Source organism: Arachis ipaensis, chromosome B6 (genome assembly GCF_059453495.1).
Source record: "Arachis ipaensis isolate K30076 ecotype BB chromosome B6, ASM5945349v1, whole genome shotgun sequence".
NCBI classification, from domain to species: domain Eukaryota; kingdom Viridiplantae; phylum Streptophyta; class Magnoliopsida; order Fabales; family Fabaceae; genus Arachis; species Arachis ipaensis.
Window position 1 is genome coordinate 153,023,826 of NC_142441.1, and position 51,175 is coordinate 153,075,000.

General features: G+C 30.3%; 4 protein-coding genes and 1 long non-coding RNA gene across 5 annotated transcripts; 2 read left to right on the forward strand and 3 right to left on the reverse strand.

The window, feature by feature from the left end:
• The first annotated feature begins 5,899 nt into the window (after positions 1-5,899).
• On the forward strand, positions 5,900-9,388 carry LOC107648589 (mannan endo-1,4-beta-mannosidase 7-like). Its single transcript, XM_016352399.3, has 5 exons — positions 5,900-6,376; positions 6,815-7,009; positions 7,605-7,727; positions 8,373-8,566; positions 8,781-9,388. The coding sequence occupies exons 1-5, from the start codon at positions 6,047-6,049 to the stop codon at positions 9,142-9,144; spliced, it is 1,206 nt and encodes a 401-aa protein (XP_016207885.2). The 5' UTR covers positions 5,900-6,046; the 3' UTR covers positions 9,145-9,388.
• A 117-nt stretch (positions 9,389-9,505) lies between these two features.
• LOC107647826 (glucose-1-phosphate adenylyltransferase large subunit 1-like) lies at positions 9,506-14,642 on the reverse strand. Its single transcript, XM_016351872.3, has 14 exons — positions 14,318-14,642; positions 13,952-14,074; positions 13,709-13,882; positions 13,435-13,527; positions 12,785-12,868; positions 12,638-12,693; positions 12,421-12,514; positions 11,687-11,872; positions 11,358-11,438; positions 11,091-11,177; positions 10,900-11,004; positions 10,431-10,537; positions 10,153-10,213; positions 9,506-9,801 (listed from the first exon to the last, which is right to left on the reverse strand). The coding sequence occupies exons 1-14, from the start codon at positions 14,540-14,542 to the stop codon at positions 9,700-9,702; spliced, it is 1,578 nt and encodes a 525-aa protein (XP_016207358.1). The 5' UTR covers positions 14,543-14,642; the 3' UTR covers positions 9,506-9,699.
• A 1,627-nt stretch (positions 14,643-16,269) lies between these two features.
• Positions 16,270-17,045, forward strand: EMB2184 (Ribosomal protein L31). The gene is made up of 2 exons (XM_088491395.1): positions 16,270-16,427; positions 16,508-17,045. Exons 1-2 carry the CDS (start codon positions 16,356-16,358, stop codon positions 16,829-16,831), a joined length of 396 nt encoding a protein of 131 aa, XP_088347521.1. The 5' UTR covers positions 16,270-16,355; the 3' UTR covers positions 16,832-17,045.
• A 6,461-nt stretch (positions 17,046-23,506) lies between these two features.
• Positions 23,507-28,470, reverse strand: JMT (jasmonic acid carboxyl methyltransferase). The gene is made up of 4 exons (XM_016352401.3): positions 28,215-28,470; positions 26,948-27,391; positions 24,207-24,473; positions 23,507-23,939 (listed from the first exon to the last, which is right to left on the reverse strand). The coding sequence occupies exons 1-4, from the start codon at positions 28,377-28,379 to the stop codon at positions 23,577-23,579; spliced, it is 1,239 nt and encodes a 412-aa protein (XP_016207887.1). The 5' UTR covers positions 28,380-28,470; the 3' UTR covers positions 23,507-23,576.
• Positions 28,471-32,394: 3,924 nt separating this feature from the next.
• On the reverse strand, positions 32,395-35,150 carry LOC148563176 (uncharacterized). The gene is made up of 3 exons (XR_015885994.1): positions 34,371-35,150; positions 34,140-34,255; positions 32,395-32,505 (listed from the first exon to the last, which is right to left on the reverse strand). It is a non-coding gene; the product is annotated as an uncharacterized LOC148563176 (long non-coding RNA).
• Positions 35,151-51,175: the final 16,025 nt, after the last annotated feature.

The window sequence follows — 51,175 nt, forward strand, 5'->3', positions numbered from 1 at the left end:
CACCTCAATCAGACGACTTTGCACGTTCACCAAATCGCTTTCCTTTTTCTTCAAATCCTCAACATCTTTAGAATAGCTCTCCTTAGTCTCTTTCAACAACTTCTCAGTCACAGTCAAACGAGCTTGAAGCTCAGCAGCAAGACTCTTACACTTAACCAACTCCTCCTTCAAAACAGACACCTCCGCCTTTTCAGAAGCAACTCCCTTATATTTCAACTCCTGACTTCGCCCAAGACTTGCAAGGCGCAACCCAACAACCTAGAAAGCAAAATAAACTCATAAGATTACCGAAGGAAAAATAAGGTAAAATCAGTAACTTATTACCTGCATATATTGACCAATGGCCACATCCCCAACCTCCTTGGCAAGAGTCACATCAGCAGACGATTGGCAATACTCGTCCACCACAGCCATGTACAGATACTCTTTTCCCCACACCGAAAATGCCTCGCTCTCCTCAGACACTTCGTGAAGCCTCTTTTGATTTCCCATAAAGGCCTGTATCTCTTCCAGAGGGACAGCTAACTCTTTTTCATCAGAATCATCTGATAGCTCCATAAGGTCGGATTTCTTTCTCTTCTTCACAATCACCTTCCTCCGCCCTTGACGAGGCTGCGAAACCTCGCCAGTCGCAACAACCTTCTCGGCATTTGACGACGATACCTCCTTCTCAAGATTCTTATTCTTGAACCGCGTTCTCAAAGATGCAGCAGAAACACCTAGATACTTTCCACCTACAACAACAAATTGGTGTCAGAGTTCTCAGAAAACAAAAATGGGGACGGACATTACTGCAAAAACTCACCTAAATATTCTACAACAGCAATTTTATCATCCTCCCACTTCAGCAACTCATACATCAATATCAAATTTTTCCGATCAACATTCTCCACCAAAAACTCTATCAGACACTCATTCCTCGGCGAAATCACCTCCGGGCCGAGTATATTTTGCGGCTCCGAGCACCAAAAGAGAGGAAATTTCTCAGCAAGATTTTCATCAATAAAAAACGGGAAATCCTCCTCTGGACTCCTAACCTTAAAATACATCTCCTTGAAGTCTTTAAAAGAAGACTTGTAAAGTTTGAAAATCCCAAATCTGGGAGTACTATTGAAGTTCACCCACCCCCCTTCCAAACCCCCTTAGCTTGAAATAAAGAAAAGAATAAATCCACAGACGGCACTTCCTCTAGATATTCCATTAAAACTTCAAAGGATCTCAGGAAAGCCCACCCATTAGGATGAAGCTGTGAAGGAGCACAATTGAGCTGCTTAAGAATCTGACACTCAAACTCAGTAAATGGAAGCCTAACCCGCAACTCTTCAAGCACACAACTGTGCATGTAGAAGAACCCAAACCCCAACTCTCGGTGATAAATCCTATCATTTACACTACATGGTAACAATTCCACCTTCACCCCAGAACCCGCCCTCACTATTCTATTCACATCCACCTCCTTCACCGCCGCATCATCAGAAAACAGTGAAATCCGTGACTTAACATCTTCCCCCACCCAATCATAGGACCAATCCACCTTATCCTTTTTCTCTTTCTCAAAACCCATTAGAGTCAAAGACAGTAGCAGAAAGAAGAAAGAAAAAAGAAAACGCAGATATGGATCAGAACCAGAAAAGAAGACTCATACCTCTCTTGCTCATTCTTCAAAGAAGCAAGCATATAACAAACAGCAAACAAAGACAAACGAGAGATCTGAAGGGATTCAAGCAATTAAAGGGACAGAAAGTTCCAAATAATAACCCCCACTCCCAAAGCCACATCAAACAGTAAACCCAACATTGGGAATCAGCAAACTTCAATGCAACCATTATTCTTTCTCTTTCCTCAGAAAATAACGGACACGACTCCCCACGTACCGAAAATTCAAAACGCTTAACCATCTTTTAATGAAGTAAGTTGATTTGGGGGCTCATCCACTAACCCACACAAGCCGAGTTATAACTCATCAAAAATAAAGCTCAACCTGCTTCATTAAATCCTCCTCAGGCTAAGCTTGGGGGCTGTGATATGGTCACCATTAATACAAATCATAACTCGGCCTCATAACCAGTCATCATCATAACTCGTCATCTGCCGTTATTATTCGGCCCTTATGAGCTATAACTCGGCAAAATCAATATTATTATAACCGACGTCTCAAACGGTAAGAATAAAGTCGGTTACCAAACCAATCATCAGAAACGGACAAATAGTCATCTAAAGATGCAACGGACGAGTAAATGTCTATAAAAGAGAAGGTAAAGTATCTTTTGATTATTCCGAACTTGACACCATTACTGACTTAAGCATCGGAGTGCCCTTGCAGGTACACTCCACCTCCTCTGCATTGCTCACGTTCTTATACTCTACAACGAACATCAGAAGCTCGGACCCTGAAGGGACAGACGTCCAACCTTGTAGCACATAGCTCGGCTGATTTCAAGGAGTGAAAGCCGATCTATTTTCCAGGCAAGATCAAGAATATTTTGTTATTGTCTATAATAAGCATATTGTAGTTATTTTCTATTAAAAAATATTAATTTAGAACGGTTCAAAATTTAGTTCATCAATTTTTTTGTCAAATCAATTTGTCTAATCTAATTTTGACAAAAATAACACAATTTAATAAGTTATATGTATTAAATTTTAATTATTAAAAAACATATTTAAAAAAAGATATTTTAAACGTCTTTATCTAAGTGACTTCCAATTTTATTTAGCTCTTGTGTATTTAAAAAAAAGTTGCCACTAACGAATTAAAAATTAAAGTTTGAATTGAGTTAGTTTCAACAACAATAAATTCAAATCTTTTTTCCTGCATAATCGCAATCTTCTACATCTAGATAGCTCTAATTTTAGCACATCTAAATTTTACAATGCTAGAAAATTGAAACATTTAACTAGAAAAAAAATACTCGGCCAAGTAATAAGTATCATTTATGTTAGGCCTTTTGGTTAAGTCATTAGGTGATTTATTTATTTGCTTTTAATTTTTTAATAGCACTATTAGAAATATAAACACTTGTGTTACTTTTATCAGCTTAATTTTTTTAGGAAAAATAATATTATAATATGATATTAGAACATTATATCTAAAATATTTAAAATTTTATCTTTGATAAATTCTAAAAAAAAAATATAAAATAAATAAATAAAATAAAAATGTCTATGTAAAAAATAAATAAACTCAAAATAGGCTCTTGTTTTAAAAATATAAATAGTTATGTTGCTTTTTTTATTAACTTAAATTTTTAAAAATAGTAACATTACAATATGATACCAGAATTTTATATTTAAAAAGTTTAAAATTTTAAAAGAAAAAAATAACATAAAATAAATAAAAAAATTTATGCAAATAATTAAACAAAAAAAAATATTTAAAAAAACGTGTTAAAAATATAAACATTCATATTATCTATTTTTATCATCTTAAGTGTTTTTAAAAAATAATGTCATACCATGCAGGAACATATGATGACTTCTCTGTTCAAAGAATCTGTGCAGATTGCAGAGATGAAGACACTTTCCTAGCATCACATGTGAGCTTTGATCCCCGAAATTGCATGTAATGTTATAATCTGGTGAACAACAATAATGAAAGCTTCTGAATTATTATTATTATTATTATTATTATTATTATTATTATTATTATTATTATTATTATTATTATTATTATTATTATTATTATTATTATTGATTTGTGAAGTGACCCAAAAAATGAAGAAATGCACGGTGCAAGGCAATACTTAAAATTGGCTGGTGGATTGAAAATCATATTCATATGCACTGCCTCTGCCCTATAAGTTTTATTCGGTGGATATAGGGCTTGTTTGTAGGTTATTTTTTGAAAAGATCTTTTTTTAACGATTTTTAAAATTTTTTTTTATAAAAGTAAAAATAATTTTATGTTTAAATGTCTAATATAAAAAAAATTTTTATTTATTAATTATGTTTGGATAAAATAAGATAAAAGTATTTCTTTGTTTATTTATTATGTGAAAAATATTATTTAAAAAAAAAAGATATTTTAAAAAAATATAAATTGTAACTTCTAAAAGAAAGAATTTTTTTTATTTTCTCGTATTTTTATTTTCACTATTAGAAATTTGTCAAATACACTAAAAAAAAAAATTTATTAAAAAAATATTTTTTTTATCAATTTAATAACTCCCAAACAATAAAACAAATACATAATCTTCTCACCTGCTTTAATTTATATAAACTACGGACATATATAAAATATATGCAATTCATTCATTATTATTCACTGATTCACTGGCCAAAGTAAAAGACTTAACTTATCTTATATCATCATCGTTTGCTTTGAAAATTTAATTTTTATACATAACAATATATTAATAAAAATAATTATTTTTTATATAGATTATATAAATTATTATTTAAAAAATATATATAATTAAACGATTGTATAAAATATTTTACATTCTTAATGTTTTAAAACTAAACTCTAATAATATCGAGTTGTTTTAATTACATCTGTTAAAGTAAGGTTTCGTGTGCATTTCAATCGTTTTCTTCTTTTTGATTATTGGTGATGATTGAACATTATGGTAAGAATATGTTGAATTCATCAAACAAGAGGAGTAATGTATACAAATGCTATGCATGTAATTGTTATCAGTTATGACCTGATCTTAATTGTGCAAAAGCACTAGTAATTAAATTCTTATACAATAAGCAGCATCAGAAATGAACTAAATCGTAAAGTAGGTGAAGATATATATTAATGTCGTGTGGTTTACATCATTGATTTAATGTTGACCATTAGCATTATTTTGCTTGCTTGTTCTTTGATTGCTTTTTGATTTTGATTTTACTTGTTGTGTCTGCATTTGGTCTCATCAGTGAGGAAAATTTTCAATAAGGGAGATAAACCGAGTTGAATTTAATTATTTAATACATTTAAATTATAATAAAATTCTATTCTCTATATTAAAATTTGTACCGTTGAATTATCTTAATATATGGTTCATCAAGTTCAAGGGTTCAACCCTTTATACAGGACACATAATTTTTTAAAATATAATTCATTTTTAAAGTTTTTTATTAAACAAAAAAGTATTATTGTATTTTCTATTTTTCTATTCGCTCCAAAATACATAGTATCTAGTAAAAAATCTAATATTTAGGTTGAAATTAAAAACATTTCTATCATTATTTTTCTGTCCAAATTATTTCTGATTATTTTAACCATAACTTTTTCCTTGGTTCTGGTTATTCATCACACCTAAAAAGGTGATAGATTTTGGCCCCTAATGAAATACTGTGTGACCGTGACTCGTGAGTTTCTGATTCTTCTATACAAATCAATTTCCATCCATTAACCCCATGGCTCCACCCTATTTCAGAGTTGGACATCTTTCTACCCTTTTGAGCCAACTCCAATTGCATTACCAATACCACTTCTAGCTTATTTTGGCATTTTGAAAAAAAAAAAGAAAAAAAAAAGAAAAAGCATTATTATGTTAATATGTTAAGATAATATCTTAATTAATTTATATGAAATATTAATATAATAAACTTTGTACAAACATCTAATTATAATTACTAAATACATTTGGCTTATGCCATGGAATTAATTTAGTGGTAAAAGATTTATGTTAATTTATTAGTTCATATATAACTTTTTTTTTTCTTTCTCGCAATATTTTTTAGTCCGACAAGTCAAAGATTTATTCTTCACGGATCGGAGTTTCATTTAAGATTTTGTTGTTGACCAATAGATTATTGCATACATAAGGCAGAATTCAAACTTATGACATTTGCTTAAGTAAATAAGTTAGTGAATTGACCACTCGATCAATCCAAATTATTCTATAATTAATTAACCTATGGTTAGTTATAACTCTATATTTAGCTTTTGGCTTTTTTTTTTTCCTTCATACATTTTTTCCCTTCAAATCAACACAAATACACGTACTATACATATAAAGTACTTAGAGATTGCATATTTTGAAGTTAACAATCTTACATTGCAGAAAGAGAGAGAAATCAAAGATCATAAGAAGAAACATTTGAAAGCAAAATAATGAAGCATAGGTTGTTCTTTATGCCATTTTCAATTATTGTATGCATCATGATGATACTCATAGTAGAAGCAGATAACAATAATGATGGTTTTGTGAAAGCAAGAGGGATTCAGCTTGTGTTGAATGGAAACCCTTATTATGCAAATGGTTTCAATGCATATTGGCTAATGTTTGAAGCATCTGAACCTTCTCAAAGAAACAAAGTGTCTTCAGCATTTCAAGATGCTTCAAGCCTTGGACTTAACATTGCAAGAACTTGGGCTTTCAGTGATGGTGGCTATAAACCTCTTCAATACTCTCCTGGATCCTACAATGAAGACATGTTCCAAGTTAGTCTTCAATCCCTTCATCTTTAATCTTGATACTCCCTTTTTTTTTCTTTTTCTTTGGTAACGGTTTCAAAAACCGCCGCTAACTCGTTCAGCAGCACTTCTTATGACCTTGTTAGCTGCGGAACTATTTAGCGGCCGTTGAAACTGCCACTAATAAATCCAATAAAAACTGCTATTATCTAATTTGAGCCGTGTTGATCGTTCAACTATAAATGATTCTCATTTTCTAAAAATATCAAAGTTTACTTATTTTTGCAGACTGAGCATATAAAAGTAGTTTTCTTAAATTATTATTATTTTTAAGGTTTCACCTAATCTGATGGATCATTAAATTGATATGAAGTATTCTTTATGGTCTTTTTTTTGGTGCATTCATTTATTAGAGTTTGATATGGGAAATGATGTGTGTGGTTTAATTTTTGTTTGGATGGAAAGGGGTTGGATTTTGTAATATCAGAAGCGAAAAAATATGGGTTGAAGCTTGTGTTGAGTTTGGTAAATAATTATGAGGACATGGGAGGGAAGAAACAATATGTTGAATGGGGAAGGAGTCAGGGCCAATCCATAAATTCTGAAGATGATTTCTACACAAACCCTGTTGTCAAGGGATACTATAAAAACCACATTAAGGTAATAAAGCTTTGCTTTTTCAACTTTTTTGGTGTATACTTTTTTTTTTCTTTATCCAAACATGTCATTAACAACTTTTTTTTTTTAGGATACATTAGTTTAACAAAAGAAATTAATAAATTGGTTCTTATTTTTTAGAATACTAGTTTCTGACATTTTTAAAAAAGTGGCAAAGTGATCTTTAATTTTATTTTCTAAAGAATAGCATAGTTAAAGAATTAAATTATCTTAAAATTTTAAAAGATAAATGATTAATTTGTCTATTTATTTTATTATAGACTAATTTGTCTTTGTAAGCTCTTCTCCATTTAAAGGACATTTTGCTATCCCAAAGATCCTGCTTTCAAAATTTGCTCTAGCTGGCCAAAAGGTAGAAGAAATTTTACTTTTTTCTTAAAAAAAATATTATTTTGGTTGAAGTTGCTCTAAGCTTAAATATTTATTTGAGTAATGTTTCATAACTTGAAAAAAATAATTGGTAACGTTTTTTAATGGTGGTAGGTACTGTGATAAATCCTCATATAATTGGCATACTATTTTGAATTTTATTTTTTACAGAGTGTACTTTTTTTTTTTTTTGGTATTGAATTTACAGAGTGTACTTACTAGACATAATAGCATCACTGGAATTGCTTACAAAGATGATCCAACTATAATGGCTTGGGAGCTCATGAATGAAATTAGATGCAATTCAGATCAATCTGGAAAGACAGTTCAGGTAATAATTAACCGTTTTCATTTTTGTTTGTGAAAAATTTTGTTTCCTTATAATTCCATTTTCCTGGCCCAAAATGTTGAGAATGTTTTATTCGGAGCTTGTGTAGTTTTTGGACATGTTATATCTAAATTACATTTTTCATTTCCGCTGGCCTTTTTATTAAAAAAAAAAAAATTCCCATTCTTGCTCTTTAAAAACTACTTCTTTATTATATATATTCTCTATAATAAGCTGTCCTTGTTACGTGTGATTATATAAACAATTAAATATCTTTGTAGACTTTTAGCCAAGTTAGGTTTGCAGTTAATATATATAATGCAAAACAGAGTCAAAATAGCAGCTCTATGTCCCACGGCTATTATTATTTGGGTCAGCTCTTTAACCTCAATTTTCACAAAAGCATATAGTTAGTTGGGTGAATATTTTTTATAGACATAAAACACAATTGAATTTTTTTTTGGTAATTGTAGTTTGATTTAATCTTGACGCCTTTCAATATCAAAACTTCACCTAATTATGTAATAATATTAAACCTAAGTTTGGACTAGCTATGTATCCAAAACTCTGATTTATTACATACAATTAATTTTGACTTTAGAGATGAATAAGGGTAAAATAATTGAGGTTGTTTATACCTTTTGACAGGGTTGGATTGAAGAGATGGCATCTTATGTGAAATCCATAGATGGAAATCACTTGCTTGAAGCTGGTCTTGAAGGTTTTTATGGGCAATCAAAGCAAGAGACTAACCCAAGCTTCCAAGCAGGAACAGATTTCATAGCAAATAATCAAATCCTTGAAATTGATTTTGCAACGGTTCACTCGTACCCTGACCAATGGTATTTTATTTTCTATTTTCATCTTCTATTGCAAAATCTTTAAAACAGAAAACATTAGAAAAAAATAAAAATATTTAATAACAAAAAAAAAAAGTTAAAACTTGTCTTATTTAATATTCATTAATTATTACAATAACACAAGTTCTAACTTTTTTTGTCTCACTAACATTTTTTTTTTGCCTTATTTTGATTTGGTTTAATTATTCATGAGCAGGCTATCAGGTTCAAGTTATGAAGATCAAATCTCATTCCTAAGTCATTGGCTTAATGAACATATACAAGATGCACAGAACATTCTTCACAAGCCAGTTCTCTTTGCTGAGTTTGGTATTTCAACAAAAACTTTTGGTTCTAACACAAAACCAAGGGACCAATTTTACAACACGGTATACTCCAAGATCTATTCGTCGGCAAGTGGTGGCGGCGCAGCTGTTGGTTGCTTGTTCTGGCAACTCCTTGACCAAGGAATGGATACTTTTCGCGACGGTTATGAGGTAGTTATTAGCGAAAGCCCCTCAACGGCTAGTTTGATTGCCCAAGAATCTCAAAAGATGAACCGGATTCGAAAAAAGTACTAATGGCGGGAATATAAATCACAAAATTATAAATGATATATAGTTTTTTAACAAACTTGTGTTAAAAATCAAGTATAAATATACTAATCATAGTTAAATTGAAGTGTGTTATTAATATGAATTTGGTGCCCTTTAGCATATGTTAAGAAACTATTGAGTTCTTAAAAATGTTTACATGTAAATGTAATATATTTCATCTATTTTGAAATATGCATCAATCCAAAAAGAATGATTTGTTTTCAGTTTATCATAGTTTAAGAAATTAAAATGACATATATGGTCGTCATTCAATGAAATGAAATGAAAGGTAAAAATCATAAATGTAATTGGAGTAATTTTTCTAAGATTAAAGCTATGGAATAATAACATTTTCAATCCTTGTACAATTACTCTTAATGACAGCTATTCTAATTTCTATAAGAATGGAAGCAATCTAAGAGGAAAAAAGATGTGTGCTTGCATTAAAAAAATCTTAGTTATACGTCAGCAGAAATTATACTATAATTATGATAAACTCCTTCCAGTAAAGGCTCCAATTGTGTTATTTGAAGTGACTTTTTAGATAACTGTTCCATCTTTAATTGTTGCATTCTTCACTACAACTATGATGCCTGACCTAATGTAAAATCCTTCTTCTGCCTTGTCTGCTTCTTGTACACCCTAAACAATAATTAAGAGTATTTATTAAAAATTAACAAAGTATACATAGGAAACTAAAGAGATTTTGTTCAGTTTGGTCTCTAAAATTTTTAACACTCGTCGAAATAATATCTGAATTTTAGAAATGACTAAATTGATCCATGAATTTATAAACTCTGAATCTCTATTGTCTTTAACATAAAATATTATAGTCTTAGGCACAATGGAGACTCAAGATTTGTAAACTAATGTACCAATTTGACCATTTTTATAAGTTGGAGACTATTTTAATGAATGCTGAAAATTTTAAGGACCAAACTGAACATTATCACAAAAACAAAATGCAAAGAACAAATTAAGAAAAACACTTACATCACAATTTGCAATAATCACATCTCTTCCTATCCTGGCATTCTTGTCGATTATGCAATTCCTTTTAAAGAAAAATGTTTTAATAGGAAATCATCAGAAATTAAAAATGAAGAAACTAGAAAGTATTGTAGTTAGCTCAATGTATTAATTATCCTCCGAAGATAAAAATACAAAGACATTGAAAAACACAGATATGTATTTTGAGACAAAATTGGTGTGTGTGTGTGTGTGTGTGTTTTTTGTTAATTTAAATAACTAAGGTAACATTATTATGGCACCTGATTTTGGTATTCTCTCCAACACCAATTGGGACCTTTCCTCGTGCTACAAGAGATTCAATTTCAGAATCAGTTTCATAGTAGTCTGCTCCCATCATCATTGTATTCTAGATTAACAAAAAAGCCAAATAAATACATCCATCAAATGTGGTACAAAAAATTTAGCATAAGAAAAAGAGGATATAAACTCAAGGATCTAGAAACTTATGTTGATCATGCTTTCTATTACTAGAAACATTGTTTACAAACACAAGTGAAAAAACACTTCTAATTTAGTAACACTTTAAATAAAAGTATGGTGGCAACTCATATAAAAACGTTTTTATGTAAAAGTTATAGCTAAAATATAGACATGTGTTTTTTTAAACAGTTTAATCAAACATGTTAAATCATATGACATTTTCTCTATCATTTTTTATACGAAGAACAGATCATAGCAAAATATACAATAAATCAATAATCTTCTTACCTCAAGAACTGAACCAGACGCCAAACACGAGCGGACGCCAACGACTGAACGTTGAATGTTACACTCACTCAAAAAGCAACCATGCGAAATAATTGCGTCCACGATCTGTTTAAAAAAAAAAGGCATTCATGTCCATTCAAGGATGAAAAATTCCATTAAAAAAAGGAAAGTAATCCAAGCTTATTCCATACCTTAGATTTTAGTACTTTAGTGGGAGGTAAGAATCTTGGGGAAGTGTAGAAAGGTGTCTTTGGATCATAGAATTCAAATTTTGGAGGCTACAGAAATTAAAATCTATGATCAGCACATACAGTAGCATAGTTTTCTAAGTAATAATATTATTATTAAGCTCATTATGAAGATCAACAAAACAAGTTTTCATGATATTTTGTTGTTGTTAATTTACTACTTCAAGAACTTTGAAGATTCATAAGTTTTTATGTTAAAACTAAACAAACCTGTTCTGTTAAGGCCATATTTGCATCATAGAAGGACTTTATAGTTCCAATATCTTCCCAATAGTCTCTAAACAAATATGACTGCAAAATACAAATAAAACAAAAAAACATTAATAAGAAAATGCTATGCCTAAAGGATTTTAGTTTCACAAAAATGTCATATGTTATTTTACACACTTCCATTCTGTATTTTAACGTCTATTTTATATGAATAACTGACTTTTAGTGTATACTGTATACGTAGAATAATCATTATTTTCACTCAGCATTAAAAACAATGATTATAAATAAAAAAAAAATCGTTCGAAAAGATTGGAGTTCTCTCTTACTTGGACTTTGTGATCCCTCACTGCTGTTGGGATGATTTCAGATCCCAAGTCATTACAAGAAGGACAACTCAATCTTAGTAGTTTCAGCAGAATCTCAGTTCTAAATACATAAACTCCCATGGATGCCATGTAAAGATTTTCCTTTGCTTCTTTTGCAGGTAATCCTAGAATGTTGGGATCAACTTGCTGCAATTATTAAAGGGGAGAGAACCAATGGATTAGCCATGCAATAATTCATATTCTTTAAACAATTACATTTTTGTCCCTGTAAAATTCATGAATTTTTTTTTCAAATTCAAGGTTTAATTATTTTGTTGATACTTGTAATTTAACCAAATTTTTAATTAAGTCTTTATATTTTTTTCTTTTCAATTGGGTCTATGTACTGCTTTAAATTTTGTAATTAAGTTCTTTTCATATCGAAACTATTAAAATTAATAGAATATTTCTCTCAAAATACATACAGTCAAAGATCTAATTAGATTAGTAATTATAAATACCTTTAATTTACAAAAAATATTCAGTTAACTCTAACATTTTTTATATTAGAATAGACCTAATTATAAAACTAAAAACAGTACAGAAACCAATTAATAAAAAAATATAAAAATTTAATTGCAAATTTAATAAAACTATAAATAACAACAAATTCAAGATGTTACGTTACCAAAAAAAATCTAAGGAGACATACCAAAAACAAAAAATCACGAATTCTTAAAAAAAAAAATGATTACCATTTCCTTCAAATCTGATCCTTTTGGTTTTTCTGCAAACTGCCTAACCCGTCCCATTCTATCAATTTTTACCAGCTCATAATCTGATGCACGACTGTTAGGGAACTATTAGTGATGATTGATGAACTCCAACAATATATATAATAACAAAATAAAGATTATTGTTAATTGTGAGATAAATAATCATAAATAAATAAAGTCACAAAGATTTTGCTACCTTTCATCCATTGGTACACAAGCAATTGTGACATCAGCATTTGACTCAGTATGTCTCTACAGGTGCAAAAGTAGTTCCTCTTTAATCATTGTCAACTTTAGGAAATTAATTAATGATTTATGGATGTGATCTCATTTGAATTTGTACCTCCAAAAATTTCATGTAGTCCATCCGGCAAAGATGATCACCAGAAAGTATTAACACATTCTCAATGTTCTTGTGTTTGGCATCCTGCAAGGCAAATCATACACTCTTTAACAATTTCACTATCCAAAGTATCCATGCTAAATTAGTTAAAATTAATATTCAAATTGATCCTAAAAAATCACATATAAATTAATTTAGGACTTGTTTGGATGAATTTTTACGAAAATATTTTTTTTTAAGTAATTTTAAAAAATTTTTTTAAAAAAAAGTAATTTTATATTTAAATATTTTATGTAAAAATATCTTTTTATTTAGTAATTATATTTAAATACAATAATATAAAAATACTTATTTATTTATTTATTATATTAAAAATATTTTAAAAATATATGAATTATAATTTTTAATTTTTTTTGTAATACTTTTATTTTTACTACTAAAATTTTGTCACACATACTAAAAAAAAATATCTTTTTTAATAGTACTCAAATAAACACTTAATCTTTAAAAGTTTTATGCTTCAATTTGATTCTTAAAGAAATACTAATACAAGTCAAATTGATCTTTTTACCAATGACATGTCAACAAAAAATTTAATAGAACAATCAAGTTGACTTATTACTTAGTTATGCAACATTAGAAATACTTACCTCAAAAACCCATATAAATCTTCTCACAGCATCAGCTGTTCCTTGGAACCATTCCTTTCCTGCTTCTCCAGGAGTTTGAGTAGCAGCCAAGACCTGTCCCCAAAAAAATTATACATGCCCCTTAAATTCATAACATATGCTATATGGAATTTAATTTAATTAACTCAGGTGCAGTACAAATAAATTTTACACTCTCATCCAATTATATTTTTCTATTTACATAACTATTGATTTAGTGATGATTATTAAAGTTACTGATAAGGTATAAAAATACCTCCACAAAGTCAGTTCCAGTGAACACTCCATTTCCACAATTATAAGTGCGAGAGAGATGGCCATTGAGGGAGAAAGAGTTGTACTGTGTTAGAACATATATTTTTTTAACGCCACTATTGATGCAATTGCTCATAGGAATGTCTATGAGTCTGTAACATCCTCCAATTGGAACCTGCATGAAAATATATAGGTTTGAATATTATGTCCAAAAGAAAAATGGCACATTATAAGTGGATCATACAGCGGGTTTGGCTCTTGTGCTAGTTAGAGGAAAGAGTCGAGTTCCAGCACCACCACCCAAAATTATGGCAGCTACATTTTCTGGATTTGGTTTTGGATTCTGAAAAATAACTTTAGGGTATACCTGAAAAAATCAAAATTGTTTTGTGCAATTACTAGGTAATATATCCATAGAATCTCAAAACAATTAATTGAAAGCAAAGATAGTCATTGTATAAAATGCATGAAGTCATTCATCTAACTAATAAGATCAATAAGCATGCTACTATATATATATGATTTTGACAATATAAAATCTTGGCAGATAGGAATTTTCACTGAACTAATATTTATCATCTAATAATACACATTGTATTAAGTTATGTACCATGGTATTCATATCTGGTGTGTATACAGCATGTGCAATGCCATGCTTCAACTTTCTTTTGTTCATCAAATTCTTGTTGCATGGTTGAGTAATGAAAAACCTGCTATTCAAACTCTCCTTTTTTGCACTTTCACCCCAGAAACTAGAACTCGTTTTTCTTCCAACTCCTTTGCTAACTAGATTAATGCTACTCGTGTTATTCAAGATTGCAAGAGCTGAATCCATGGCTGAATTTAACCACGGAATCGGAATATCCCTTCTACTAACTTTTCAGTGTCTTTGATCTTCTAAACATCTCAGGAGACAAACACTGTTATGCAATGCCACAAACTGATGAGTAAAACAAAAACATTGTTAGAACAAAAATGAAATTAGGATAAAAAAGAAGTTAATTGTGATAGGAAAGAGTGTTAAGATAAGATTGATGTACATGTTTGTGGATGAATAGTGTGAGATCCTAGATCCTATTAGTAATAAGTGAAGAGTCTTGAGTAATTAACTAGAAACATGGCAAGTTTCACTCTATCACTGTGTTTAGTCTGTGTCACTACAAAGCTACAAATACAAAATCATGTGATTTAGCGTGAGATTCGGCTAAAAACACTAGATCTTATGTTGACGTGTTCTTTTGGTTGATTTGTTTTGTTTCATGCGTGTATTTTTAATTTCAAAGATTTGTTGTTCCAGAACATGACCACGTGTCGTCCAATAAAATGGTTTTTAACACACGATAAACATTGATTATGTCTTGCATTGTATTATTGTTGTATTCATCGTGACATTTTCTTCTCATTTCATGTTTTAATATTTAGTTTTAACCAAGTATTAAAACACGTGTACACTAATCGTCTTTTTTTTTTTTGAAAAATGATAATAAATAAAATAGAGTTGTTAGAGCAAATGCTTGATTAATCCCAATGCTGTAGGCTCCTACAAATAAACAACGAATGCTCGAATATTTTTTTTATTTCTTTTTTTAAGAAAAAATTTCAATGCTATAATAAGAACGTTATCTTTATACAACTGTTTGATTCAAATAAGATTCATTAAACTTCAAAATATTTAGGCGATTGGGCTCATTTATTTTCTCTCTATTACAAGATGTCTAAGATTTATATTCAAAATAATAAAAAAAGAAAACCATTTTTTCCTTTTATAATGATATTCAAATTCCTAACACAGTAACACTTCGAAATAACTGGGCTAACTTATTTAACTAATTCAAATTCATTTTATTTATAATTTAGGCAGCAACATTTTTTTGGGTAAAAGAAAAAGGCCTGAGCCCAAAATAATATTTCTTTCCTTCCTATTTTCCTTCCATCCAAACACATCTAAAGAAAATAAAAATCCACCTAATTTTTTTCTTTTTTTTTTTTTTCTTCCAACCAAACATAGCCTAAAGGGGATCAATAGTTGTCACCCATGTACTATCATCAAAAAGCAACTGATTTAGTTCATGATATGGAGAATCTAAGAATCTGAGTGCAGGAACTCTATCTCCCAAGGCCTTTTCTTGATCATGTTAATCTCCCTTATCACAAGGATTGTGGTAAGTTGTTTTCCTCTTATCATTGAGCATGTTAAAAATTTTTAATGACTAATTACGTCTTTTTCTTTTCGTACGGTATTTTTAGTCCGACAGATAAAAAATTAATCTGTTGTATATCTGAACTCTATTTAAAAGTTTGTCATTAGTCAATAGATTATTGCATGCACAAGGCGGGATCTAGGTTTCGAACCCCAGCACTTAGGGCTAGTGAGTTACTTTTTTTGGTTATGTTTGGTTGCTTTTTTTGTCAGGGTGTCGTTTTTTCTTTATGTTAGTTAGTTTTTGTTCAACAATTGGGCTTTACTAATGTTTTTGCTTAACACACATATATTACCTATGGGCCTATTGGGTCGTGATCTTCGGCCCATAAAACAAATAACCACATCCACATAGCCATCGTGGTCGACATCATCACCTCCATAATCTCATCTTCTCTCTCTCTCTCTCTCTCTCTCTCTCTCTCTCTCTCTCTCTTGCAGAACAAAAATGGCGCAGTGCATAACCAACACATTCCTCCACCCAAAACCCTTCCATCCTATCCCATCCAAAACAAAACCCGTAATTACCTTCTCTTTCTTGTTTCGAAGCTAGTTATCCGTTTCTTATTTCTGTTAATTAGTTATTTCTCTATTTGTTAGGTGGGAAATTGCAGGGTGGGGGTGACGTGCAGGAAGAAGGATATACACCCGCAGTACCACGAGGATGCTAAAGTGTACTGCAACGGGGAACTCGTGATGACTACCGGTGGGACCCAGAAGGAGTACGTGGTTGACGTTTGGTCAGGTAACCACCCCTTTTACCTGGGTAGCCGGTCAGCGGTTATGGTTGACGATGACCAAGTTGAGAAGTTTAGGAAGAAGTTCAGTGAGCTCACTGAAATTATGGAGATTCCGGTACTCAAGGGTGAAATCGTAATTCCCTCCAGGCGCAGGGGTATTCAGAAAGGTGGCAAGAAGAAGTAGAAGAATTAATTAGATCCAACACACTTCCCAATTTGGTTTGATTCCTATCTATCTATGTAGCTTCTTATGAATTATTGATTCTTCTTGTTGTTTATAGAAGGGGGAAAAAAATGGAAAATGCCTGTCTGGTGTTTGATACTATGCTTCAATGGTTCATTTGCTAATTTTATTTTTGTTAAAGAATGAGAATGAATGTGATTATTTGCTTTAGTTATATTTAAGTCTGATACATTCCATTTATCATTGTTAGATATAGATTTTTCTGTGAAATCACTTATCTCAAAGGTGTGATAAGTTTTGAAACAATGTTATGAAACTAATATACCAAAAATTTAAGCGGCTAGATAGAGATACATGAATGATTATATATCTATCAGGTGCTCTATGTAGTGTTGTATAAGCTGAAATGATATGCTTATTATAATTGTAAGTAAAGGTTTAGTTTTATTATTGAGATTGTATGCCTGAGTCAATTTAGTTATTATGAAATTTTGGTGACCAAATTGGATTATGAATTCTTATTTTGAGGACTAAATTGAACATTTTAAAGTCAATGACTAGATTAAATCATGGTTATAATTTTAAAGGCTAAATTAAATTGAGATTAGAGAAAGAGCGGTTATGGTTGTAAAATGAATTTTTTGTTAGTTTGTGTAGCCAATATAGATGTTACGTACTACATCAAAAAAGAAAATTAGGTTATAGTTAGTTTTATTATGTTTCTTTAGTGCTATTTTTTTCTAACCAAAGTGCACACTGTTTTGAGCCTATGTACCATTTGATACATACTACCACAAGAAAAATGATAAGAGGGAGAATTTAAGTTGAAAACTAAGCTTAATCATGTCTGAATCATGTAATGAAGTTTTGGATGCTGCTCTAGGTCTTGGAGATGAAACTAAGAAACTATCCCTTTTTTAGCCTCAGAAAATGGTTTGATCTTGGATTCTTCAATGGTTTTTCAGCACTAACAAAAGTCAAGAAATAAAAAATCCAAAACTCTGAATTCTTGCATCATATAAATCTAAATCATGCATTAAGGTATACAAAACTTGGTCCAGCTTTATATTGAAGGCAGTGGCTGCATAGATTGATTTGTATTCTATTCATGGCTGGTGAACTTTTCCTTTAAAATAGAATGTTGACTTTTCCTTTAAAATAGAATGTTGACCTTGTTTGAAGTGTAGGTAAATTTGAGATCTTAGTCTATGATTTGTAATCAGAGAAAATGTGAAACCCAAATGCTACATGTTGCTCCAAAAATTTTAAGGAAAAATAAGGTTACACTCTTGGTATTTGCAATAGAATTACCTTAATTCAACCAAGTGTCTATTAATAGTGAATATCACTTTGATTGGTTTCTATTTTGCAAAATATGATCTGGTGTAAAGGAAAAAAAATGGGGAAAAATGAAATCATGGTTGGAGACTTTGGAGCTTAAAAATAAACTCAGATTAACTTTGTCGAATAAGTTATACAATGGGTAATACACATAATTATTTTTATGCTTTTTTTTTTTTTTGTCATGGAATTATCGTTATGCTTTAATTAATGTTTTGTGCCCATTCAGCCCAAAAAACTCACCCAGTCCAAAACGGATAAAAGTATCCAAAAGAAAAAAATGCAATATGGTTAAAAACAAACCTTTGTGCTTCCTGACCAAAAAAAAAAAAAAAAAACCTTTGTGCTTCAAAATAAAGACGGAAAGCGAAAGACTGTCCTTTGTTTTTTTTACTTTGGATTAATGAAATTTGATTCTTTTGATCTAGGAAAAATATAACAAAATAAAGCATTAAAAAATAGTAGCCCCAAAATAAATTTTGACATTTAGTCACTCAAAAAAATATATATAATATCAACTTTTGTGGCTTTTATCTTGCCACAAAAGATATCTCTGGCATCTAGTTTGTCATAAAAGATACATGTAGAATAAAATATATTCAAGAAAACAAATAAATAAAATAAATAATATCATATACATTTAAATTCTCAAAGACTAAATTGAGGTAGGATGAATCTTGGTTGAATCAATTCAAATTTTTAAATATTCTCTTTATTGTAAAATATTAGTTTTTATTTTTTATTTTTTTTAAAAAATTTAACATATTTCAAATAAATAACATTTTAGAATTTTAATATAAAATAATATCTTTTATTATCAGAAGAATGGCGCCGGTGATAGCTCAAATGATTAACAGTTGGTAAGGTTTTCTTTTTATTTTAAATTATTAAATACGAGGTAGGGCATTTAAAAAGAAAAAAGGTTTGATTTTATTCATCCTTTTTTCTCTTCTCGTCTCTTATTAGTTCCTTTCCACAATCTATTATTAGAAAGGCGCATAATATATATAAAAATTTGGGGAAAATGTCTACTCTTCTTGTGGACCTCGTCGTCTTAGTGAAGATTCTCAATTCAAAAGGTAGGTTCTATGTCTACATCACTTTTAACTTTGGCGTATTTCATTTTTTGGGGTGGAAATTAGTGTTGATTGATCTTTTGGTATATGAAATATGTTATAGCAACACTCCTTTTGGGTGTTGTTATTTTTCATCTACTAAAATAAATTAAATATATAATTATATATTGTTTAATCATTTTGTTAGAATAAAAGACAAGTTGCATGTGAATTATATTTTTGAAATAGAAATATAGAGAATGAGGCATAGTGACAGAGAAAATGAAAAAACTTAAGGTAGCATTTGTTTTAAGGTATTGAGACAGAAATTGAGACTCAATATTATGTTTGTTGGTTCAGAGATTGGTACTAAAATTTCTGTCTCTGTCTCTAAAATTTCAGTATTTCAGTACTTCCAAAAAGTATAGATACAGGGACTAAAATTTTTAGAAATGGAGACTGAAACTTTAATAACATTTTATACATAAAATATCCTCATTTCAATTAATTAATTCCAATTTTATCCTTTGTACAAATTAAATTAGAATTTCATTCTTGTTTCAATTTCTGTCTCCCACTTTGCACCAAACAGAATACTGAGATTTATTTCAATTTCTGTCTCTTAGTCTCTGTCTCTCAGTTTCAGTCTTTCCGTCTCTGTCTCTCTACCAAACGCTACGTAAGTGAAGAATATATAAATTATATCATTATTATTAAAAAATATAAAATACAATAATTTTTGTTTTCAAAAATGAGAAAAATATTGTATCTGATTTTATTTTTGTAATTAAACAAATTTATTGTTTTAGTGTTTTATTATTAATATTTATATTTTCTTCTCAAAAATAGTTTTCAAACGAAGCATGTGAGGTTCTCATAAAGTGGTATATATACGTACAGGAAGCAAAAATAAGGGTTAAGTACTGTTTTGGTCCCTAAAGTTGAGCGTAAAAATTGAAATCGTCTCTCATCTAATTTTCGATTTAGAATCGTTCTTAACGTTTTTTTTCGTATTAAAAAGGACGATTTTAATACGAAAAAAAAAAGTTAAGGACGATTCTAAATTGAAAATTAGACGACGATTTCGATTTTCACGCTTAATTTTAGGGACCAAAACAGTACTTAACCCCAAAAATAACTATGTTTTTTATTGAGAAATGCTATAGAGCTAAATTAAAAATAGTTTAATTTTGATTTATTAATAGTATAAATTATTTTACACAATTATTATTTATATTTATTATTTTAGATCATAATTCACACCGTCAATGTTAAAAGTAGCTATTTTTATTAGCGAGTATTATGCAATTAAATACACGTGTAAAATTATTTTACACCGAAAATGTATCAAAATTATATTCATACAGAATTAACTAAAGTATTTGATGGTGATCAGTCGCTAAGAGAAGGAGGGTTAAATATTAGCCCCTCTTTACTGAGTATCAATTGCTGATTTTTCAAAGAAACTTTAGGAGATATTTTTGTTTTTGTCTCATAACTAGTCAAAAGACATTTTCTTTTTGTCACGTAACCGGTTAGGAGATATTTTCTTTTTTGTCTCCCACGCAACAGAAACAGAATTGGAGTAGAAGAGAAAGAGAGAATCACACCCAGAAGTATCCTGGTTCAGCTGCTAAGTGCAATGCAGCCTACATTCAGTCTCCATCACAACTGTGACGGAATTTCACTATAATCATCATATTACATACACCAATTCTTCCCTAAGAATTACCCATTCCTATCCGGGACAAATCCAGATTCTATCCCCAAATCTGAACTTGACTTGGACACGTACCAAGCTTTCAACTGCAAAGTGCTAACCCAACTTGTAAGGAAATCCCACAGGATCATGAAACACAACATACATATGTACAAAGGAACTCTTAGACATCTATGACTTTTTCTTTAATTTTGCTCTCTGTCTTTTTTCTCTTACTGGCTTTTTCTTACAAACCTCACTCTGTTTGTCTTTTACCATGAGACTCAGACAGACAAAACTAAAGAAAAGAATACAAAATAAAACCCATTGAAGGAGAAGAACTCAGGAAGTTTGGGTAGCTATGAGAACTTTGTGCTTTCTCTCCTTGTCTCAACCCTTGGCCGTTCACCCTTATTATAGAAGGGGAAGCTTCCATGGTTGAAACTGGTTCAACTAAGCCACCAACATCTTCTCCAATAAACAGCCGGTTCGGACAGAGAGAAGAGAGAGGAAAAATCGAAAGCAAAACCAACATGCATGTACCTCTCTCTCATCCCTTCTCATCAAGCTTCATCAATCTGAGCCTTTCATCTTGACTTTGGCCCCAAGAATGAATTCTGGCCCTTGATGAATCTTGATCTTTAACAACTCTTTCTTTCTATATTTGCTTCTTCCTCCACGTAGCTCCAGTAGCTACCTTCTATCTTGGATTAACAAAAATAGTTAACGAGCTTTACCACTGAGATCTTCTTCTCTAACCGAGGCCGATTGCTTCTATTTTAGGCATGAAGATCTTGAAGCTTCTTCTTGAAATCTTGCCTTCAATGACAAAGATCTTAGTTACACCATGCTTCGGATCTTCCTTGTTCAGAAACCATCATCAACCTAGCCTTTTTCTTCTTCATAGCTTCACTGTTTTTCTCTGATAACTTGCTCTTTCTATTTTCTTCTCTGACAATGAAATGACCGAAACAAAGAGAGAGAAAAAAGAAAGAAACTTTCGAAGGAAGCAATGAATGAAATTAAAACAAATTAATTCCCACTTCCATTTCTCTATGCATAAAGTAACGTGTGGAGCATTTAATGTAATTAAATCAATTTAAATTTTTTCTTTCAGTTACCAATGCATGAATTTAATTTAATTAAAATTTGAATTCCATATACCATAGAAATAGGTAACCGAATGGGACATCAACAAATTGAACCCCTTTTGTTTTGTGATCAACGTATGGCATCTTTGGGCCACTTTCTTCATCATTTTGTTTTTATCAAAATGGGCCTGAAATTTAGGCTTATCTCCAATACAAACTTCAGCAACTTGAGTGATCTACAAAGTAAATTATTATTTCACCTATCAAGTTGGGCTTATATTTCTTTTTGATCCAATAATCAAAATTTGTACACTAAACAAAATCTTTCAACCAAACAATTTAAAATAAAAAATTAATAATTTTTTTCTAATTAACATTTTTTAATAATGTTCGATCATCATAAAAATTTCAAGTTTCCAAACTCATCAATATTAACTCAAATATAAACTAAATATAAAAAATATTGTTTATTTAACATTTCTCTCTTCTATTAAGTAGATAGCAACTATAATTGTGTATTTTTCATGTAGAAAAAAGTGAATCTTGATGCAGAATATGCGTGTAACTATAAGTGAAAATAACACTAATAATAACTCGTGCTATATATAATTTTTCTTGTTTTTCTCGTGCTATAATGTTAATAAGCACCTGAGAGATGCGTGTACAGTTTAATTGTTGTAGCATCTATGGCGGTCAAGGAATTGATGGTCGAGATGTCCATTTTCGATTTATATATATATCTCATAAAAAATGTTGTTTTCTAAATTCAGTCACATCTTTATTTTAAATACTTGTCATATTCAATGGCCATAAATTAAAATGGAATAGCAACATGCAAAATACAGGAATATAATGTGGATGAAAATTGGTATTTGCCCCATTAGCTAGGACAAGGTTTTCTTCTATGGTTATAAATTGCTAATTAGGTTATTAGCCAGGTCCCCACACTATTCTATATCCTAGCCTAATTGTAGATTTTTATTTAAGTTCCCTTTTTTTTTTTTCTGGTTATAATTAAAAGTTTTTTGTTAGGTGGAACTGCAGTAGGTCCTGATTAAACGGTCCTTAACTAAATGACTAATTATTAATTTATTGCAACAATTTACTTACATATGATGTTTTAAAAATTTAAAAGAATTATACACTTTCATTTATTTATATCCATTTAAATTATAATATTTTTATTTCCAAATTTTGTGTGTGATTAATTCATCCTTCGCAAAATTTGAAATAAAATAATTGTATGTAGTTATTAATGGATTAAATTTGTCATCGCTATCATCTTAAAAAACTTTGTTTTTCGAAACGAGTTAGGAAAAGATATGGTAAATATTTATCGCTAACTTTAATTACTAATTAGTGACAGATATAAAATATTGTCACTAACTATTAGCGACGTCATTTTTATCGTCGATTATTCGTCAAAAATTCTATCACTAATAATAATATTTATCGCTAATTTACGAACATTCGTTAAAAAAATCGTCACTTATAAAAAAATTCTAATAGAAAGCTAGAATTAGATTTGTAAGAGTATACTATATATGTGCTGTTATTTCTTACCATCCTTTCTTGACAAGTGAAAGGACCAAATTGATGTATTTGGTCCTATTATTAGACAAATGATGCTCCACAAGCTCACTATACCTAAGAAAAAGTTCATCCATTATGTGACTCCCAAAATGGGATTCAAGCATGGATTCAACCACTGCCCTAATGGTCCTTGATACTCTCTCTCCACATGATAGCACTTTAAAAGAGTCACTATGGAATTCAACTCCACCATCCCAATCAATTTCATAGGCTTCACAGCTTTCTAATATGAATGATCCTTCCTTTTGAAGCACCCATTTTATTTCCTCCATGCATGGAGCATAGTATGGAGCATCAAATGAGTCCACCTTTTCCTCTTCAACTAGACCCTGCCAACATATGTATTATCACGTCCGTAAAAATAATTAATTTTTATATTTTTTATTACTTAAAAAATCATCTAAACACATAAATTTAATTGAATGATGATGTAAAATTCTTTACAATATGAGTATATTAAAATTAATTTTGTTTTAATTAAATTTACCACTAAATATATTTTTTTTTAAATATGACAACCATATATATAGTTGTGCAAATTGCAAACTAAACAATATGAATGCATGTTGTTGAAGGTACTAAAAACGTGTATGTACCTCAGAAACCATGGCCATGAGGACTTGTGCCAAGAGTTCCCATTGATAACAAGCATGGGGTTCAGCTGGGTCCAATGAGTTTCTACCAAGGAAGGACAACACCATGCACCCACCAGCTACCAACTCTTGAGATCTTATTTCCATGAAATTTAAGAAATCATTCTTGAATTGCATGGAATAAGCATTTAAAACACTTTGTGGACTGCTCTTTGATATGTATAACTTCCCCTTGTTCAAAGCCCTTCCTTCTAATATGTCACCAGGAACCTGCATCAATTAATTATTACACCTTCATCATTAATATAATAACAATAATTAATTATTTATTTTGTCTACTTGTCATATCTTCAATAACACACAAAAAAAAAAGAAAGTTAAAGCTAATATTTATTTAGGTGGTAATTCAAATACAATAATTTTATGTGAAGTTGATAGTTAAGAGTCGGTAAATGACAATTTAATTAAATCTATCAACTTCACATGAAAAGTTAACTGTAATTGAGTTTCACCGTTAATTTATTGTAAGGTATATTAATATATAGTTATCCAATGACCACTACTGCTTTTCTTTTAATGAAAAATTTAGACAATATTTTTAAATGAATAAAAAATCCAATATTCCCCTTCATTTCCTTTATATGTCTGGTTAAGCTGATTCTATAATTCGGTATAAAAGTCTTTTCATTGACTTATGTATTAGAAAAATAGTCCAGAAATGAAAATGCCCCCTCATCTTTCTAGGTTTAATTTGTCTTCGTATATATAAATTTATGTCCTTGTACGTTATAACAAAATGGGACCTAATTTTTGCAGGCCAATTATGTTGATTTTCAATTTTTTTGGTGCTCACTGCTGTTTGGGACCAAATCACATTCTATATGTATGTACTGTGGTGTTTTATTAAAGAAAATTTTCTATCAAGATGCTAGAAAAAATTGCTACTATTGTTTATTACTTAAATGAAGAAGAACCAGAAATGTATCAATTAATACTAATATATATATGGAGCCAATTGTTCTGGACCAAGTCGTTGACCCTATATAATTAATTTTGAGGTAAGTGTTATCTAGATTATTTTTTTATTAATTTAATATTGATAATAATTAATTATAATAAGAATACATACAATTTTTTATTTTTTATTATTTATTAAAAATTATTAAAATGAGAAGAATTAGTTTTTTTTTCTCTTAATTTTTACTATTTTTTTTTTATTTATCAAACTATTAACATCACAACTTAAATAGTGTAGGATATAAGATTTTTTTGTGTTAGAATTTTTTCTTTTATTATTTTGATTGGGACTATCTAAATTATTACTGTGTTATCCTTTAACAACATTATTTAAGTTGAGACTAATTAATATATTATTCATACTACTCAATGACACAAAATAAAAATAATGATAATGATGACGAAGATCAGGATAATGATAATGATACAATTATTGATATATCATTGTCTAGTAATATTTCTGCGAATATTATTGTTCCTAACAAATTCCCCATTAATTGAATCACTAGAAATGATGCAATAATAATGTCAAAGACACATGCACTAAACTTTTATACAAAACGCACGTTAAAGTGGGTATTGAATAAAATAAAGTAACATTACTCACTCATTTAACTAAAATGGAGAATGTTTAGATGTCTTATGACCAAGAAGTGAATAATATATATAGTTAAAAAGAAATCTCCCTCTAATAATAATATTTAAGAAACTTAGTATCCAATTGATATATATCAAAGGATTTAGTAATTAGTTAGTTATTAATTAAATAAAGAATAATAAAGAGACTGTCCTTTTCTAAATATTTAGAATCGTGAATAATAATGTTCTGTATATATTAAAATTCACATTATTAAATATATAATTATTTACCTAATAATATAGGTTTTGAAGAAAGATATTTCATGAAATAAATATAACAATATCTTTAGATATGGATAGTTAATAACGGAATAAGGTATTCCAATCCACATGTTTATAATAAATTATATCACATTTTATTCATGATTCAAATAATAATATAAGGACATACTGCGGCAGTTTGATAGCCACACATTCATTGTGCAGAAAACCCACAAGATAAGGCCCATAAAGAAAGAAGTAATCAAAATATGCTATAATTTTCTTTTCTTTTTCTTTTAGTATTTTTAGTTGAATTTGATTTTCATATATGGTTAATGTATGTATTAACACATTGATAAAAGTAACTGATTTTTAAATTTATTGTTTAAAAATTCATCTAAATGAATGAATTTAATTGGATGGCCTCATAAAATTCTTATGAAAAGAGTAAATTATATTTTTTGTTCTTAAAATTTTAAAAATATTTTTAAATTTTATTTTGTTTAATTTTATTCTAAAAATTTTTGAATTGCATTAAATATATTTTTAACTGCAAATTTTTTAAAAAATTTAACACTAATTTAGCAACAATTTTACAAGAGCAACTTTCAAAATACAATCAAATCAAATATAGTTGTCATGTATTATTATTTGATTGGTCCTAAATTTTCTGAAAATTTAGCTGATATGTTTGATGCAAATCGAAAATTTTAGAAAAAAAATTAAAATAAAATAAAATTTAAGAATATTTTTAAAATTTTTGACAAACTTCAAGGATAATAAATATATTTTATCATAAAGAAAATATATCGGACAAAACATATATAATTTGCAAGTTATAAATTAAAAGAAAAATTAAATAAAAATATATATACTTGCGTGCATACCTGAGAAAGCCAATGGAGACTTGAAGAAGAGTGCACAAAGTGAATGCTATTGCTTGGGAAAAGCCTTCCATAGAAAGAGCCAGGAACACCACAAACAAAACAATTGGACCCATTATTGTTATTATTTTTGTTGTTATGATTATTGTTAGTATTATTTTGTTGCTTCATCTTCTTATAGAAAGATGGCAATGATGCAAATATGGTGTTGAAGTCATTGCCAAAGAGATCATTCAAATGAACCACCAATTCAGGTGCAGGTCGATCCAACAAGCGTGACGTGGCATAAATAGCATCAGTTATTTCCGAAATTACCCTTAAGGCATTGGGTCCAGAGGAGCAACCCAAGTCAGCAATGGCCATACTCACTGGCCAATTATTTGATGAACATAATGCTTGCACTATGCGTTTCTTTGTTGCTTCTCTTCCTACTGAGATAATATTGTTCTACACAAAATTTAATTTCAAGTAATTAATAACATTTAATTTCTCACTACACGACTTGCACATCAATTGTATGTAATATAATATCTTTAATTTGTTTGAGACCAAATACAAATAATTAAGGAATTTGATTTGTGTGTAATGTCATTGTACTATATATCATTATTACGAAAATGATATATATACCTAAAGTAAACAAACAATAGATTACATAGGAGAGAATTAACGATATACTTAGAGTAAATTTAATGGAGTGTTTTTTAAGTTTTAAATTTGATATATACATGAAGTAAAACGGTTTTAAATTTTATTTTGTATTGAAAATAATTGATGAAACAAGATCAATTTCACTTTATAGAAGCGGTTTTATTTTGATAAAAAATTAACTAAATGTTATTATCTTGTATAAAATTTAAAATTAATATCAAATTACTATTTATAACATTTAATTTCATAAATACTGATATAATATCCTGTAAAATTTAAAATAAAATTGAATAACATATCCTTTCCAAATTATACAAACAATGATGGCAATAAATACATGTGACATGTATATATGTGTGTGTATCATACATAGGGGACAACATTATGAGAAATAAGGTAGGAGGGGAAAATGAAAGAAAAAGAAAACTAATAACCAAGGATGAAAAAAAGTATATGATCGAGCTATAATTCAAATTGGTAGTATAGTTTTTCTATACTCATTTAAAAGATTGCAAATTCGAATCTTTTTATTTTTGGTTTAAAAAAAAAAATAAAAAATCAATTATCGGTCTAATTTTAATAACTATTATTATATTCATGAAAGTTAAAGGTAATTAACCTGAACATCTGAGTTCATGGCATAGCTAGTTTCACCCACTCCTTTGTTCATGTGAAAAATTTCTTCCACCGTTTGCATCTTTTCTCCTCCTTCTTTGGATTTGGGGCATGCACTTGTTGAAGAAGACCTACCAAACAGAAATTCTGACGTTGTTGATTGACTCATGGCTGGTAAAGCTATTTGGTTGTGGAAATATTATAATAACAAATTTTAATACATATATTAAGTGCAATTCAAAATATTCATGAAGAGATTGTGTAGGGAGAATGGGTTTATATAGTGATGATAAATCATCACAAATCAAATAGGCACGAGCATAAAATTAGCAAATAAGAGCAACCACACATTAATACCGTACGGCAAGATTCTATATAACAGGTTTATTTGACTTATATATGGTTCTCATTCTTAAGTAACTGTAACATATATCTTTGGCTCAACTACCAGTGTAAATTTCTAATTTTTAAGTTTCTATCTTTTTTTTTTCTATGGTGTTAGTCTACCTATATTATTTTTCTTTTGTTTGAATCCAATTTTAAAAATTATTAGTTGTTTGTTTTCCTTATCTTTAAATGTTAACATGACATTATTTATACAAAGAGTTTAAAGTGTAAAATATTTTATACAGTCCTATGCAATTACATTCATTTTTTTGGATGACTATTTACGTAATTAATAAAAGTAGTTGTTATTTTTTATGTTAGATGCACGTATAAAACTGCTTTGTACTGACATCAAAATTAAATTTTTATATATATTACACCAAAAAATGATAATAAAAAATTTAAAATTTGGGCAAAATTCAAAACAGATATATATATATATATATATATATATATATATATATATATATATATATATATATAACTTTACTAACTTCTCTTACAAAAGAGATATAGAACGAGAATAACAAAAATTAACAACCTAAACACCATATATATGACTGGACTAAATTATTAGAGTTTTTTTTAGTATGTATTGCATAATATAATTTAATGGATATTTTTGTGACTTGATACTTTTATCTTTTCTTTCATTATAACTTACTTTATAGAAGAGAATGAAAATGTTACTTTTTCTCCATTTTAATTTGTGTGTTTCAGAACAAAAATGTTTAATACATGATGTAGTACTGTGGTCCACAAATAGTGATGCAACCATCCCAAACTGCCAACTTTATTGCCTTCTTAAAGTCCATGTATATATGACCAATAAATAAATAAATTTTGACCGGAGAGAAAAGAAGAAATACAAAAAATATTTGCATACCTATGAATACCGATTACTCTGAAATTGCCTCATATACAAAGACAAAGGAACACCACAAACGAAGCAACACCCATTAATTATTCCCAATTATTCCATTAATTATTATTTCATTGCTTTATCTTCTGATATAATGATGGTAAATATGCAATGATGATGCATATATATGGTGCTACCGGCCAAAAGATGTCAATAAAATGGAAATTTTATTCTATTTTTAATATATTAATTATGTGTTGAATTTAATAATAGAAAAATATTAAATTTGGTTAAATTTTGAGAATAAAATAAAATGTTTGAAAGATTAGAAATTAAACTAAAATTTAGCCTAAATATTAAAAATTTAAATAATATTTTGTTCTATTTTTTATTTAAAAAACGTGTAAAAAATAGTCTGAAAAGTTAAAACAAAATAAATTCAAAGGATAAGTAAGCTTTTTATTCTAATCGTTTATGTTGAATGTTATCCCTAACACTTTATTTGTTATTTTATCCACAATATTTTAAATACTTTTAATTTTATTTGAAATATTTTAACTATGTTTTAATTTTGTCCATTGATATAAATGGTGACATGTGGCAATATTAGAGATAAAATTAAATATATATTAAAATATTATGATTAAAATTTAAACCAATAAATAAAATATTAAAAATAAAATAAATAAATAAAATATTAGAAATTAAAAATTCAAAGAACATTAAAAAAAATCTTTTTGGTATTTTTGAAAGTATCACTTTTATGTGAATATTCTTTTTTTTTTATGGTATTTTTCAATTTAACAGACTAAAAATTAATTTGTTGTATGTTTAAACTTTATTTAAAGGTCTGCTAAAAAAAATAATTTAATAAGAGAAAAAAATGGGAGAAATGGGTCGCGGAAGATGTCAACATGTGCATGCTCTGAAACCTTGAAGATATAGGTTACAATGTGTGATGTGCTAATTTTGCGGATTAGGATATGTTGATTAGGTCTTTGATTATATGTGTATTGTCATGTTTTTTTTGATATTTTAGATAATTTTCCTTGTTTTGATGATTGATATAATGTATATACATGTGTTGTTTGTCCTTGATGGCAATGTCGAAGAAGAAAATATCTATTACAAACTTTTTTTCTCCTCATTTGATCGAATAACTTGAAATGATTGAAAAAAAAATTAAGAATTTACTGTTGTTGGCTAATAGATTACTGCGTATATAAGGTAGGATTTGAATCTTTGATATACTTGTTTAAGCGGATTGGACGAGTGAGCTAATCACTCGACTAATCCAAATTGATTTCACTTGTTTGCGAATACTAGACATATGAAAACACGATTTTTTAGTTTATTAGTTGAAGAATATCCAAAGAGAAGAAGGAATGAAGAGAAGAAGGAATGAGAGAAAGAAGAAATGGATGATTTGATAGATTTAGGATTAAAATTAGGTAAGACCACATTGAGTTATTAATACTCATTTGTCATTTAGTCATTAATACTTATTTGTAATCTAATTTGTTAATATAAAAATTAGTTAGAGTAGTATTATAATTATTAAAAAAATTTATTAATTAATTGTATTGTCAGTTAATTATTCTCTGATAGAAATTGTAACACATTTACTACCAGAAGTCACGCTTTCGGCTGCACCACTCTGATAAAAAGAAGTATTATGACGACTTCGTATACTTAATAATAAAATAGGAGCCTTTGACTTGAATCCATAGTGCTGTTTTCTTTGAAAGGTCGGGAAATACTTTATCTTGAAAACAAACAAATATATACATATATATAAAAGTTCTTACATAAATAACCTACGAATATAATATACATACAAAACATACAATTCCTATCCTTCTTACGAAATATAAAAGTGATGGCGAGGGATAAATAAATCTATTATATATTTCTAATTTCATAACCAAAATGTGCCACATCACTTTCTTATTACAATTGGAATCAAATCTTTCCCTCTAAAATTAAGAAATTCTCCTATATTCCTTACTAATTTTACAACCAAAATGTATCACATGTCATGCCCTCATTGTAATTAAAATTAAATATTTTCCTCCAAAATTAAGGAGAATTATTTCCTCCTCTATACTAATTTTACAACTAAAATGTGCCACATGTCACTCTCTCATTGCAATTGAAATCAAATTTTTCCCTCCAAAATTAAAGTTCTCCCCTCCTCCTGTTTCCTTTCTCTATCTCTCTCATTCATTCAACCACTCTATCTATTTTAGATATCATTATCAATATCAGTGACTAATTACTAATTTGACAATCAAAATGTGCAACATGACATTCTTTAATTGCATTAAAATTGAAATTAAAATATTAAAATTGAAATTGAAATATACCTATATTATGTATCATATATTACTATCTAATTTAATAATCAAATGTGTCACATGACACTCTCTTATTAAAATTGAGAGAATATTTTTTTCCAAAATTAATAAACTCCTTTCCTAAATTCTCTCATCTACCTCTCTCAATTTTTCTATTTCTCTCTACCATTTTCACTCTATATATAATTTATATTTTATATTAGTAATTTGACAAATCAAAATATGTCATCCGATATTTTTTTATTACAATTAAATAATTTTTTTCAAAATTAACAAACTTTCACTCTCACTCTTATTCTTCATCTTTATATTTCTCTCTCTTTTCTCTCATTCTCTATTTTTTTCTACCTTTTTGTTCTACAAAAGACAAAATTAACAAAATAATATAATTCAAATAAAAAATAGACTTTTTCATATAAAAATAATAACTAAAAATTTTGTTATTTGATTTTTTTATCTATAGAGATCGTGCTCTTTTTAGCCAGAGACTTTTGTCAACCTACGACTTTTTTTTTGTAAAAGTAGTTTGATTTTATAAATCTTTTGTACCATGCATAATCTATACTATCAGAACAAAGTGGACCGTAATTTTAAAAAAATTTTATTCCGTAATACTAGTAATAACTAAAACAATATCATCGAATAAACAAAACGCAATAAAACTATTCATAAGCCTTGTCATCCGTCTCCTGAAAAGATAAAGCTGTAGGGGGGTGAAAGCCTAACCACACGGTCTCACCATAGAGTTTTTAGAATTGTCATAAGAAGATATTTAATAAGAAAATCATTTTCAAACTCAATGATTATCGTTGTCTTATGAATCCTTTGAAAATCTATGGTTTAACCACCAAAAATTCAAAAGAATTTTAAAGAAAATAAGTTAATTATCCAAAAATTAGAAACTCATTTTTCAGATAAAAAGATCTTAAAAGTTTTCTAACAATATGAATGACCAACATGTTTCAAGCATGGGTTCATTAAGTCTATGTTGAACCAGTTTGATATTTCATACTTTACTAAATCACAACACAAACCAAACATGGCTTCAGGCCTAAACAGCTCATTTAACATCCAATTCACTATAACCTAACCAATTTTAGTCACAAACACAAGTAGGGATGTTCAAGCACAATCAAGCAGTTACATCAAGTAGAGCAATTAGCAATTAGACATAATTATTCACATAGGCAAACCAAATACAATATGCACACCCAAACAATGTCACATAAATGTATATGATGAATGCATTCCCTATGGTTGATGAGTCTCATCTGTCGGTTATCAAGCCAACCCGACAAGTCTGGTTTGCTAAACCTTTGGACTGTCCCCCGACGTGTATCCCCATGAGTCTATGCATATCATTTTCTCATATATATCAAATCGCTCAATGGGGGTACTATTCACGAGAATTTATACGTGCCCGGTCACCCTTACGTTGTAGGGTCAACAGATTATCAAGTCTCAACCTGGAACAAGTGGTAGCAAGGCACGGTACTTTACCCAGGAAAACTCGTATCTTAGATAAAAAAGTGCAAAAGCCACATATTCATTTATTCATCATCATTTCTGCACTTCATTAACAATTCATATCAAATCAATCCAAGACATAAGTCACTTTTTCTCAAATCTCTTTACTTAGAAACCAAAATCAATCCATCTCAGTCTTAACTTTAAAATCCTCATTTCTCAAATCATTTCAAGCTCACAAACCACTTTTTCTCAAACATAAATTCCCTTTTTTTAATTAATTACTTCAAATGAAGCTTTTTGATTTTTATAAAAATTTCGACAGCATCTCCTTTAAAACTCGGACCCTGCCACCTTTTTCGGGTCCCACCTAAACATTCCTCAAACCTTTCTCAATCATTTTCAAATCTTAATCATTTTTCAAAATTCAACCAGTTCTAATATTAAATTATTTTCAGATCGGACCAATTTCAATAATAAATCTTTTTCAAAATTAAACCAGCTCCAATATTAAATCATTTATAAAATCAAACTAATTCAAAACTAAGCCACTTTCAAAATCAATTCATTTTCATATCTCAAATCATTTCCAAAGCCAATGCATTTACATTATCAAATTAACTTCATTATCAAATTAATTCCGAAACCAAGAAAAACCATTTTTCATAATAAACAACTCAATAACCTTGCAAACCAATTTCTTATCAACAATCGCGCACCACTCAGGCAATTAGTAATTCAATCCAGCAAACAACCACATCCACAAGACAAACATAATCACAAAAATATATTTTTAACATCAATATCTATTTATAACAAGTCTGTAATATAAAATAAATTTAAGAAAAATTCCTACCTCAATTCATTGAAACTCGAAAGCTATATAGCGCGTCAAAACTCCCTTTTCTCGGTCTGTAACCTCGGCAGCCACAACCTCAATTCCAATCCAATTCCGCAGCAACCACAGCAGCTCTAATCACAATATATATAATAATCGAACCTCAATCTTATAACAATTACCGCCACAAAACCTCAGCTAAGATAACAGAACAGTGACCAAAGGGATTCCAGGAATGAAAACGCTTACCGCAACCAAGAGAAACACTGAACTGAAAAGCAGCAACTCAAGCGGTGGTCCCAGCGGCCATGACGCCGTTCCTGGCATCCAGAGATGTGGTGACGCGATTCAAACAGAACCAGGAGGAGTGACAGCAACCCCAAGCGGCTTCTGTTGAGCTCTAGCAGCATAGACCTCCTCTGGTGGTGGCCCGATAGTGACAACGGCGACAAAAGCTTCGACGACGGTGGCTGTGGCTCGGCAACAAAGGGAACAACCCCTTCCCTCCTCGGTCTTCCTTCTCTCTCGTTCGCGTTAACAACAGCGATGAAGGTTCTTCCAGCGGCGGCGTACGGTTTTGACGGCGATAGAAGCACGGATGGCGGTGACGAGCTTCATCACCGACAGCGGCGGTGACTAGCGCAAGAAAGCAACGCATCTTCTCTTTCTCTCCTTCTCTCGAATCTCCTCTCTTTCTCTTTACTCGCGACACGACGGCGCAGAAATGGCGGCCATGGCGAGGCGGTGGCGAGCTACGCGGTCTTCCTCTCCTGTCAGTGCTCTCTATTCTTCTCGGATCTCTTCCCTTCTCCGTTAGGGCGACGATGGTGGCAGTAACGCCACTGCGCCGCCTTCCCTTCTTCCCCCTCTCCTTCCTCTCTACGGTGTGTTTTGTGTACGTATAGGAAAAAGAAAATGGAGGGGGGGTTTGGCGGCTGCTGAAAGGGAAAAACAAGGTGTGGGTGTGTTGTGTGCAAGCAAGGGCGGTAGTGGAAATAAGAAGGTGGGGTGAGTGTAGTATGTCATTTACACTATGTTTTGTTTGATGGAAAATGAATGGAAAGAAAATGGATGGAAAATGATGTTTTTCATTGTTTGGTTATCAAAGAAAATAGGAAGAAAAGAAAATTTTTGTATGGGTCCTACTAAAAAAATTTTCTTTCCATCACAAGCAAGAAAACAAGAAGAAAAGTGATATAATTTTCTATTTCCAATACTACCCTTAGTTATATTATTATTGACAAATATTAATATAAATTTAGTTTTAATATATTATTATAATAGAAATTTATATTTAAACATTATATGTATTAGATAAATAATTTAAATTAAATATATAAAATTATAATATTTTATAATATTTATAAAATATAATAAAATATGAATAAATAAAAATATTTATATTTTATTTTATGATAAGGATATTAATGTAATTTTATACTATTATAATTTTCTTTCTTCTCATTTTTCTTTCTATCCAAACAAAAAAAAATTTTCTCTCTAATTTTTTTCCATCTATTTTCTATTCATCCAAACAACATACAAATAACTCAACTTTTCCTTTCATTTTCTTTCCTCTTATTTTCTTTCCTCTTATTTTCTTTTCTTCCATTTTCTTTGCAGCATCCAAACAAAGTGTTAGTTAGGGTTAGAGTTTTGGGAAGTATTTAGCAAATTAAAATTTTATTTTGAGGACAATTAATAATATAATTAGAGTATAAAATAGTATTAAAAACTAAATTTAATCAAATAAAATTATCTTTAAAGAAAGTACTATTTATTCATCAATATATAAATTATATTTAAATAACTACTAATTAAACAAAAATTAAAAATAATTAAATTTATTTTTTTATTTATAAAATAAAGCTCTACATCTAAATATTTAAAATATAGTACATAAAATTTATCATTATTTTTTAATTATTAAAATTTTAAATTATAATTAAAAAATTACCTAATTTATATATAAAATATCTGAAAATATAATCTTAATTAAATATAATAAATTGTAAATAATTTATTTTTTAATTTTTAAAAATTCAGAGGCTTACAGAAATAATATGACTGTTCACAAAATTCATAAAATTTGAATCTTTAATTCTAATCATAATAGAAAAACACTCTGCCTGAGTTGATAATTTAAAAATAAAAAATTTAAATTAAATTAAAAATATATAACAATAGCTGAAGATACATAAATTACTAATTTTAAAAAATTACTAACATGTTCTAGTGTTCCTAGTAGCAATGATGATGCTAAATCATCATCTTATCTAACTAGTGATGACTCCAATATATGCTTGACAACACCTCCAAATAATTCAATTAAATATTAGTGTGATAAATATTCTTCTTTTTTTATAATTGTTTCACATGTTTTTATTCATATTTGCAGCTAGCTGTTCCTGGAAGCTAAGCAAGTTTTTCATACTAAAATAAATGTAAATGCATATAAACCGATTTATTTCTGTATATATATGTGTAGATAGTGGAATAATGATGAATAAGAAAACCAATAAGTTTAATTTCCAATGAAGAGCCCCATTGGCTCATTCAGCAATATAATAACTTAAAATAAGCACAAATTAAAAGTTTTTCTACTAAAAAAAATATACTTACCGAAAATTTGTCTGCCATACAACAAATAATTAAGCCAATGAATTATAACTCAAATGATATAATCTCTCCATACTCATCTAAAAAGATCGCGGGTTCGAGTCTTTCTATATTTAGTAAAAAAAAATACATCAAATAATTAATGTTATTTTAATCAATATTAAAAATGAATAAATATTTCTAAATTTTAAATTAGATAAATGTATTAAAAAGAAAGAGTAGTATTTTTTAATATAAAAACTTAATTTGTGAACATACACAGGCACCTATACTCGATTATTATTCAGGGATCTAATTCACAGTTTCACATCATATATATCCAAATTCTTCATCTATGATGATATCACTATTAAGAAAATATGAATTGAAACATGGAATAAATATATAATAATAGGTGTCAATCTTTTCTCCATTTACCTGCAATTGTTTCACATGTATTTAATGTTTTATTAGATGTAGAAATTCTTTTTCATTATGAGTTTAATTTATCATATACTTAAGTGAGTGTAAGTGGAGTGTTGAAGAAAACCAATAATTTTTTTTAGTGGAGAATCTCATTCAGCAAGCACCAAACATTTGATGATGAACATACACAGAAAAAAACACGACGAATCTATAATTGGGAGTGTGGGACAAAAGCAATGTTGAACTTGATGGTTCAATTCATAAACATTAGTCTTTTGAAGTAATATAAAAAGAAATAAGTAAATTCTTAAAAAGTTTAAATATATCTATGCTTATATGATTATTATCAATATAATTTGTGTTGGATGATCGTTAGAAGAAGCTCTTGGCAGGTGTGGTATGTTTAGATATCGGTGTTTGGATAGGATTGGATTGTACTTGGTATTTTGAAAGAACATTTTGAGAGTTGAAGATCTGTGTCGATGAGAAAAGAGATGCGTAAGTATTGGCTAGTTGGCTCTTCTCAGTTATATGGATTATTTGGTTACACAGAAATGATGTCATTTTTCAGAGCAAGCCAACAGGAATTAGACTGCGTGGATCAATCCTTTTCATGTGCTATTTAATGGTGTTGTAAATAATTCATATTGTTAATGGCTATATAGAGATGACATAAAAATTGTTTGATTTTTATGGTTTGTTTAGTCTTACTTGCTCTACCTGAATGTTGAACTCTTTCTTACATAAAAAAAAAAAACTCTTAACCATTTAAGAAATTTCGAAAAAAAAAAATCAAAATAGATCTCATCTAACTCAAAACTTTTAAAATAGTAAATTAATGAATCTTTCATTTTATAAACTCCTCATTCTTTTATATTTTTTCATTTTATAAACTCCTCATTCTTCTATGTTTTTTCATTATGTGACTAATTTATTACCTCCTCATATCTGCTAGTTAACAATTTAGATTAGTATTATGTATGCTTATATAAAAAAATTATTTACCTAATTTGTGTCTAAATCAGTACCTCCTTTACTACAATTTGTGGTCATACAAGGCTTGATCTTCTACAGCAGCAGCATTAGCAGACATAATCTTTCTGAACTTGGATGTCTCGCTTTAACTTCTCATAACTGCCAATAATCTTCTCTTAAGCAGGATTGCAAAATGCTCTTCACAACAAAATATCATTCAACAAAATTCAGACGTAGACACAGGAAAACAACTCAAGAGTTTGCAGTTTCACATTGCAACACATTTAAACCAAGTCTTCTATAAGCCAATCACAGTTAGCCCTATCATGAAGAACTAAATCAAATTTAACTTGCCATATTATCTTTTCATATCCCTATCATTCAATTGGACGTTTTCTTAATCTTATTCAAATTTTAAATTCCATAATTTAAAAAACAAAAAATTAAAAATCTCCGAATAGGTTAAAAGGGGGGAGGGGAGGAGTGCGGAATTTGCAACCATTGACTTGTCAGAACCATACATCGATAGGGTAGCAGATCAGAATAGTTTTCCGGCTTGAAATTGAAGTTTTGTGGTCTCCAACCTTATGGACCATCATTACCTGGATATCTTGTATGTAAAATCATCTACCTTTTCAATTTATCTTTTCTTAGTACAATTGATTGATGTCAATCCTGATTTGTTAAATTATTTGATTCAGACGATGCAGGCTTCAACTTATTATTCGCGGACATCTGAGCTTTTAGCTTATGATTCGAGTGATGTTACTGAATAATTTCTTTTAGGGTATTGTCAGGCTCACTACCTGCTTGAAGGGGTATGTGAAGCACCATGCTTGGACTTTTTCTCTGAGGCTAGCCCTGTTAGGATTAAGGATGGAAATCTTGTGGCCAATGTAAACTTAGAGGCACCAAATTTGGCATCGGAGAACATGAGCTTGCAGGAGACGACACTACAGTAACATTACCGTTGAGAAAAGCTTTAGGAATTAACTTTTTTACTTTTTTTTTTTTAATTGGATGTCGGAAACTTTGTTGATTGATGCTAGAACTCGTAGTTATTGCTAGTTATTGTTGTATATCGATAAATTGAACTTATTCAGTGTTTCTAATTTCCATCGGTGCCTATAATTTTAAACAAGTAAATAATATTGTTTCATTTAGAATCGTTCTTATTTTTTAGTGAATATTTTGTTAGAATGTAAATCGATCACTAGAATTAAAATGGAGAAATACTAATCCATACAACTAAATTAATTAATGAGTTAGTCACCAAAAAAAAAAAATTAATTAATGAGTTAGATTCAATTATGTATAAATATATCTACCATTAAAAGGAAATTTATCTACTTAATTATGTATTAACTTTGTGTTTGTTTACTTCTTGTTTTAGAATATTTTAAATTGAATAATTCATATGGATATAGGAATTTACATTTTATTAAATAAATTTATTCTATTTAAAGTGTATTCTAATAATATTTATTATTTAGAGTTATTTTATCGAACTGAAATCATTTTCAAAGAGTCAAAATATCACTCTTTCTTTCAAATCATTTTAATTAATTATGTATTCGAGATTGTTTTATCAAACTGTGCTTTTTAGACTATATATAAATCAGATTCATATAAAAACATATTATTAGATGACATGGATTTATTAAAAAAAAACATAAATGGACAAAATTCAAATTTGATAAATAGAAGTAGAAAATAAATTCCAGAGACGACATTGTGCATTATCTCTTGTTGGGGAACCTATTATGTATCCAGAGATAAATACACTTGTGGATGAACTGCACAAAAAGGAGAATTTCCACTTTTCTGGTGACAAATGCACAGTTTCCTGATAAAATAAAGTCAATGAAGCCTCTCACCCAGGTTTTGTGTAGCATCCAGAGTTTCACATCTTAAAACATGCTTGTTATACGAGTCAAACTTAATTTTCTTGTTTGTCTCTTGCAGTTATATGTCAGTGTAGATGCTGCAACGAAAGACTCCTTGAAGGCAATTGATAGGCCACTCTTTGGAGTTTTCTGGGAATGATTCATTGTGAGTCCATTTTAATTGTCAGTGAAAAACTGTGTGAAATTATATTCTGAGAACAAATAATCACAGTAATCAATAAGCATAGGATGTAAATGTGTAATTTAACTTAATAGTTTTCTAGAGATGTAGTTTTCCCACCTGATGTTGCCGAGCTCTGGTTTGGATTCAAGATAGAATAATAATTTAGGATGCAAATATAATACCGTAAAAATTAATTCGCAAACACATAATTTTATTTATTAATTTATTAATGGGTTCAAATAATTATTTTTTAATTTAAATTATAAAGTAAACATACTAATCACATTTTATAAAATATAGTTTAAATCCGAGAATATCAATTATTCAGATTATATGATATAATTTTTTATTATTGTTCTATTACCAAAATTTTAATTCTAATTTATATAAAATAACTAATTATAATAAAGATTGTACATAAATATTAATTAACTTAAACCCAAAGTATTTATAAAAATCAATTTAATTATTCCTAATAAATTAATCTCTAAGAACTCAAACTAATAAAATAAACCATAACTCATTCATAATAGAAATTACTTAAATTAAGTTATATATTACTTCTATTACTAAATTTTAACTTCAAATTATATAAAATAACAATTATAAAATTACACAAGAATATTAATTAAGTTAACTCCAAATATTAATAAAACTAATTTGATTACTCTCAATAGATTAGTTTACAAAATAAAGAGTTCAAATTAATAATAAGTCATAGCTTATTCATAATAGAAATCACTTAAATTAAACTATACAATTCTTTCTTATTTTGCAATTACTAAAATTATGCAAAATATTCCATTATAATAAAATCACTTAAGAATATTAATTGATTCAAAATAAAATTATCTCCAAATCTATTTAATTATTTCTAATAAAATAATTTCTAAAATTATAAAGTTTAAACTTAATAAGATAAAATCACAATTTATTCATATTTAGATTTTCAAAAATGCGGGATGTAACATGACGAGTCTGTCACGTCTCCGTCATTCGCCGTTGATCTCAACTGCAGTGGTGGTGGAGAGGTTGGTATCATGGAGAGGGTGCCAATTTCTTTACAGTGTGGGGCACCGGCTGAGATCGGTGATACATTGCTGGATGATGATGGCGATAATGATGTGGAGCCTGACCTCATTGCTGATGACAGTGGCGATGACATTGCAGCGAGTAATCCAGCTGGAGCTGGCGGTGGTTCTAGCTTTGGGACTCAGCAGTACCTTCCGCACTTTTTATCTTTGGACTTGGATGCCATGAGACAGGAGGAGGTTCCTGGGGAACCCACTGGATTTGGTGCTAGAGATACCCAGGGTAGTGGAGGTCTTACAGAGTTTTAGGTTGGTCAGCAGTTTCAGGATAAAGAGGAGGATGTGTTAAGCGTGAAGACGTATAGCATCCGACGCAGGGTACAGTACAAAGTGGTGGAGTCCGATTATCGCAAGTACGTTGGAAAGTGTTCTGAGTTTGGGAACGGGTGCACATGGTTGATTAGGCTAAGTTTTCAGCAGCGCAAGGGTATCTGGGAGGTAAAACGGTACAACGGACCTCATACTTGTCTTGCGACATCGATCTCGAGCAACCACAGGAGTCTTGATTATCATGTGATCTCAGCCTTCATCATGCCAATGGTTAGAGCTAGGGGTGGCAAACGGGTCTAAATCTGCTGGACCGGCCCGCGTAACCCGCCATAAAAGGCGGGTCGGGCTAGAAAATTGGGACCGCCAAATAGCAAAAGCCCGCCTAACCCGCACCGCTTAAACCGTGGGCTTTGGCGGGGCGGGACGGGCTTCCCCGCCGGGCTTAGTATTTTTTAGTAAGGGGTACTTTTACAATTTTTTTTGCCAAAACCCAACTTCTCCCAACCCAACTTACAAGAGAACGAAGATGAAAATTGAGTGTTTTTGGATTTTAGAGACAATATTTATAATTATATTTTGGATTATGTTTATTTTGCTTTGGGAACAATATTTATAATTATGTTTTGGATGAAAACTTGATTTATAATTATGTTTATTTGATATTTATAATTACAAAGACTTTAATGTTTGTGAATATAAAAATTATAATTTGTTTATACCTTTAGAAATTATAATAGTAAAAGTAAAAAATAGAAGAAATTTTTTTATGCCTTTATATATAATATTTAATAGTTAAAAGTTAAAAAAAAGAATATATTTGGCGGGCTTAGCCTGCCGGCCCGCCAGTAAGCGGGGTGGGGCGGGGCGGGCTTCCCCGCTTGCCACCCTTAGTTAGAGCTGATGCATCCGTCTGCATCAAGGTGCTGCTGAATGCGACGGAGGCACACTTTGGGTTCAGGCTGACTTATAGGAGGGTTTGGTTGGCCAAGCAGAAGGCTGTCGCCCATATTTACGGAGATTGGGATGAGTCATACAACGATCACCACCTCTGCCATCATTCAACGTCAAGAAGTCGATCTTGAGGGCGGGCTGGGGTCGAGGCTGTACACCACCAAACTGCGGTAGCACGCAATCTATCTGGTACCACTCTATGACGGCAAAATATATCAGCGCCGTCACACACCTCCATAACGCTATATACCGAGACTCAAATATCTCCATATGCACAACCTGAAGAACGTCAGGAGAGCTGTACGGCATCCAAATAAACTGCGAATACAAACCATCATTGTTTAGCCATGCACACTTGCTAATCTAAAAGAGATGATAATTAAAAGGAGTGGTTCAGATACTTACATCCCCAGCCTGTAGGAGGTCTATCCTGAGTCTCCACATTGCAACTCGAGGTCCCTTCTCACTCGCTGTAGGATTGTGACCTGACCACCTGCAACCCACGCCCATGTTATCACGAAATGAAAATAACACCAAATAATATAACAGCAGATAAGTAGACATAATAAAATACTAGCAGACAATGGAATAAATTAATAGTACCTCAAGGCCAAGGTCCAGCTGAACGTATCATATCCAGTAGGTCTAAATCCAGGAAACCGCCAGAAGATCCATGATTGAAGTAGCTATAACGGTCCGGCTAACTTCACAATGTGTCTGTTCGTCACGCGGCACATGCACTGGTATAACCACGAGAGAGCAGCTGATCCCCAACTGTACCCACCCATGTTCTCAAGCCTAGCTACGTATGGGAGCCATCTAATGTGAATGCGGTTGCCGGACTTATCGGCAAATAGCTGAGTCCCTAACAACATCATGATATAGGTTTGGGCATACCTCCTAACAATGGGTTCATCGGCTCCCTCAAGAAGGTCACCAAATGTCTCCTGAAACCAGCTACAGTTCACTGCAAAATTCTGGATTTGGTTCGCAGGAAGTACCACACCAAGCAACTCCTGGAACCACACCCAAGCTGGCCGACCACCCTCGATATACGTCTGAAAATCTGTCAGGAAACCACTAACAAAAATGCCCATCGATCGAAAATCCTAACTGGTACGCCACGTCCTGCAATGTAATAGTGCACTCCTCGAACGACATATGGAACGTGTGCGTCTCCGGACGCCAGCGCTCCACGAACCAGGGGCTCATCCAACCTAAACCATTTCTCATTCAGCCTCGCAAGATGGTACAAGCCGGTCATCTGCAAGTACGGAACGTACCTCTCGCCTAGATGCATACCCTGCTGCCATCGCATACTCGAAATACATTGCTGGGGCTGCAAACATAATGTACTAGAATATAAAAACCACTAACATCATTCACTAACAAAACATCATTCACTAACAAAACCACTAACAAAACTACTAACATCATTCACTATCAAAACCACTAACAAAACCACTAACATCATTTGCTAACATCATTCACTAACAAAACCACTAACAAAACCACTAACATCATTCACTAACAAAGTCACTAACAAAACTACTAACATCATTCACTATCAAAACCACTAACAAAACCCCTAACATCATTCACTTCCAAAACCACGAACAAAACCACTAACAAAGCCACTAACAAAATCACTAACATCATTCACTATCAAAACCACTAACAAAACCACTAATAAAACCACTAACATCATTTACTTTCAAAACCACTAACATCATTCGCTAACATTATTCACTAACAAAACCACTAACAAAACTACTAACATCATTCACTATCAAAATCACTAACAAAACCACTAACATCATTCACTAACAAAACCACTAACAAAATCACTAACAAAACTACTAACAAAACCACTTGTATGGCACTCCTATCTAACTTAGCAACGGTACATAATGACTACCATTCTAACACACCAAAGGTAAAAATATATAAAAAAAATAACTTATTCACTCCTATTTTAAAAGAACAAGTTCGCACTAACCTCTTCATTGATAACACTAGATATATGGGCTACTCCATCCAGACGATAAAGTCGGTGCGGATTTTCCCACATCGGCTAAATATTCTGCTCAAGCCTTTGTTGGAGTCGTAATGAGTCGTTTTCTCTGGAATTTGGTGGGGTGTGGATTTGGAATAGTAGTTCGAATGAGGTTAATTCGAACTCTTTATATAGGAAAAACAGGGAGTAATTCAAAACAGCCTGTTTCGAATTACTATGGGCTAGTTCAAATGGAGCTGTTTCGAATTAGTGTGTGTTAGTGTGTGTAATTTAAATCAGGGTGATTCGAATTAGTGTGTGTATAATTCGAATCAGTATGATTCGAATTACTATGTATGTATAATTCGAGTGGCTCTAATTCGAACTATATAAAAATGTGTTGTTGGTAGAACCTTGTAACGTTTTTATCTTTGGTGGAATTGTGTAATATTTCATCCAAACTGGTTTAATACTGCCATTTGCCCGAAAATTTTATACAATTTAATATTGTGAACAAACTAAAAAAAGGTTCTATGCAAATGCAACAATGCTGTACCAACAATGTCTTAAAACTATACAGCATTTGGTGGTGGAATAACTAGGTCCCATGTCTTATTCTTTTGCAACGCATTAAATTCTTGAGTCATAGCTAGTTTCCACTCTAAAGATTTCATTGCTTGAGTAGCATTTTTGGGTAACAGATGATCATCATCAATGTAGGTTGAAGAGGCAGCGGATAAGAATGTTTTTGTTCTTGTAATGCCAACTTTGGCTCTTGTGGTCATAGGGTGTTGATTCTGAAGTCCTTTAATTTGATTTGGTTGTTGGTGGTTGGTCAGAAATGGATTGAGATTGTGATGTAGAAGTAGTAGTTGGTTTCAGTTTGTAATTGTGCAGAAATCGAATCGGTTACTGAAGTTGAAGGCTGGGTAGTATTTGTGAAACTGCATAAATCTGCTCCTGAAATAAGATGTCAATAAAATGAAAATATTATTACTATTTTAATATATTAACTCTTCGTGTTAAATTTAATCGTAATAATATTAAATTCGATTAAATTTTGGGATTAAATAAAATGTTTGAAATATTAGAAACTAAATTAAGATTTAGTCTAAATATAGAAGATTAAAATAATATTTTATTTTATTTTTTTATTTAAAAAAAGTGTAAAAAATAATCTGAAAAGTTAAAACAAAATAAATTTAAGGGATAAGTAAGCTTTTATTCTAATCGTTTATATTGAATGTTATCCCTAACAATTTATTTGTTATTTTATCCACAATATTTTAAATACTTTCAATTTTATTTGAAATATTTTAAATATCTTTTAATTTTGTCCATTGATATAAATGTTGATATGGCAATATTAGAGATAAAAGTAAACATATATATTAAAAATATTATGATTAAAATTAAAACCAATAAATAAATATTAAAATTAAAATAAAACATATATTAAATATTAGAAATAAAATCAAATAAATAAAATATTAGAAACTAAAAATTAAATGAAGATCACAAATTTTTTTTGGTATTTTTGAAAGATTAATTTGGTGCAGATTTAAGTTCTTTGAAAAGTATGTCGCTGACCAATAGATTACTTCATATATAAGATAGAATTCGAACCTCCAATATAATTATTTAAGCAGATAAATCAACTAACCACTCGAGCAATCCAAATTAATTTTACTTGTTTATAAATACTAAACGTATGAAAACACACTTTTTTTTTTTTTTTTTTAGTATATTAGTTGAAGAAGATCCGAAGAGAACAAAGGAATGAGAGAAAGAAAAAATGGATAATTCCATAGATTTAGAGTTAAAAAAAGATTAAAGACCACATTGAGTCACCAATACTCGTTTGTCCCGTTAGTTGACTGTTCTAGTGTTCAGCGCAGCAATGATGATGATAAATCATCATCTTGTGTAACTAGTGACTCCGATATATGCTTGAGCTTGACAACACCACCAAATAATTCAATTATATATATTCTTCATCTATACAAGCATGAACTTTTATTTTTATATATTGGATTATAAGTGGTGGAATCTATGATCTAAATTATATTGTGGATATTTATAAAATATAAGTGACATTTTCTCTTTATATAATTAAAATTATATTTTTTTATAAAATATCAGTGACGCACTACAAAATTTTTATTTATTTGTGACATTTTTTTATTTGTGGAGGTTTATAATCTCCACCAAATAATTTGTAGGGATTTTCAAAACTTCCAAAATTTGAGGTGCTACGAGATCTTTTGTGGAGGTTTTTAAGAACTTCCACAATTTATTCAGTGGGGGTTTTATATATATTTAGTGGGAGTTTTATATTGAATTCTTGTGACACTTTTAAATCACTTTTGTGGCAGTTTAAAACCTCCACAAATCCTATAATTAATTATTTATTTTTAATTTCAAATCATTCATTAATCTCATCTCATTTACATACTCTCAAATTAAAGATTTATTTGTTAATATTAAAATTTAAAAACTAAATCTTTCATAACACAATTCCTCAATATAAGACATAACTCTGTATATAAAATTTTAATGTCAATAGTTCCAAACATAATTGCATATGGTATTATTCTACATAATTATTACTTTTTTTCTTTAAAAAGTAAAATAAAACAACTTCAATATTTCAATCTCATCTAATTACATAAAAGTCTCAATATTTCAGAATCTATTGACAATCTTTGGCACGATAACATATTTTATCATCAATGACTTACATTGTCTCCATCAATCTGCAAAATACAGTAAAATTATTTTCAGTTATCATCCCTTTTGAAAAGAGAAACATGGATAAAGTATGGATGCTTCTGCATAATTCAGAAATCAAGAGTAGAGTAACATTTCTACACAAAAGGTCAATCATTGTCAAACTCAAAGCATTCATCCTAATAAATACCTTTCAGGCTGAAAGTTGCAACTTAGGCCACATGCACTACAACAATCATGAACAATGTAGTCAAACCTGAAAATCATGAATTTTATAGTACTATTATAAAAAGCATAAGAACCTCAACAAGTAGAATAGTTCAAGGAGCCAAAATATAAAAACATAAAGAGAAACATAAGAATCTCAACAAGTAGAATAGTTCAAGGAGCCAAAACATAAAAACATAAAGAGAAACAAAAGAACATAAGGAAGTAAAATAGTAACAACTATGACTTATATGTATAAAAAGAGAAACATAAGAACCTCAACAAGTAAAATAGTTCAAAGAGCCAAAACACATTAGATTACAAAGTAACAGAAATGTAATGATGTTAATATGATCCCAAAAATGTAATGATGTTAATATGGTCCCAAAAATAGAGTATCATTGCACTCCAAGAATTTTTTGTAACATCATGCAGTAATTCTAGGCAGAATAAATATCAAGTGAATGCTCAAATGAGTGTGTCCAGTTCCAGGATAAACCATGAGTTAGACCTGTATTACATTAAAATCAAAGATTCAAAGTTAGGGCTTAATTTTGATCGACTAAGTACAGACTTCCTCACATTTAACATGACAACATTTATATGCTCTGCTATAAAACTATATACTAATGATAAACATAAAGTTATTTCATGAATACTATTTTACTATTTCATTCATATGTAGTAAGTTGACTTACTTAGCTGCTTCAAATCACAAAGTTTGCATAAATTTAAAACAAAAAAAGTAAAAGTTAAAAGAAGAGAGTTAAGTAGTAGAAGTAGTATATAATTTGACTATGTGCACTTGTTCCTTTGTGCTTCATGGACCCTTTTTCATTTCCCCAATATCATTTTTATTTGTGTATTTGGTTTCTGTTTCTTATTCTCGATAATGACTGCTAACTATTAAGTTGCTTCTTCCTATTTCTATTCATTCACTTCTTTCATCTCAAAAATGTTTGTATACTAATTTTTATGTTACTTTATTTATAAAACTAACATGTTTTTTTAGTTTTTACCAATGAAATGAATTAGCTATGAAATAAATCTCCTACTCTATCTAACAACAAAAGAAAAAAAAATGTGTATATTAATTTAGTGTACATTACCGTTGAGAAAAGCTTTAGGAATTAACTTTTTTACTTTTTTTTTTTAATTGGATGTCGGAAACTTTGTTGATTGATGCTAGAACTCGTAGTTATTGCTAGTTATTGTTGTATATCGATAAATTGAACTTATTCAGTGTTTCTAATTTCCATCGGTGCCTATAATTTTAAACAAGTAAATAATATTGTTTCATTTAGAATCGTTCTTATTTTTTAGTGAATATTTTGTTAGAATGTAAATCGATCACTAAAATTAAAATGGAGAAATACTAATCCATACAACTAAATTAATTAATGAGTTAGTCACCAAAAAAAAATTAATTAATGAGTTAGATTCAATTATGTATAAATATATCTACCATTAAAAGGAAATTTATCTACTTAATTATGTATTAACTTTGTGTTTGTTTACTTCTTGTTTTAGAATATTTTAAATTGAATAATTCATATGGATATAGGAATTTACATTTTATTAAATAAATTTATTCTATTTAAAGTGTATTCTAATAATATTTATTATTTAGAGTTATTTTATCGAACTGAAATCATTTTCAAAGAGTCAAAATATCACTCTTTCTTTCAAATCATTTTAATTAATTATGTATTCGAGATTGTTTTATCAAACTGTGCTTTTTAGACTATATATAAATCAGATTCATATAAAAACATATTATTAGATGACATGGATTTATTAAAAAAAAACATAAATGGACAAATTTATTAAAGAAACTTTAGAAAATCCTAGAAAACCCTAGATAACCCTCGAAAATCCTAGATAACCCTAGAAAACACTAGATAACCCTAGAAAATCCTGGATAACCCTAGAAAGCCCTAGAAATTTCTAAAAACCCTAGAAAACCCTAAAGAACCCTAGATACCGCTAAAAAACATTAGAAAACCTAGAAAATCCTAGATAACCCTAGAAAACCCTAGATAACCCTAGAAATCCCTAGAAAACTCTAGAAAACCCTAGATAACCCTAGAAAACCCTATATAATCCTAGAAAACCCTAAATAACCCTAGAGCCCTAGATAACTCTAGATAACCCTATATAACCCTAGAAAACCTTAGATAACCCTAGAAAGCCTTAGAAAACCCTAGAAAGCCCTAGGAAACCCTAGTTAACCCCAGAAAACCCTAGAAAACCTAGGGTTATCTAGAGTTTTCTAGGGTTATCTAGGATTTTCTAGGGTTATCTAGGGTTTTCTAGGATTTTCTAGGGTTTTCTAGGGTTTTCTAGGGTTATCTAGGGTTTTCTAGGATTTTCTAGGGTTTTCTAGGGTTTTTAGGAATTTCTAAGGCTTTCTAGGGTTATCTAGAGTTTTCTAACGTTTTCAAGGATTTTCGAGGTTTTCTTGGATTCTCTATGGTTATCTAGGGTTTTCTATGGTTTTCTAGGGCTTTTCAGGGTTTTCTAGGGTTTTCTAGGGTTTTCTAGGGTTTTTAGGATTACCTAGGGTTTTTTAGTGTTATCTCAGATTTTCTAGGGTTATGTAGGGTTTTTTAGGATTATCTAGGATTTTCTAGGGTTATCTAAGGTTTAGGGTTTAGGGTTTAGGGTTTAGGGTTTAGGGTGTAGGGTTTAGGGTTTAGGGTGTAGGGTTTAGGGTGTAGGGTTTAGGGTGTAGGGTTTAGGGTGTAGGGTTTAGGGTTTAGGGTGTAGGGTTTAGGGTGTAGGGTTTAGGGTGTATGGTGTAGGGTGTAGTGTGTAGGGTTTAGGGTGTAGTGTGTAGGGTTTAGGGTGTAGGGTGTAGGGTGTAGGGTTTAGGGTGTAGGGTGTAGGGTGTAGGGTGTAGGGTGTAGGGTTTAGGGTGTAGGGTGTAGGGTTTAGGGTTTAGGGTGTAGGGCTTAGGGTGTAGGGCTTAGGGTGTAGGGCTTAGGGTTTAGGGCTTAGGGTTTGGGATTCGGGGTTCGGGGTTCGGGGTTCGGGGTTCAGGGTTCAGGGTTCAGGGTTCAGGGTCTAGGGTCTAGGGTCTAGGGTCTAGGGTCTAGGGTCTAGGGTCTAGGGTCTAGGGTCTAGGGTTTAGGGTTTTAGGGGTTAGGGTTTTAGGGGTTTAGGGGTTTAGGGTTTTAGGGGTTTTAGGGGTTAGGGTTTTAGGGGTTTTAGGGGTTAGGGCTTAGGGGTTAGGGCTTAGGGCTTAGGGGTTAGGGCTTAGGGCTTAGGGGTTAGGGCTTAGGGCTTAGGGCTTAGGGCTTAGGGCTTAGGGCTTAGGGCTTAGGGCTTAGGGCTTAGGGTTTAGGGTTTAGGGTGTAGGGTGTAGGGTGTAGGGTGTAGGGTGTAGGGTGTAGGGTTTGGGGTTTAGGGTTTGGGGTTTGTGGTTTGGGGTTTGGGGTTTGTGGTTTGGGGTTTGGGGTTTGGGGTTTGGGGTTTGGGGTTTGGGGTTTAGGGTTTGGGGTTTGGGGTTTAGGGGTTTGGGGTTTAGGTTTTTGGGGTTTAGTGTTTAGGTTTAGGGTCTAGGGTCTAGGGTCTAGGGTCTAGGGTCTAGGGTCTAGGGTCTAGGGTTTAGGGTCTAGGGTCTAGGGTTTAGGGTCTAGGGTTTTAGGGTCTAGGGTCTAGGGTCTGGGGTCTGGGGTCTGGGGTCTGGGGTCTGGGGTCTGGGGTCTGGGGTCTGGGGTCTGGGGTCTGGGGTTTAG

Bases quoted from the DNA above. Each gene is read 5' to 3' on its own strand.
- JMT (XM_016352401.3), bottom strand. From the start codon at position 28,379: ATGAGTCAATCAACAACGTCAGAATTTCTGTTTGGTAGGTCTTCTTCA. The intron at 24,474-26,947 runs GTATGCACGCAA...TAATTGATGCAG, and splicing joins GTCTCCATTGGCTTTCTCAG to GTTCCTGGTGACATATTAGA. The intron at 23,940-24,206 runs GTACATACACGT...ATATGTTGGCAG, and splicing joins TCATGGCCATGGTTTCTGAG to GGTCTAGTTGAAGAGGAAAA.
- LOC107648589 (XM_016352399.3), top strand. From the start codon at position 6,047: ATGAAGCATAGGTTGTTCTTTATGCCATTTTCAATTATTGTATGCATC. The intron at 6,377-6,814 runs GTTAGTCTTCAA...TTGGATGGAAAG, and splicing joins ACAATGAAGACATGTTCCAA to GGGTTGGATTTTGTAATATC. The intron at 7,728-8,372 runs GTAATAATTAAC...ACCTTTTGACAG, and splicing joins AATCTGGAAAGACAGTTCAG to GGTTGGATTGAAGAGATGGC.
- EMB2184 (XM_088491395.1), top strand. From the start codon at position 16,356: ATGGCGCAGTGCATAACCAACACATTCCTCCACCCAAAACCCTTCCAT. The intron at 16,428-16,507 runs GTAATTACCTTC...TCTATTTGTTAG, and splicing joins TCCCATCCAAAACAAAACCC to GTGGGAAATTGCAGGGTGGG.
- LOC107647826 (XM_016351872.3), bottom strand. From the start codon at position 14,542: ATGGATTCAGCTCTTGCAATCTTGAATAACACGAGTAGCATTAATCTA. The intron at 14,075-14,317 runs GTACATAACTTA...TGATTTTTTCAG, and splicing joins CACCAGATATGAATACCATG to GTATACCCTAAAGTTATTTT. The intron at 10,214-10,430 runs GTGCCATAATAA...TTTCTTTAAAAG, and splicing joins GGAGAGAATACCAAAATCAG to GAATTGCATAATCGACAAGA.